A 54,540-nucleotide genomic window follows, 5' to 3' on the forward strand; every position below is an offset into this window, starting at 1 on the left:
AGTAAGGTAAGGATAGAAGAATATTTATGTATAACCATCTAGTATTATTTACTGCAAAGATATTAGTTCCGCTTACCGCCTTTACTAAGCTAATAGCGATTTTCTATCCTAGGGATAGAAAATTATAATTGGTCCATTTAATAATTAGAGCCGGTAGAACTCTATACCGCTACCTAGATTTAGTAGACCATTTAGATTAGGAAACCCTATTTAAAACTTTACCTTTTTACCCTTAATAAACCTTAAATATAGCCGTGATTAGTTAAAGTCATAAATTAAACAGAATTAATAATAGTATGTTTATTATATCTTTATCTAGTAGATCTCTAGTACTATATAAAGGAGCTAAGTAATAAATTAGTAACGTTTTTATAGAAGTTAGAGGCTTCGTAGTTAATTAGCGTTAGGTAGTGCTCTTCTAAATCTATAACGAGATTCTGCTCTCTTAAGAAAACTACGCAGATACTGCTAGTGTAGTAGTTAATTTCGTTAACTAGGATAATAGGCTATATAAGCATCTCTAGGAAGGGACGCGTTCTTATTAATCTTTAAGGACATCTCTAATATTAGTAAGATAGTAAAAGATTAAAGAAATTAGTGTAATAAAGCTAGAGAAACTATCCGAAAGTCCTAGAGATAAGGTGTTCTTAACGGTCCACTTAAATACGCGGTCTCTTACTACTTTCTTTTTACCGCCCGAAAGCTTACCGTCCACCTACTTTATAAAGTAACGGCACGAGTTAATAAGGCCCTAACTAATAGGCTCAAATATCCAGAACACGGCATTAAGAACACTACTTAACTACAGCCAACCGATTTTGCGCTCGCGCTAAAAATACCAAGAAGGGCGGTATTAGACTAGGTAGTAAATAATTATAGCTTAGAAAGACACTTAACTGGTTTCCTTATTTTAAACGAGGACCTACTACTAAGAAGTAGGAGACTAACTACTGTAAGACTAGAGGTCACTGATATCGGAATTTAATAAGCAGGAGAGAGCTTAGCTCTTATACTACGAATATATTTACGACATACTTCTAATATAATAAATCCCTTAGCTTTTTAGCCATTAATACCTATTTAAGGAGGAGGCGTTAGTATTATACTAAGCCCATCCCAACAAGGATCACCTATATTAGTTAACTCGCCATTATTATCCATAAACGAGAGCATTCTCGCGGCTAAAACGCCTATTAGCTCGCCCCCATAGCTACCAGTATCTTTATTAAGGAGGAATTTAAGAAAAGGGCTAACGATTACTTACCCGGAAGTAGGAGGGCTAGGGGTAGCATTAATATTTAATAAGAACGTTATTAAGCTGGGAGATAATAAGGAGTATATTAAGGAGGCTGCAGATATTATAGCGGTACTCCATACAAAATAAGGGTATAACTATAAGGATAACGTACCTACTTATCTTAAGGCGTCCCTAAACCGAATTACTAAAATTAAACTAACTAAGGTTATAAAGCTCTTGCGTAGTTAGTATAAGGCAGCTAGTTCTAATCTAGAGATATATAAGGTCTACTAGATATATACGCAAGCTATAAGAGGACGTATAGGTTTAGTAATAAAGGGTTTAAACTATACCGCACTATATTATAGACTCTGTTTAATATATTACACTTATAACTACCTTAGCACTATAAAGACCGATTCTACTACGTACTCTTAGTTTAGAAAAGCTTATAAACCTCTAGTTTATCCGATTTCTTAGGACCGTATAAGTTTATTTATAACTTAGCACTAAGGTTTTTATATAACAGAGAGGCTTTGCTTAATTGGATAATATTACTAAAAGACTAAGAAGTATGGCAGCGAGAAGGATCTGTAATTTTAAACGTATTTAGATAGTAGTGGGATTCTAGTATCTCGGTAATAATTAATAAGGAAATATATATATACCGCCACTATTAGCGTCTAATTAATAGGCGGCTAAATTATAGCTAATTAAGAACGATGGTCTACGGTCTTTACTAACAGCTAATAAGATAAGACCCTTAGTATTATTGTCTCTATTGCGCTCTTAGGCCTAACAGCTAGTGGCAACTTATTTCCTACCCTTATTATATAAAATTCGCGGTTAAAGGAGACTCTACAGCTTTCCATTACATTAACGTTAATATTCCCTCGCTCCTTAAAAGTAGATACGGTGCCGATATAATCTAAAGGAGCATTTCTCTAGATAATAAGACTAAGGATAACTGCACAATTATCCTACCCGGCATGTATTACCACTTAGAATTATAGTGGGAGGATCTTAAGGCGCGAGGATTAACTAAGGGCAATGGATTCGTTTATAAGATCTCTAACTAAAACTAGACTACTAAAGACGTAGAAAAGTATGCGACCGACTAGGTAGCTCAGCCATATAAGAAAGGAGATGTGCGTATAACTATACCTTACCTTTCTTATAGAGTAAAAGGACCTTTAACTAGAACCTAGCAAATAATACTACTATAATTTGTTGGTATTTAGGACGATTATAATAACCTTAAGGTCACTAAAGGAGGTACTTAGGTAGAGTTGGCAGATGCGCACTAAGACTTAAGAGCGCCGCCCTATACGCCGTCGGGACATGCTAATCTCTATAGCATAATTTTATATCACTTCCCTATAGTAGTTAAGCTTATAGCTACCAGCGCTCTATCTGACGCCCTTTTCGGTAAACAATAATAGGATTCTCTAGCGGTAATTTAAGATTATAACTTTTTTCTTAATGGTAATAGGAACAAAGTTGGGAAATAGATATATTTCTACCGTCTTAGGGCCGTTAAGAATTATAAAGATGCGTTTAGGCTAATATATATAACTAAAATAGAACGCTTTAATAGCCGCTCTTACTTCTACTGCATTAATAATAGAATTAATCCTTTAGCTATTACGGTAGATCTAAGTAGAGTGCCCCTAGTTATTAAAGAAGGATAGAGTTATATAGAGTTGCCTAAAGAATTATAGGATAGAACTGAGCAAATAGAAGGGCGCGAAAGAGCCATATTATCTAAGAGCCGCCAGTCTAAGGTCTTTCTTACTGCTTAGCCAAGTAGATGAGAATGGTCTCATTTAACTAGAACGGAGTCTCCTTATTTACTATCTTGAGTTTATAGTAAGGGCAAGGAGCGTATATAATTACCTACCACGCCTTCATTTTAAAGATAAGGAGTTTTAAAGTTTTGGAAGTCGTTAGGGGACAACAACTTAGGTAGGGGAGGTATGTAGTAGTATAATTTGGCCCCTAGATTCAACATCTAAATTAAGCATAGCTTTGGGAGAGCCTAGGCCTTCTATAAGTTATATAGATCGGTTTAAAGCCCTTAGAGTCTTTAATAACTTAGGCAACACTAATAGATACACAACTCTCCTTAAATACACTCTTTTCTTTCTCTTCTTACTGCTTAATTTTAACTAATTGTAACCGACCAATAGACTGACCAAAAGACTAACTAACAGCACTGTAACTTTCCTATCTTAGAGAGGTCGTACCCTCCTATACTATAGTCCTTTAGGCCCTATCCTAGTGCCTTAGTAGACCTACTAAGGCCTATATAGTACTAAAGCGGTTAGTAAAGGTCGCGAATTCCCTACTACTTATAAATAGAACTAACCCTATATTTAATAATTAGAAGCTTTAATTACGGGATAAGCTTAAAGTTAATATAGACTACTTCCCTAACGCCTAAGCCAGAATAGCCTATATTTTTGGCTGTACTAGTGGAGACGCCTAGACGTATTTACGCCCGCAATATACTAAAGACTTAGTAAACCCCTTTATCTCTAAAGAAGAAATAATTAAATACTTATCTTCTATTTATAAAGACCCTTTTAAAGTATAAAACGCCNGCCTTAGCTATAAAAGCCTAAATATAAAAATAANNGAGACCTTTTTAGCCTTTTAAACCCGCTTTNTATACCTAGCTNGATANGCCTAGATCCCCTANNAANACCTACTACTAGACCTCTTTAATAAGCTTACNCTAGACCTATANNNGGCNGTATTACTAGCTTATACTANNGTATAGACGTTAAAGGAACTTATAGACTATTGCCTAGCTATTAACTAAGGCCTCTATTAAATTAAGGCACGCGCTAACTAGCTAAAAACTAGAAACCTTACAAACTAGGCCGTAAGTACTATAAGTACAGCCCGTAGTGCCCTAGTATAATTAGCAACTCCTATAGTTAACCTAATAGCTAGCCGTATAGCTACCCCTATTACGGGCCTAGTATATACCCGGCCTATATATAATAACCCCTATATATAGGCCCTTAGTAATTAAGGAGCTTACTTCTTATATAGTTAAATAGGCCACCCTATAAGGAACTGCCTAATAAAGGTAAAGATAAACGAGGTTCTATTAATTTAGGAGGATAGTATAGAGCTAGAAAAAGAGGAACTCTAAAGGAAGACTTCTCTCTAGGGTTAAAAGGGATTAATATATTATATATTAATCTAGGTCAGCTAGTTAGTAGAAGAAGCTGCACTATCCCTTATACTTTATTTTATAATAGATATTAAGTTTTAACCTCTACTTTAGCTAACTTAGGAGTAAATGCCTTTACCTTAATTAATATAAAGTGCGCTATAAAACTAGCTAACTTTTTAAATACACCCCTTAAAGAACTGCCTAAACTAGTCCCTATTTGCGGTTATAACAGATAGATAGGACTACCTATTATAACTATCTTACGGATTTACCTCCGTGTTAATAGATAAAGGTAGTATAATATCCCCTTCTTAATTACAGACCTTAGAAGCTATAATATAATCTTAGGGAGAAAATAGCTAGCCTATTTAGGCTTATAGCTTAATATATAAAATAGGCAGCTTATCTAGCCTAAAACTATGCCCCTAACGCCTTCCTTTATAAAAGAGATTAGTATTATAATAAAAAACCTTATACGGCTATAGATAAATACTATTTATTAGGCTAATGCAACGCGTAGGGACTAGGCTTTTAAGAAGGATATATAGCTTAATCCGCAACAGATCCGTATACTACGCCGCCCCTAGACTACCTATATTACACCACCTACACTAAAGACTTAGGAAGTCGGTAGTAGCCTAGCTAAGTCCCTAATAGAGAACTTAGGCCCTATATAGCTATAAAGAAAGGCTAGGGATATTAGATAATATACCAAACTAATAAACTAAAAGGATAACTTATAGAAAATAGAACGTAAGCTAAGGAAGATTATAAACCCTATACCGCAAAATACGGCCTAATAAATATCCGTAAAGAAACCTATAGACCTTCTACCAGTTAATATCTGTTATATTAGCGCTATAGGATTCTACTAAAACCTAGTTTAGCCTAATACCGTTGCCTTTACAACTAGCTTATATAAAATTAATTAAATAATTAAAGAGAAAGAAGCCCTAGCCTAAGAGAAAGGTAAGCTTATAGATAAGAAGCTAGTAGAACAAAAACTGCCCCGTTAATATTAGAAATTTAAAGATACCTTCTCTAAAGCAGCGTCTAATATACTCCCACCTTACCGACCGTATAACTATAAGATTAAAATTAAGCCGGATAAGGTGGTTACCCTTAGCTATAGCCCCCTCTAATAGCAATTTACTGCTAAATTATAGGCTATAAAGTAGTATCTTATTAATAACCTAGATAAGGGCTTTATTAAGCCTAGTTAAGCCTCTTTTAACTTACCTATTCTCTTTACCAAAAAGTTAAATAGAGGACTTTGTTTCTGTATTAACTATTATAAGCTTAATAATTTAACCCTTAAAGACCGCTACCAACTACCTTTACTTAATAAGACTTTGGCCCGAATAAGTAGAGCTAAGATCTTTATAAAGCTTAATATCCGCTAGGCTTTTTACCGGATTAGGATAAACCCTAAATTAGAAAACCTTATTACGTTTTAGACCCGTTATAGAACGTATAAATATAAAGTACTACCTTTTAGACTAACTAACGGACTAGCTAGATACTAACGATATATAAAACATGCGGATCGTTGGTACCCCTCAACGAAAATTTTGACCCGAGTTTATAATTAATAAGCCGATTAATTAACCCAAAGCTTTAATTTAGAGCCTTATTATATAGAGCTTAATTAGCATACACTAGTAGGTATAGATTTGTTTCGTAAATCCTATACCTCCGTCGTGCTTTGCAGTACGGGTTAAGCTTTAGGCAGAGCCTTGTGCAGAGCTTTAATAGAGCCTTATATAGAGCTTTGGTAGAGCCTCGTGCAGAGCTTTGGTAGAGCCTCGTGCGGAGCTTTGTGTAGAGCCTTGCGCAGAGCTACGTGCAGATGTATAGACGTACAGCCGTTTGTTCTGGCGATTAATTGCAGAGACATTTGTAGAGACGATTGTACAGGCAATTGTATAGGCGTTTAATTAATCGTTTATACGGGCGTTTGTGTGGGCAATTAATTGATTAATTAATTATATAGACGTTTATAGAGCCGTGCGTAAAGCTATACATAGAGCCATTTATAGAGCCGTTCGTAGAGACGTTCGTACGGGCGTTTAGTTAATTGATTAATTAATTGTATAGGCGTTTATAGGCAATTGATCGATTAATTGACTAATTATATGGGCGTTTATATAGACGATTGTATAGACGTTCATGGAGCCGTTTATAGAGCCGTTTGTGTAGACGATTATAGAGCCTTCCTAGTATATTAGTGCTGCATGTTAGTAGAGCTTTAGAGCTCTGTATTAAGCTTTAAGTAGAGTTTCGAGTAAAGCTTTGAGCTTTAAGTAGAGTTTCGAGTAAAGCTTTGAGCTTTAAGTAGAGTTTCGAGTAAAGCTTTGAGCTTTTGAGCTTTTAAGTAGAGTTTCGAGTAAAGCTTTGAGCTTTAAGTAGAGTTTCGAGTAAAGCTTTGAGCTTTAAGTAGAGTTTCGAGTAAAGCTTTGAGCTTAAGGGGGAGACCCCCTTGGACCCCCCCTGCGCACTACATGCTCTATTTACCGCGTAGGCAGAGTTCTTGTAGAGGCTTTGGTAGAGCATTTGGTAGAGCTTTTATAGAGCTTTTATAGAGCTCTGTGTAGAGCTTCGGTAGAGCTTTGTGTAGAGCTTTGGTAGAGCTTTATGTAGAGCTTTGGTAGAGCTTCGTGTAGAGCTTTGGTAGAGCTTCGTGNAGAGCCTTNTGCAGAGCCACATGCAGGCGTTCGCACGGGCAATTAACCGCAGAGACATTTGTAGAGACGATTGTATAGGCAATTGCATGGACGTTTAATTAGTCGTTCGTATGGGCGTTTGATTGATCGATTATATAGGTGTTTGATTGATTGTATAGGCGTTTGTACGGGCGATTATGCAGACATTCGTAGAGCCGTTTATAGAGCCGTTCGTGTAGACGATTATAGAGCCTTCCTGTATATCAGTGCTGCATATTAGTAGAGCTTTAGAGCTCCGTATTAAGCTTCGAGTAGAGCTTCAAGTAGAGCTTTAAGCTCAAGGGGGAGACCCCCTTGGACCCCCCCTGCGCACTACGTGCTCTATTTACTGCGCGGGCAGAGCTCTTGCAGAGGCTTTGGTAGAGGCTTTGGTAGAGCTTTTAGTAGAGCTTTTGCAGAGCTTCGTACGAAGGTTCGTGTAGAGCTTTGTAGAGCTTCGAGCAGAGCTTTGTGTAGGCGTTTGTGTAGGCGTTCGTACAGACGTTCGTACGGACGATTGTATGGGCGATTGTAGACGTTTGTAGAGACGTTTGTAGACGCTCGTAGAGACGTTTATACGGGCGTCTGATTGATTGTATAGGCGTTTGGTTAATCGATCGTATGAACGTTCGTACGGGCGATCGTGTAGACGTTTGTAGAGCCGTTCGTAGAGCCGTTCGTAGAGACAATTGTACGGCGATTGACCGTATGGGCGGTTATATGGCCGATTGCAGAAACTTCCTAGTATATTAGCGCTGCGTGTTAGTAAAGCTTTAGAGCTCCGTATAGGGCTTCGAGTAAAACTTCGAGCAGAGCTTCAAAGGGGAGACCCCCTTAGACCCCTGCGCACAGCGTGCTCCATGTACTGCATGGCCGGTACACTAGGTGGGCAGAGGTGCTGCAAAGCCTTTGGCAGAGCCTTTGGCAGAGCTTTTGGTAGAGCTTGTGGTAGAGCTTTTGGTAGAGCTTTTGGTAGAGCTTTCGCAAAGCTTCGTACGGAGCTTTGTGCAGAGCGTTTGTAGAGCCCAATGTTTTGAAGTTCGTCACGTGGATTCTGCCATAACTTACCGCGCGCAACTTTTTTTCTAACCAATGAGAAGCTGGCTTTCTAACCAATCAGAAGCTGGCTTGGCGGAGGTTTGAAATCCAGGACCCGAATATATAGACCACTCGTACCTCGGGTCAATAACGTACTATTTAACTACCTTAATAACTTCTATATAGTATACCTAGATAATATTATAATCTACTTTAAAAACGAACTAGAATATAAAGAGCATATTTATAAAGTCTTATAACGGCTTTAGGAAGCTAGCCTCTAAGCCAATATTAAGAAATTAGAATTTAGTATTAAGCGTATAAAGTATTTAGGGTTTATTATTAGTATAAATAGGATTAAGACAGACCTAGAAAAGACAGCTATAATTAACTAATAGGTACCCCTAAGGACCGTAAAGGGGGTGTAGTTATTCTTAGGGTTTTATAACTTCTACTAACGCTTTATTAAGAACTATAGTAGGATTACCTAACTACTAAGCCTACTTACCTATAAGGACTAGCCCTTTTACTTTAATACCGTATATAGGCAGGCCTTTAACGAGCTTAAGAAACGACTAGTCTCTACTCCCTTACTCGCCCACTTTAACCTAAAATAACCCTTAATGCTAGAAACCAATGCCTTAGATAGTGTTATAGCTGGCGTTTATTCCTAAAAGCAGATAAATAGAGAATAGCACCCTATTGCTTACTATTTAAAGACTATAGTAGATGTTAAGCTAAACTACCTAATTTACGATAAAGAAATGCTAGCTATTATCTTTAGCTTTTAGCACTGGCGAGCCTAACTAGAAGGCACCCCTAAGTCTATCTAGGTAGTTTCCAATTATAAGGCCTTAGAATATTTTATAATAATAAAGGCCCTTATAGCCCAATAGGCGCGCTAGGTAGATACCCTATCTTAGTTTAACTTCCTAATTATATATAGGCTAGGCGCTACTAACCGTGTAGACGTTCTTATAAGGTATAAACAGGATATAAATAACCAGATAGCCGTAAAGATCTTATTATAAACCTAAGCGCTACTATAACTAGAGCACCTTAACTCCTAAATATAGGCAGAACTAAATACAGACCCTTTAGATGCTAAGATATACCCTATTAACTCCATAGAACTAGACCTTATTAATAAACTACTATAGGTAAACCGTACAGCCCCTTCTCTATAGAAGTACCGCGAAAAGGCAAAGAACGTTTCTAGCCTATAGTCCCTTAAAAGTGGACTACTTAAGCACTACAAACGGCTAGTAGTAGTAGAGGAATAGAATTTACGGACTTGGCTTATTGCTAAAGCACATACCTAGGTCTCTATGGCCCACCCTAGAAAAAATAAGACCTATAGGATTATTGGCGACCGCTACTACTAGCCTAAAATAATTATAGATATTGACCGCTATATACGGAACTACAATAACTGCTATAGGTCTATAATTCTACGAGATAAGACCCTAGGATTATTAAAACCCCTCCTAATACCTAACCGCCCCTAGTAATATGTCTTTATAGACTTTTATAAGCTACCTCTAGACTATAACGGATATAATATAGTTATAATCCTAGTTAACCACTTTAGCAAGCGCCCGTTTTTAATCCCCTGTTATAAAAATATTAATACTAAAGAGGCAGCCCGGCTGTATATTTACTACGTTTACTAAATTTATAGACTATTAAATACTATTATATCTAACCATAGGCCGTAGTTTATATTAGCCTTTTAGAATAAGTTTACCTAGATCTTAGGTATTAAGCTAAAGCTTTTTATAGTATATTACCCCTAGATAGACAGTTAAATTAAGATTATAAATTAATACTTAAACTAAAGACTTTAGCCTTTTATTAACTACTTCTAGGATAACTGGGCTAAACTATTACCCTTAATAGACTACGCCCAAGCAACCCTACCCCACAACTCTACTAGATTTGCCCCTATTTAACTAGAAATGGGTTACCTACCCCATATAAGCTTTAACTAAGAAAGACTAGAAGGGCCCTAGACTATACGCGAAAAACTATCTTATAAGGAAGCCTAGTAGTACGCTAAGCGCTTAGAAGAAGCCTAGAAAGTAGCCTATATAAACCTAAAAAAGGCCTAGAAATTAATAGAATAGTAGGCGAATAAGTATAAGCGCGAGCCTAATTTTACTATAGGCGATATAGTCTAGATTATAATAAAGAACTAAAAGATAGAACGGCCTAGCCGTAAGCTAGACTATAAGATAGTAGGACCGTATAAGATTCTTAATAAAGTAGGTAACTTATATAAGGTTAAGCTCCTAGACTTAATTAAAGTTTACCCTATTTTTTTACCGGATAAGCTACGGAAAGCTATAAATAACCTACTGCCTAGATAAAAGAATAAACCTCCCCTACTAATTTAAGTTAATAGCGATAATAAGTAGGAAATTAAAGAAGTACTAGCCTATAAACTTATAAAGGGAACGTTAAAGTATCGTATTAGTTAGAAAGGATATAACCTAAACCCCACTTAGTACCCTATATAGAACTTTATAGGTAGTTCCTATAAGCTCTAAAAGTTCTATAGCCGTTACCCTAATAAACCCGGACTATTAAAGTACCTAGATAAGTAGATAGAGTACTAGTATAATAAAGACGATAAGCTACTAGAAGAATATAAGGATAAAAATGCCCTAGAAATTTCTTAGTTATATAAGGTGTTAAGATATCTAGGAACTTTAACCGGCGGTTAAAGTTATCTAATTAGTTAGATTCTCTTACTAAGACTTTTAGCAATAAAGCCTAAGGGTAGGCTTTTTTAGAGGGGGGGGTAATATTACGGCACTAGCAGAACTTGGTAGAACTTGGCAAAACTTCGCACCGGCAAGTTGCCATAGATTGCTGTATATTGCGATCACGTAACGCAAAGATCTTATAAAACACTAAACGGCGCTACTCTTCTTCTCCTTTCCTTTCCCTAGCTTTAGATTCTTATTTATAGACAATCTAATTATATAGGCTTGCGCGACCCTTTTGCTATGCTTATGTCTTAATTAACTAAGTCGCTAATAGTAATATAATAACCCTCTACCGCTAATCTAGATTATAGAGGACGAAGAATAAAAAGTTAAAGAAATCTTAGCGGTTAAAAAGGACTATAAGGTCTTAAAATACCGTATAAGCTAGGTAGGCTAAAACGAAGACCTAGAATAGTATCCCGTATTTAACTTTAAATACTCCCCTTATAAGCTATAGGACTTCTATCTAGCCTACTTTAACCTCCCTAGACTATTACGCAAATTAAATAACTAGATTAAGTGCTAGGAAAAAGGTTTAGATAACTATAACAATTTAGATAATAATAAGGAGCTCGGATAACGCCTAAGGGCAGGCTTTTTTAAAAGGGGGGGGGTAATATAATAGTACTAGGGCGCGTTACCTACTAAGTTCTGCTATATTCTGCCACCTATTATATTATCGCATACTATTTAGTACTATTATATACTATCTAGTACTATTTTCTTACTGTTAGCTCGCCTACTATTAGCTCGTCTACTGCTAGCGCCTTAGCGGCTTACGCTACCTATTTATTAACACTAGCCCTCGCGACGCCCTTTCCTTCTCCTTAGCTTAGTATCTTTATTAGATAGCAATCTACAAGCTTTAGTTTAAAGGCATTTATGCAAGCCGTTACATAAACTATATATTTTAGTTAATCGTAATTATCTAAACTCGCTAAAGAGACTATTATAGCTGCTGTAGTAATAGAGACGCCTTAAATTCTAGATAAAAAATCTAATGATAAAGATTTTAGAGTTATATTATAAAACTAGTAGAAAATAGCAGAAAATAGTAGATAGTTAAAGTTACGTACTTAGGGGATTAAATAAAACTATATTTTAAGTAGTGCTACTATTCTTCTTCTTTCCTTTCTCTAGCGTTAGACCTTTATTAATAGATAATCTAATTATATAGGCTTATATACGCCCCCTTTATTATACTTACACTCTAATTAACTAAGTCGTTAATATTATCTAAAGCTCTTACTACTCTTTTTCCTAAAAAAGAAATTATATATATATATATAGATTATAAAATAAGATAAGAATATAAAATTGGACTTAAAGGCTATTACTAGAATTTTAGAGATAGGATAAAACCTAGAAGATATATATAATAGAATCTAAAGAATATATACAGACTAGAACCTCTAAAGAAATCACCAGAAATTACTTAATATCTTTATTACTATGTTTAGAAACATAGTAGCCAGTAAAGCAGCTATAAGATCCTTAAATACCTCTAATAGTATAAGGGGACTTCGTAGATAGAGAGCTATAAGATATAATTATAGAAACAGAATAGATTATAGAGGAGACAAATCCTTAAGGAGGTAGGGCCTTTGGGATTGGAGAGACTATATACTATAGGCACGTGCCTTTAGTATATAACTAATAACTACCTAAGGGGTATCTGGGGGTCGTCTTAAGGGCAACTTAAAGTGACCGCAATAATATTCCTTACAAATAGTAAAATAGTAACTATCTTAAACCCTATCAACCTAGTGCCGATTACTACTATATTAGGGTTAGATTAGGGGTATTTATAACTTATCTACTATATAACGGCGCTAGGGCGTGTTACCTAGATTATAGTAGGACCTAGTTAGGGGTTTATCTAAGAGCTTGGCGCCCCAATACGTATATAGTACGTCTCTCCCTCCTATATATGCCTCTCCTTCTTCTCCTTAGCTTAATATCTTCGTAATATAGCATTTGCTCGCTTTACCTTAGAAGCATTTATTTAAGCCTCTGTTAGGGCATTTATATAGTGGTTTAAGCCATTACATACTGTATATATATAGCTTTATTTCTTTATAGGTCAATCTATATATATATCCTTCTTTTCTAATCTAGTTTTTCTAGTTAATAACCCCCTAAAAGAGGCTTACGGCAGCTAATACTAAAATTAAATAGCTATAAGAGCTACTTAAAACTAGAGATACCCCTATATCTAGTAATAAATTATCGGATACTTAGAGGCTCACTACGGTCCTTAAGGCCCTATCTTAACGTATAGCACTATTACGGTCTGTAAAGGCTACGGACCCCCCGTTAATTATAAATAGAGCTAACTCTATATTTAATAACTAGAAGCTTTAATTACAGGATAAGCTTAAAGTTAATATTAACTACTTTTATACTACCTAAGCTAAAATAGCCTATATCTTCGGCCGCACTAGTAAGGACACCTAGACGCACTTATATCCATAGTATACTAAGGACTAAGCAAACCTTATTCTCTATAAAAAGGAGATAATTAACTGCTTATCTTTTATTTACAAGAACCCCTTAGTATAAAACGCTTATCTTAATTATAAGGGCCTAATAATAAAAATAATAGAGACATTTTTAGCCTTTAGACCCGCTTTTTATACCTAGCTAGCTAGGCCTAAATTTTATTACAGCACTATTATAAACCCTAGTTAGGGGCTTAGCTAGGGGCTTAGCGCTATATATATAGATATACTCTTTCCTCTACCTTCTTCTAGCCTTTAGCTTGGAATTTTAGTTACCTAGCTACTAATAGATCCTATTCTATTAACTAAACCTTTTATAAATTTCCTAAGAAGACTTACTACTAGACCTCTTTAATAGGCTTACCCTAGATCTATAGCGAGTTATACTACTAGTTTTTACTACTATACAGATATTAAAAGAACTTATAGACTATTTGCCAGTTATTAATTAAAGCTTCTATTAAATTAAAGTATGGGCTAAGCCATTAAAAGCTAAAACCCCTTAAATTAGACTATAGGTAATATAAAAACTATTAGGTAATAAAGTCACCTCACCTATATATATTGTTCCGCATAGCTATACCTAGCATCTTGCTAGTCACTCGCTTACCTTTTAGGGTTTGTGCTGTGGCTAGGTAGTATAGAGCCTTTTACCTCACAAAAATAGCCTATAATACCTTTATATAACCTATAACTCCTATAATACTAGCCGTATAGCCCGCCATTAACCTAGCTAGTCTTGGTACTAGTGTGGTTTTCAATGCTATCAATAAGGCATTAATCGATAATCGCTATCATTGGTCGATAATTAATAATTATTAATAATTACTTAGCATTATAGTACGTGCCTAAGGCTAATTAATTTACAAAGGGAATTTAGAGGAAGGCTTCCAAAAAAGGCCCTAATAGTTGCCTAATATTAGATATTATTCGTCTAAAATACCACTTCGTTTACAATGTTTTAAACACTCTACCCTCTTAAGATTTTCTGCTCCTATCTGCGCCCTTTCCTATAATACTATATAATATCCCCCTAAAAAGACTCGCTCTAGTTTATCGCTTATAGCTAGAATTAAGAGAATATTAATTGCTATATATAATAACCTTAGCCAACGTTTTCTTTATTAATCTTAATACTACTATTTAAGCGCCGGCATCTTACTAATATCGTACGGTTCCCTATTATAATAATTTTAGTACTTATCCTAACTTACTAGTCGAGTATACTTCCCTAGCTTTTAAGCAATCCAATTAAATACGTTAAGTTTCTACTCCTAAGGTCTCCTTTTATACAATAGAGGACTTAGAGAAGTAGGAGCTTTTTCCTAGTAGGACTCCTAAAGCTCTTTAACCTTTTTTAATATAGGCTTAACCTACTTTACTTTCCAGTTTGCCTTAATATACTTTATATAACGGTTTAGATAAAGAATAAGGGCGGTAGTATAAAGTAGTAAGTCGTCCGTTTTACTATAGTACTTATTAAAGGTCTCTCACCCCTTTCTAATTTAAGCGTTAAACTCCTTATTAAAAGCATATTCAGACTATTATATAGTATTAATATTATCTAATCTAGAAGGAAGTTTACTTATAAGCGCGGCTTTAGGGTACTAAACAATAATATCTATAGTAAAGAGTATACTATTAATTGTTATATAGTTACCCTAAGTCTCTAAAGTTGCTCTATAGAACAGTTAAAAGAATTCCTTAATTATATGAAGCCGTTTCTAGTCCTCTAAAGAAAGATAGTCTACCTAAAGCGTAGCAAAGTAGTTCTTAGCGTAGGTATTAATAGCTCCTGCCTTTTAATTGGCTACAGCCAGCATTTTAAAACCAGCTATTCCATTTTATATAATTATTAAATAAAATTATTCTCTCCGCTAGATCTTTAAACTCCTTTATATAACTAGCGGAATTGCGGATATATATAACAATATTATAAAGCTTACTAAGTGGTCCCATAACCTAAAAGGTTGCCTATTTCTCCTTTTTATCTACTATCTCTCCTTTTCCTTCTTATTTATTATACGACTTAAGTTACTTTATTTTAATTAGACTATAAAATAGAAAGGCTTATATAGCTAAATTAATAATATAACTAGTATAGCGGATCCGCTAATACGTAGAATCCTATTTAATATCCTCCTCTTTCTAAAGATAGGCTTCTACCGTACAATAAAGTATATCATTTAAAGTGGCGTTATCACAAACGATAGACCTAAGCTTTTATATAATACCATAGTTCTTAAGGACTAGGAGAAGAGTAGCGAATTACTCGTTTCCGCTATAGTTTGCTACCGTATAAAGTATAAGGAGGGCCTTTAAGCGCTTCTCTTAACTACGGTTAACAAAGTAGGCGCAGATCCCTAGAAGAAGGAGCCTATTTAGGGAGATCTAGATATTAAGTAAAAGATAAATACTTAATACTACTAACTAAAGTTTCTTTTATATAATGTCTTTATAAGTCTACCAAGACTGCTTAATCTTCTTTATAACTTAAAAGTGTGCTATAGTTATAAAGTCGGACGATTCTGGATTAAGCACTTAGTAAAAAGTATAAAATTTAGGCCATTTAATAACTTAAAAAGGAAGGTTTCGTATAACAATTAGTGTAATTAAAGCCTCATTAATTATATCCTAATTTAGATGTTTTCGGTAGACTTAAGTATTAATCTCTTTTATTTGGCCTAAAGACTCTACTTAGGTATAAAGTTGCTATAGTTAGCGGACAGTTTCTTCTTAAATTGGACCTGGAGTTTAGTCAATATATATTCCATGCTTTAACTTAAGATGTCCACGCATATTTGTACTAACCGAAGTGCCATATAGTAGTGTCGCTGTATAGTGTATATAGAATTTAAGCTGAGAATTCTCTTTATTATATGCTGTTTAAGTATAGACCTATATTATATAAGCGGATCTACCCCTTCCTTTTAATTTAGTTTTAACCGAATTATAGGTAGTTAAAGGCGCAGGAAGAGATAAATTAATTTTGGAATCCATAATTCGTACAAAATAATTAAAGAGAAGGAAGGAGTTCAGAAATTTTGGTTAAGCGGTAAGAATTATTAATAAAAATCGATAATAATCGATTGTCGTTAATAACGATTATTAATTAATCTTATTAATAATAAGTTATCGAAAACCACACTGCTTAGTACGGGTCTAGTATATACTTATCCTATATATAGCAACTCCTATAAATAGGCCCTTAGTGTAACAGCGCTATCGTACGTTACCTACCAAATTCTGCTATATTCTGCCGACCTGTGATTGGCCCGCCTAAAGCTAGCGCCTTAGCGGCTTACCTTATATATTTATTTACATCGGTCCTAGTAACCCCTTTTCCTTCTCTTTAGCTTAGTATCTTTATAAGATAGCATTCTATAAGCTTTAATTCAGAAGCATTTATACAAGCCGTTACATTATACTAAGCTCTCCCTACATTGCCTAGGAAGGCCTTAATAATATCCCACCCTAAAAGAAAAAAAAACTTCGTCTACAATGACGCGTTAACGCGCTATACTCAGACACCAAAACAACTCTACATTGCCTAGGAAGGCCTAGATAATATCCTACCTTATAAGCTAAATAGGACTAGACCTATACCCTTAGAATTAAAACTAAAGTATATAATACTAATAAACCCTAGGAAGCTAACGATGGTACCCAAAGTAAGCTTATTTAAGAGAGCTGCCTCTACCTAAGAGGAACCTAAGATCCAATTAGGATTAGAAATTAAAGATAATAATAACGTTATAGATATACGCGAGCAGATTCGCGCCCTTACAGCCAGCTAGGAAGCCAATTATCTTAAGGCAAGGAATATACAAGAGACCCTATAAAAGATCCTAGAGAGCCTTACAGCCCTATAAAATAGCCTAGCTTCCCCTTCTTAAAGCCCTAGCTAATATACTCACTCTACTAAATACAATATACTAGGGAGTACGGATATAATAATAAAGTAAGTAAAGTCCGTTAAGCTCCCTAACCCCTAACTACTATCCAACAGAATAGACCCTACCTTTAAGAATTGGAGGATTTAAGTATAAGGAAAACTCCGCGTTAACTATAACTATTTCCTTTCCGAGGAAGCCAAAATGCTCTACCTTTTTGGTTAAACCACTAGGGACGCCTAACAGCACCTTTAAGCCAAGTTTAAGGACAATTCCCCTATCCGATTTACATCTATTAATAAAATAATACGGCACCTAGCAGCTATCTATATTAACCTAAATAAAGTATAGGACGCCTAGTATAACTATAATCGCCTAATAATAAAACTAAACTAACCCTTTACCAAATTCTAGACTTAATTCCTATACCTTATAGGAAAAGGCTAGGTTCCCCTTAAGAACTACTAATTAGACTTATACAATAAGCTAATAATTCGGCTATAAAAGAAGATTACTATAACCTTAAACGACCTTCTAACGTATAACAGACTCGCAACTTATTACCTATTACTAGATTTAGAACTAAAGCGAATTAACGCCTACCCTAATCGGCAGAAGCGACCCCAGAACGATTAAAACTCATTAGCTACACCTACAGGAGCTAGAGTAGGAAGATAAGCCACAACCGCCCTTATACTAAAAGCGGTTATATCTACGCACTAGCGGGCCTTACCTAACTAGCTACGTACCATACCCCTAACTAGTATTCGTCGCAATACCCTAATTAACCCTGCCTTGGCTACTTGCTATAACTATAATAAGGAGGGTCACTTTACCTTATCTTGCCTAGAGCTAAAGGATATAAGCGATATTAAGGAAATAGAGGAAGAAGAAACGTCCAACAAGTTAGAAAAAGAAGAGCCCTAGGGAAAAACTCCCCTAGGGTACCCTATTAATCTTAAAAAGATTAATCTTAGTTAGTTAATAGGTAAAAAGCATTTTACCGTTTTATATATAGTATCTTAAAATAGATATAAAGTAAATATAACTGCCCTTATTAATACTAGAGCAAATAGCTTCGCCTTTATAAATACTACCTATATAAATAATATTGCCAAATTTTTAAATATAGAAGCCATCCGACTAGAGAAGCCTATTTAGGTAAAAGGCTATAACGGCCAAGCCGGTTAACCGGTTACCTACGTTTTAAAGTTGCATATTACTTTTAACGGACGACGCTAATATAGTATCCCTTTTTGTATCCTAGACCTAGGGTCCCACGATATAATCCTTAAACAAAAATAGATGTCCTATTTTAATATTTAGCTAAACGTATAATAAAGATAGTTTATCTAGCCGGAGGATAAACCAAAGTTGCCCTCTTTTATTAGGGAAATTTGAACCAACTATAAGACATTAGCCGTAAGGGCTAACCCTACCTACTAGTAGGATGTCCAGGCCCATAACCTAGCCTTTACTTAAGAAGACGCCCGCCGCAAAGCTAGAAAGAACTTCATACTAATAAAGATACTCTCCTAAAGCGCTATATTTAAAGAAAACTCTACGTATAAAAGCGGGATAGATAGTAATATAGATAACGTCTAAATCGCGTAGATCTAACCAGTATAGAAAAGAACGCATTAATAGGATATAAGGGATAACCTCTAAAAAATGCAACAGGAGCTAAAAGGAGTAATAATAACGCTAATACCTTAAAAGTATATAAAGTTACGTACGCCCCTATTATTATATAACCCCCCCGCCATAGATATCGCCGTAATTAGCGCGATAGTATTCTACTTTAATATATACCGGAAGGATAATAAGGTCTTTATAACAAGCCTATACAAGATTAACCAAATTATTAATAATAGGGAGGAAGAGCTAGCTAAGGAGACCGACGAGGAACTAGTTAAACGCCTTCTTTCTACTATTTATATAAATTACAAGGATACATTCTTAAAGGCGGCTTTAGATAAGTTACCCCCTTACCAGATATACAATTATAAGATTTAATTAAAAGCTAATAACTTACTAAGTTATAGCCCCCTTTACTAATAATTAACGGATAAGCTAAAAGCAATAAAGTAGTACTTAATTAATAACCTGGATAAAGGGTTTATTAAGCTAAGTTAAGCCCCTTTTACTTCTTCTATTCTATTTATAAAAAAGCCTAATAAAGGCCTTTGCTTTTGCATTAACTATTAAAAGCTAAACGCTATTACTTAAAAGGATTAGTATCTTATTCTTTTAATTAATAAGACCCTTATACATCTAAGCTAGGCAAAAATCTTTACTAAACTTAATATCCGCTAGGCTTTCTACCAAATTAAAATAGACCCCGTATCTAAAGATTTAACAATATTCCGTACCTATTATAGTTCCTATAAATATAAAGTTCTTCCTTTTAGACTAATAAACGGACTGGCTATATACTAAAGGTATATAAATAACATTCTTTTTAATTACCTTAACGAGTTCTACATGGTATACCTAGATAATATTCTTATATACTTAGACAACGAACTTAAGTATTAAGTTCATATTAAGAAGGTCCTAGAGAGACTACAAAACACAGGCTTATAAGTTAATATTAAGAAATGCGAGTTTAGGGTAAAATATATAAAATACCTCGGGTTTATTATAACTATAGAAGGAATTAAGGTTAACCCTAAGAAGGTAGAGGCAATCTATAACTAGAAGCCCTTCTATATAGTAAAAGGAATCCAATCCTTCCTTAGTTTTTATAACTTCTACTACTAGTTTATCCACAACTATAAAATTGTGGTAAAACCTCTTATATAACTAATTAGGAAGGATATGCTTTTTATCTTTAATAATAGCTATATAGAGGCCTTTAAAGAGATAAAGGATCGGCTTATCTCTTCCCTAATCCTTTATTATTATAACCTAGACTTTAAATTAATATTAGAAACGGACGCCTCTAATAGGGTTATAGCAGAAATCCTATTACAGTTATATCTAAACAGTAAATAGTACCCTATTACTTTCTTCTTAAAAATAATAAACCTAGCTAAGTGTAACTATAAAGTATATAATAAAGAAATGCTAGCTATTATTTAATTACTCTTCTAATAGCGCGTAGAGCTTAAAGGTACAAACTCCCGGATTAGGATATATATAGATTATAAAGCCTTAGAGTACTTTATAACTATAAAGTAGCTTACTAAATAATAAGCCTAGTAGGCCGAAATACTCTCCTAGTTCTTCTTTATAATTATATATTATTCTAGTAAGCAAAACTCTAAGGCTAATACCTTAACCTAAAGAGAATAAGATATAGGACCTTAGGATAAGCTAAAGACCTAATATCGGACGCGCGCCCTTTTCTATTTAGAATAGCTCGACCTATAGATCTTTAAGGAGCTAGACTCCTAGTAAAACGAGCTAGCACTAATAGAGGAGTCCTTAGATAAGCTAATAAGGCTAATTAACCGCCTCCTAACGGTAAACTGCACGGCTAACGCCCTAAGGTCCCTCTATAAATAAGCTGTAAAGGGAGACCCTAATTTTAAGATGGAGGAAGAATTACTCCTATATTAGGAGCGGCTTATAGTCCCTAACGTTAACAATTTATGGACTAAACTAATCCGTAAAGCTTATTGCTAAGTCTCTACGGCATACCCTAGCAAGAATAAAACCTATAAAATTATTAACTGCCGCTACTACTAGCTAAAAATAGTTGCGGATATTAATTAATATATATGAAACTGCGAAGACTACTAGAGAGCTATAATCCTACGGGATAAAACCCTAGGATTACTTAAGCCACTTCTGATACTAGAGCGCCCTTAATAGTATATTTCTATAGACTTTTATAAACTACCTAGGGACCGTAACGGATATAATATAATTATAGTTATAGTTAACCACTTTAGTAAACGCCCGTTCTTAATTCCCTATTATAAAAACATTAATGCTAAAGAGGTAGCCTAGCTATATGTCTATTACGTCTACCAAATCTACAGTCTACTAGATACTATTATATCTAATTATAGGCTATAGTTTATATCGGCCTTCTAGAATAAGTTTACCTAAATCCTAGGTATTAAGCTAAAGCTTTCTACGGCTTATTACCCCTAGACAGACGGCTAGACGGAGATTATAAATTAGTACCTAGACTAGAGGTTTAGGCCCTTTATTAACTATTTCTAAGATAACTAGTCTAAACTATTACCCTTAATAAACTACGCGTAAGTAACCCTACCCTATAACTCTATAGGGTTTGCCCTAATTTAGCTAGAAATAGGATACTTACCCCATATAAGCTTTAACTAGAAAAGGCTAAAAGAACCCTAGACTATATAAGAGAAGCTATTCTATATTAAGGCCTAATAGTACGCTAAATAATTAGAGGAAGTTTAGACGGTAGCCTACAAGAACCTAGAAAAAGCTTAAAGGTTAATAAAATAGTAGGCAAATAAACACCGTCAAGAGCCTGACTTTGTCCCTAGTAATATAGTCTAGGTTATAATAAGGAATTAGAAGACTAAACGACCTAGCTATAAGCTAGACTATTAGATAGTAGAACCGTATAAGGTTCTTAAAAAGATAGGCAACTTATACAAGATAAAGCTCCTAGATTTAATTAGGGTTCACCCTATTTTCTTACTAGATAAGTTACGGAAAGCTATAAATAACCTATTGCCTAGATAAAAGAACGAGCCCCCCCCTACTAGTTTAAGTAAACGGTGACGACGAATAGGAGGTTAATAAAATACTGGCCTATAAGTTAGTATGGGGAACGCTAAAATACCATATTAAATAGAAGGGCTATAATCCTAACCCAACCTAGTACCCTACGTAAAACTTTATAGGCTGCCCCTAGAAGCTTAAAGAGTTTTATAACCAATACCCTAATATGCCTAGACCCCCAAAGTACCTAGACAAATGGATGGAATGCTAGTATAATAAAAATGATAAGTTACCGAAAAAATATAGGGACAAAAACGCCCCAAAGCCCTAATACAGCTGTCTGCCAAATTCTGCCATATTCGGCCGTTTTCTGCAAGTACCGTAAAATTTCAGATATTAAGGAACTTTAACCGGCGGTTAAAGTTGTCTAATTAGTCAGATCTGTGCTAAGACTTTTAGCAGCTACCCTTTCTAGCCTAGTGCTTCTACTTAGCCCACAACCGCCTTTTATACTTAGTCTAGACGTACTTATATCCTTTTTTATCTCCTTATCTTATATTTTATAATCCTACGTTTATAAGCCTAGTGCTACCCTATTTCTAACTAAGCCTAAGGGCAGGCTTTCTTTTAAAGAGGGGGGTAATGTAACGGCGCTATCGCACGTTACCTGCCAAATTCTGCTATATTCTGCCGACCTGTAATTAGCCCGCCTAAAGCTAGCGCCTTGGCGGCTTACTCTATATATTTATTTACATCAGTTCTAGCGACCCCTTTTCCTTCTCTTTAGCTTAGTATCTTTATAAGATAGTATTCTACAAGCTTCGGTTCAGAAGCATTTATATAAGCCGTCACACTTAGTAATTAAAGAGCTTACTTTTTATATAGTTAAAAGGACTACTAAATAAAGGTAAAACCGGATAAGATTCTATTAATCTAAGAGGACGGCACGGAGTTAGAAAAAGAAAAACATTAGAGAAAAGCTTTTCTCTAGTGTCACGGCACTGACCTAACGCATACTGTTCCATACTGTCTCGTACTGTTTTCTACTATTAGCTAGCCCACCACTAGTGCCTTGGCGGCTGGCCCTACTATTTATATATAATACCCCCTTTTTACCTTCTCCTCTTTATACTATAACGTAGTTATTTAGTCTACTTTATTACAGCACTGTAATAGTTTATAGTATCTTTAATTTGCGCCCCGTCGCGATTACTAATTCCCCATACCCTAGCTAATTAACCTTTACCCTAGAGCAATCGCGACCTATACGCGCCTCTACTAAAACTAATATGTCCCTAGCACAGTCCTAGAACGATCCTTAGTTTTTACCTAGTACCTAGATAGGCGATACTAATGATGCTAAAATGGCCAAAACCTAGAACCCCCGCGACGTTTTTACAGACCTCTTTATATAGATATACCCTAATATCGCGTAGACAATCCGCCGCTCCCTACTATACCCTAAGACCTTTAAGCCTAGCAAAGCTTACCTTACCCTTACCAACTATACTAATAAGTTCCTTAACAATATTAAAGTAGAACTATAGTGTATATATAACACAAACACCGCTAATAAGAAAGCTAATAAAAACCTTAGTGCCCTTATTGCTTTCTAAATAGGAACTATTAACTTCTAGGTAGAGACTATCGCCATTCTAAAATAATTAACCTCTATAATAACGGTAGTAACCTAGTAGAAAAAACGGAGGTCTAAAGACCCACTAATATTTAGCGGAAAAGGTACCCCGCTAAAATAATAAGCTAATTTTAAAACCTGGCATATTAAGATTAAGGGAGTCTTTAACCGCGACTAAGACTACTTTAATATAGTTTAGTCCCAGATCCTTTATATCTTAGATATACTAGAGGATAAAGCCTATAAGTTTATTAAGCAGGGCCTAGAGCTTATATATAAGAACCCAAATAATACATCTACGTGGAAATGGCCCGCTAAGGAAGATATGCTTAAAGACCTTACTACCTACTATAAGGTCCTTAATATAACCCAGGTTATAAAGAATAAGCTTAACCATTTCCCCTAAGGCGAGCGTAATTACTAGTCCTAGAAAGGAGAGCTTAATAAGCTAATAGCCCGCGCTAAGAAGATAGACAAATAGAAGGTGGACCTACTCTAGAAGTTTATCTCTCTAAAGATAGAAGAGCTAGTACTTAGACTTGCCTATAAAATTAATAATAACGACTATATAGGTTAGAGTAAGTAAATGGATGTATTCGCTAAGAACCTCGCAAACTATATATACTAAGCCAACCTTAAGAAGAACGCTAACCACTGCCTACCTACTTAAGCCCCTACCCCTATATTAACCTCGACCCTAGCAGTAACTAGAGAACCTATAGACTTTAATAAAATCTTAGATATAGAGCGTAAGCGCCGCTTCGACAATAGACTATACCTTACCTATAGCCTACCCGGCCACTAAAAGAATACCTATAACCCCGTTAAGATAGTAAACCTAGTCCTAATGCTACCCTATTAAATGACGCGAACTAATAACCGCGGACGCGGCGACTGTGGAGTCCATTATAGACGCGGCGACTATAGAGCCTATTATGGCCGCGGCGGATAACCCCCCCCCTTTAACCCTATAGCTTAGTTACTCTAAACAATGCCCTATATAGGAGCTCAGCCCGTTAATAACGCCTAGTATTAGCGACTCCGCGCTAATAAATATAAATATGGCCACATTGTTGGCGAGGTATCATCTTCCTATACCCCGACTAATACTAATACCAACACCGCCAGCTAAATAGACACTGGACCGCCCCGCTAAGACAGCCCTATACCCTAGTCGTTAAAAGGCAGACCCTTAGACTAAGTTACGTCTAAGGGTCCAAACCATATAAGGAGAAAGATGAGAAGATTAGGTCCCTATTACTAGATTAATTAGTCCTTTCTATTAGTAAACTACCACTTAATCTTAGATTAGTAAATAGTAATAAGAAATTAATCCTTATTTAAACCTAACTCTCCTTACTGCGTAACCTATACCCCTAAGTCTATATTAATATAGTAAGCCTAATAGACTCCGGTAGTACTATAATAGCATTTACCAACGTAGAGTCTATTATAAGAAAGTATAACGTTATAACTAAGAAGCTGCTAGCACCTAGGCCACTGCGCCTCGCAAATAGTATCCTAACTTCGCTTATTACGGACTACTTTACCACCCAAATGTTAATTGGCCTCCATACTAAAGCTATACTCTTTTTTATTACTAAACTCTCGCCTGCTACCCTAATTATTCTAGGTATGCCTTAGCTTTAAAAGTATAAGCCCCGCCCTAGCTTTAGGAAGCTTAAGATCCGCTTTAACTTAGACTACTACTCTAGGCACTACCTCCCGTAGGGGATAACCGACAGTAGTAGGGACGCCCTATATGGATACTCAGCACTACTAAGCCTAGTGCCTAGAACTATATATAAAGCCCTAATAGTAGAAGACGTTCCTAATAAAGGGGAGCTTATATAGCTATAAAGTAATAAGATAGTAGAAGACCGGACTACCCTAGCACTTAAGACTGAAATAATAGGCTAGCTAGCCTTGCCGAGACTAAGAAAGAAAGTCTACTTTACACCGCTACTACTAAGAGTCTAATGCTAACCTAGACACCCTTTAAACCCTAGCCACCTAGCCTAACACCTAGAACTAAGCTATATACCATATATATATACTACAGCTCGCGTTATAGTAAGGACTGGCTATAGAACTATTAAGACCCGGATAATAGAAACTAAGCTACTATAACGCCTAACCTTATACCTACTCCCTATACGCCTTATACAAGGCCGCCGCCTAGGAACCGCCCCTAAGAGCTAACTAAGATAAGCTAGCCCCACCGCGACGTTAGGAGAAGACTAAATACGCCCTAATCTAGACGATATTATAAATATATACGCCGTAAACTTCGCCTAGTTTTATAAATAAAAAAGCGTAAAGGTAATAAGGATCTATATAACGGAGCTAGTAGAACTAATAAAATAAGAAAAGCACTAATAGCTACTTAAGGAACTGCCTATAGGCTTAATAGAGGTACCGAACCTATTAGAAGAATCCTTCCGCTAGCTAGTAAAAGGTAACTATATAATAGAGGAAGCCCGTAAGGCGCTGCCCCCCTATTTTTACAACTTCCTTAAAATAAATTTAAAAACTAAGCCCGAGCTTCTACGCCGGAAGATAATCAACACTAATATTAAGAAATTCCTAAAAGGTAAACTAGGATTAACCTGTAAGGACATTTTATAACGCCTACTAAAGGAGTTTTGTAAATATATTAAGCACTTCCTCCCTAAGAACGTAGATAAGCTACCCCTTTACTAACTATAGGACTATAAAATTAAGATTATCCCCAGAAACTAGGCCCCGTACTATAAAAATAGACTACTCTTACCTGCTAAACTTAGGTATGTAAAGAAGTAGATTAATAAGATGCTAGATAAGGGTTTTATCCATAAATTAACCTTACTAGCTGCTGTACTACTCCTCCTTACTACTAAGCCTGGCGGTGGTATATAAATCTACTATAACTACTAAAGCCTAAACACAGTTACTATTAAGAATTGGTACCCATTACTACTAATTCGCGAGATACTTAACGCACTCTATAGTGCTAAGTACTTTATAAAACTTAATGCAATTACTACATTTAACTAAATCTAGATTATGGAGGGCTATAAATGGCTTATAGCATTTATTACCCGGTTCAGACTCTATAAAATACTAGTTATACTATTTAGCCTCTATAACGCACCCGCTATATTCTAGAACTATATTAACTATATTTTATATAACGCCCTTAATAACTACTGCACTACCTACCTTAATAACATCCTTATCTTTTCTAAAACACGCGCTAAGTATACTAAGCATATAAATAAAGTTATCTAAAGACTCGGCAATACTGGACTTTAGATTAATATTAATAAGTCTAAGTTCTACTCTACTAAAATAAAATACCTTAGCTTAATTATCTTAACTAATAGTATAACTATAAACCCTAAGAAGGTATAGGCCTTATAGGAATAGAAGGACCTAACGTTAATTAAAGAACTATAACAATTTCTTGGCTTCGCGAACTTCTACTAATAATTTATCTAAGGCTACTCTGCCGTCGCTATACTAATAATAAAACTCCTAAAGAAGGATATTAGATAGCTATGGGGACTAGAACAAGCTAAATCGTTTAAGGCCCTTAAGAGAGCCTTTACTTTAGCACTAGTACTAACATACTATAACTATATAAAAAAAATAGTGGTAGAGATAGACGCATTAAATTAGGCCTTTAGTAAAGTCCTTTTCTAGTATAGCAACAATAGTAAATTAAGACTAGTCGCATTCTTTTTTGTAAAGTACTCTACGCTAGAGTATAACTACAAGATCTATAATAAAGAACTCTTAGCTATTATTAAGGCTTTAGAGGAATAGCGCCCTAAGCTATAAGGGACTAAGGAGCCGTTTAAAATTATTACCGACTATAAGAACCTATAAACGTTTATAACTACTAAGTAGCTAAATTAGCGCTAAGTCTAGTAGGTAGAGTTCCTTTTATAGTTTAACTTTGTAATTATATATAGACCTAGCAGCAAAGCTACGCTCCCTAATGCCCTAAGCTGGCTACTAGGAACAAGACCTAAGGACGCTAATAATAAATACCTCCGCTACCGAGCCTAAGTCGTTATACCACCCTAGAAAGTTAACCCTATAATCTTAGAAAAATTACTATATAAGTCCCGCAACTTTAATAATATGGAGTTTATAGCCGCTCTAGACCCTAAAATAGCCGAAAAGTTACTAGACGAGCTAATTTAGTTGGGATACTAGGAAAACAAATTTATAAAAGATATAGCGGCGGCCCTATAAGATTAGAAAGCTCGCCGTTAGCTAAAGAAGATTAGGAAATTACTCCGTTGCAATAAGTTAGAATATAGTATTATTAATAAATAGATCTACTTCCGCTAACGCCTCTTTGTCCCTAACGCCCTAGACCTCTACCTAGAAGTTATCTACTAATCTTATAGTAGCGGCCCCGCTAGTTACCCTAGCTAGGTTAAGACCCTTAACCTCCTAAACTAAATATACTAGTAGCTAGGAATCTCCTAGTTTACGGCTACCTTTATTAAAGACTATGCTCTATACTTTTGTACTAAAACCCCCCGTTCTACCCCGCCTGGTTTCCTAAAGCCACTAGAACTACCCGCTTACCTATAAATAGATATTTTAATTAACTATATTATAACGCCACGGTATGCTAACGCCACGGTAAGGTATATAAATATATCCTTATTATTATAGACCGCCTAACTAAAATGTAATACTTTGTTTTAGTAATAGGACTCTTAACAGAGGAGCTAGTTAATAGCTTTATTAATAACGTATATAAGCTCTATAGTGCACTAAGCACAATTATCTCCGATCGCGGTATATAATTTATTAGCAACTTCTAGCAACGACTAAGTAAACGCCTTAAGACAACCTTATAACTAAGCTTAGCCTAGTACCTAGAAACGGACGGCTAAACCGAAATTATTAACGCCGCTATAAATAAGTACCTCTGTGCTTTTATTAGCTTTATATAGGATAACTAGGTTAACTATCTACCGCTCGCCAAGTTTGCTATAAATAACTAAGTTAATAAGAGCATAGGTATCTCCCCATTCTTTATAAACTATGGCTTTAACCCTCGCCTTAGAATCGAGCCTACTAGCCCCCACCTACTAATACTATTAGTATAAGTAAAGAAGGAGTTCTTCCGCGTAGACTCTATGGCCAACCGCTTTAAGCGGATATTAATATAGCTTAAGGCCCTAGCCCGGATTTTACAGCAACGCTATAAAGATAATGCTAATACCCGTAGGGACGAGAGCGCGTTATTCTACGAAGGCGATATAGTTATAGTTAGTTTAGAAAATATAAAGATAAACAGACCTAAGAAGAAATGGGATAATAAATAGGACGGCCCGTACCCTATACTCGCAGTATACTAAGGGGCAGTTATAGTAGACCTCCTAGACTACATTTAAGTAAACAAATCCTTCTATATATCTAAGGTCCGCCTCTAGGCTGCCGAAGAGATCTCTAGCTAAGTAAATATCAATATTATAGAGCGCCGTAATGTATAAGGACGAGTAGTAGAGAGAGATAATAACGGCAATATAGAAGATAAATAGGAGTTTAAGAAAATCCTTAACGTATATAATAAAGACCCCTAAGGCCTAACTTATAAGATTAAATGGAAATATTATAAGGATACTACCTAGCAGCTAGAAGAAGACTTAAAGGGTTATAAATAAGCTATACAGCGCTTCTATAAGTAATACTCTAAGAAGCTAGGACCCCCAGACTGGGTATAAGATAAGAAGAAGTTACGCTAAGGTCGTGGCCGACTACCGTGTTAAAATTTGTGGTGGTTAAGATGTTATAGAACTTTAACCGGCGGTTAAAGTTGTCTAATTAACTAGATTCTTATTAAGAAGCGCTATACGGATTGGTTCGGGTGGCGGTGTAGAGTTTTACTAATATTACTTACTAAACTAACCAATTAGGATTTTCTATGCCCGGCATAGAAAATCGCCATTAGCTTAGTTAAAGGCGGTAAGCGGAACTAATATCTTTGCAGTAAAAAACAGGTAACCCTATATACTGCCTATTTTAGAGTTATCTATTTAGTTTAGAGACCAAACTATTTGGGAGAGAGGAGTACTGTTACGGCACTGACCTAACGCATACTGTTCTATACTGTCTCGTACTATTTCCTACTATTAGCTGGCCCACCACTAGTGCCTTGGCGGCTGGCCCTACTATTTGTATATAATACCCCCTTTTTACCTTCTCCTCTTTATACCATAACGTAGTTATTCAGTCTACTTCATTGCAGCACTGTAACATCTAGGGTTAAAAGGAATTAATATATTATATATCGATCTAGGTCGGCTAATTAGTAGAAGAAGCTATATTATCTCCTATACTTTATTCCATAAAAGATATTAAGATTTAACCTCTACTTTAGATGATTCTATAGTAAATACTCTTTAATAGATACCTAGTATACCGTAAAGCTAGCTAACCTTATCCCATAGAACGCCTGCGTCCATCTAGAAAGTGGTCCGTACGGAACACCGAGCTCAAAAATACGCGCAAATTGTATATAGATTCAAGCAATAGATTATTATCAACTATGTCTTCCAAACGTACTACCAATGATATAGATCTTGTTGAACCGACCTAATATCAAGTTGATCCAAATTGCAAAACAAAAGAACCATCCCAGAACCGTGGCCTCTACCTGTTTTCAACCCCCTTCACATCGACGATTTCAACGATCACGGCAAGCCAATTCTACCCTCAGGCGTCGAGTAGAGTAATACTTTCGCGATATTCAGTCAATTCTTCACAGATGAGGTTATGGAGCAGCTGGCAGATTGGACAAACAAGCACGCAAGCAGCGGCCCGAGGGCAAGGAACAATCGCCATGGGTGCGGATATGGCAGCCAGCGTGCAAGGACAAATTGTACGGGTATTCAGGTGTGCTTATTCATAGAGAGCTACTAAACTCAAAGGATTGAGTGTATATAGGCCCTTCGTATGGCAATCGACAGATATCACGAACCTTATATTTCTGATCACGGAGCCTTAATCCTATTGATTCCATTGGCTGGTTCTTATCGATAACAGATGGACGCAAGTTGGCGTTCCAAGGGATAAATACGCCCCTAAAAGAACTACCTAAACTAATTCCTATTTACGGGTATACCGGATAGGGAGGTAACCTATTATAGCTATCTTACGGATCTACCTCCGTATTAACAGACGAGGTAGTGCAACATCCTCTTTCTTATAAGAATCAAAATCTATGGCCTGATTACGATTGCGTTGATTATGTGCAACCCTGCTCACCATCCTATGTTGGCTTTCTGAAAAAAGTGCTGTTGCAATACAATGTTAACGTAGGAACAATGGCGTAAACCACCGGCAGTCATTCGTTTAGTTCTTGCCATGTTATGTAAGTTCTGGATGACCGTGTAATGGTATTCGAAACTGAACATACGGAAATACTTTACAATTCGCTTGAATATCTAGAGCCATTCAAGAGGACACAACTAGGACGGCAAAAATAAAACATAAATTGCACTAATTGCACTAATTGCACTAATCCCATGCATCACCACCAACATTAAATCCTCCGAGATATGTCCCTAAAGCCAAATCACTACGACGTGGCTAACTTGAAGCCACCTGGAACAGCCTTTTGAAACAGTGAGTTCGGGTCGTACTTTTTACTGACACTTTGCAAAAAGTTCTTGTTCGCCTGTCCATAACTAGTAATAGGCTTCTGCCACGGTGCAGCGTAGTTCAGGTAAATAAACTCATTCCACACGCCCATCGACTTTGCCTTTGCCACCGCATCGTCAAACAGCTGCTGTACGGCCGCATAAACTGTGGCATCGTCCGTCGGCAATGCCCAGCTCACTACTGCGAGCGCGTTGATGAAGTCGTCGGTGAACCGGTCCAGGCCAAGCACATTCCCACCAGTGGCTGCGGACTTGGAATAGATAACCTGTGGTAGAGGCTGGAAAGTCAAAGTGAAGAGAAGCCCCGTGATGGTGCTGAGAGAAGTCACCATGGCATCAGCGAGGTCCCAGAAATCAGACATAAATTCAGCGCTGTTAGTAAATGTCATGGTGGCGAAGAGGTTGCTCTTTCCGTCCGTTGTAGGGCCGCTTGATGCTGCGATCTCGTCTGTAAACGAAGAAAGAGGGGCGATGCGCATTGTGTTCGCTAGGGCTGGTAGTGCGAACAAAGGAACGAAGACTGGAGGATATGGAGTCGGCTTAGTGTACTCGACATCGCTAAGAATGAGTTTGAGGCCGGCGTCCCAGACGAAATTGGTGATAAGTGCAGCGTACGGGTCGTATGTTGTGCTATGGGTGAAATTGGATATGAAGTTTATGACGTCCTGTTTTTCTGTAATGGCTTGAATAAGGGATCCGCCCCAGAAGGAGCCTTGCTGAAAGAGGCGCACGTCAAACCGGGTTACAACGCCGAGGTTATTCGATCCACCTTTGAGGGCGCGGTAAAGGGTCGGATTAGAAGTTGCGTTGGCGTTGACAGTAGCTCCGGAGGCGAGGACAACCTCGAAGTTGAACACATTGTCACAAGCGAAGCCGTAACGACCGGAGAAGAAAGACACACCTCCTATGCTAAGCTTTTAGTATGAAAGAAGATATGAAAGAGAAGATTTGTAAATGTCGTGGTACCTCCAGTCATTAAACCTCCAACGCCTACATCGCTCACTCTCCCGCCAACCATAGCAAGGTCTAAAGAATCGAGCGTGGTATACACGTTGGCCCATCTGTTTCCTGGGCCGATGCCGGCAATGCTCTGGTCACTGGAGACTGTTACCTGATTCAAACTGGCCAAATCGATGGTGATTCCGCCATCTATGTTAGCAGCTCCAGCCTGAGGAGTGTGGCTGATTGATATTAGTCAACTGAATTAGAACACTGCATAATGGCGAGAACCATACCCTGCACTTTTTATGGCAAAATTGCAACCATTCATGGACATTGTGTATGCAATGTTGAGAATAAACACCGCGGTTGAAACATCTTGACTTCTAGCAGGAATGACGATGCAAGCGGGATGTAAACTTTGCTCCTGTTGTGACCAATACGAGAGCAGTGATGTTTGATAGCTCAGGTCAGTTAAATCATTGTAGTGAACTTTCCCGGGGAGGAAATAATCGAGAGCAGCACACTAAGTAATTTATGGTTAGAATTTTGAAAAGAAAACGACGCTTTATTAACACAGCAATGTCGATCAACACATGTGAGACGAGAGGAAGAAATTTGCGCTGCGATTAACAATAAGGCGATGTCTATAAAGTTCCTCTGGCTGTTTATATAATAGAAAGATTGCTTACGCATGTCCCAGAATTTATTAGTTGGTTCTTTGCCGTAGTCGCACTTGGTTGATTTGCTGGTGCTGCGCTGGCTGGTAGAGGGATAATAAAGGCGACGGCCAACGATATTAAGAAGGGTAACTGCATGTTGGTTGCCGTGAAGGTCTGAAGGACGGTTACCTTGGAGTTAAATAAACAGCTTATGGCATATCATTTCCTCGAATATCCCTTCGTGTGGCAAGTTTTCTTGGACTTTTCGTATATGCACGCCTCATAAGCCAATCTAGAGGCTCTATACCGTATAGAGCTTGGTGTTAAAGCCTCCGGTCAGTGCGGTTGCTTAGTAAAGGTGCTGGCGCCTCATTCACGCTTTTAACGCTTGGATATTGCGGTAAACAGTAGCAATGTGGCCAGGAAGCCTATAATATTTAGTGTAGTTGATTAAAAAGCTTTAATATTAAATTTTCAGTCCTTATGCCGCCCAAAAAGAGTCGTGCGTCTTCGGCTCCAAAGCCTCCAAGGTTGGTTAATAAAGGGCAGAAACTTATAGTTATGATGTTATACATCACAACTTTTTGCCCGGCTTCCTCAAAAAATATATATATGGGTGTTTATAGTGGTGGCCTCTGCAGTATTTCATCAACATCGCGTTTTGGTAAGGCTTGCTAATAAAATCACGCTAGCTAGGGTGCCTACAGCATGTTAACCCAGGCAGGAGCGCCCAAAGCGCCCAATACGAAAAGTCTCTTTTGCCACACAAAGGGATCAAGTTTTCTTTGGTAAATGTTGGTTACGGTAGGCACTAAGGTGGAAGGCATCGTTCCGAGGTCTGTATCTAGGTACAACTGCAATAGGGGAAGATAGGCCTATAGGATAGAATGCATTGAGGGCGGTAAGAGCATTGTGGAGAATCTGATGTGCTTGTCTTGACCTCCAAGGAAAGATTCATCGCTTTGCCAATCAGCAGGCGAGGAAAAAGCCAAACGTATGTAGGATTTATTGAAGTAAAAGGGGATGCCAAGCTTGCGATTCGGGATGGGATCTGACCGGTCTTGTTTTACGGTCAGACCTGGTAAAAACAAGCCATTGACGTAGTGGAAATGTCGGTAAATATCACGGATGAATAGACTCGCGAATGATTGAAATTTCTCCCACGGCCGCGCTCACGGCTGGTTGAACTACTGTACGGCATGCTCTTGATTCTTCCTGGCCGTAGGTAGTATTCGTTATAAAGAGATCTGATGAAAAGCATGATGAAGAGAGAATTGAAAGATTCTGTTAAACGTTACCCCAAGCATTGTGTCGTCCACATCAGAAATAGGGTGTCGGTAGCGAGGCATAACTTGCGGCGTCTTTCCGGCACTTGTTTGGGGTTCGGGTAATCTGGCAAGACGTGCATAGGTTATGTGGCAGGTGTATTTCAGCCAAAAGTCGATGGGCAACCTTGGAACCAACACGAGTGGTTGACTCTATTGCCTGAAAATTACCGAAAGCATGTGCTTAGCGGGCCTTAGCTTTTGTATCCTCTTCCCTTTCGAGACTAGCAGCTTTTCCATAAGGCTGCCCGTAAGGGCGCTGGCGTTTTTGGGGGTCTTTGGCGGGTTTTAGGGGCAGAGACCGCCCAAAATCTTATTGCTTATAGAGCGCCCGTAACTCTGGAGCCTCATAGGGGGCAGCCACTAGTCCCGAAAAGGAAGGGAAATCGCTTTTCGCGCGGTCCTCCACTTGATCATTTGCTTCTCCAAAAAACACCTACAAAGAGCGCTCGGCGTGGGTCTTCTCGGAACGAAGATGCAGGTCACGCGGAGATGCTATGCCTCCTTGATCGTAGTGCCTCCGATCTGCTTCCTGATGAGACGATTGACTCCCGTGCGGCTGAAATTGGCCCCAACGTGCAACATCCCCTCATCGCCGCTACTCGTATTCTCGTCAACATTTTAAATCGCCCACAGATACCAAGAATTTAACGGCATCTGTGACGGACGTACCACCTCCACCGGCAAAGTTCCCCGGCTTCATCGAATACCGATACCGGCTGGCCTGTACAGCACCAGCTCTTGGTTGGACAGCACCCTTGCACCGCGAGCCACAATTCAAAGGGAGTGCGTAAGCCATTCCGCCTTAAGCCAACATGTGCGATCCAGTGTCAGTGCTTGGGGCAGCCTTAACTGTCGCCAGTACAGCCATTACCTTGGGCCAACAGACTTACGACATGGTCACGGGAATCCAAGAAGCACCGGATAATATCAGGCGTCTTGCAGGCGACTTACAATCACTATATTCTGTCTTAGGCCTGCTAGCACACGCGCTCACTGCCCAGGATAAGGTATCACGCCAAGAGAGTCTGCCGGTCCATTTGATCAGCAACATCAAAGAACTACTTGAAAAGTGCATTGATGTCTTCAAGGAGATAGGCAAGATTGTCAAGCCCTTTATGGACTCCAATGGCAATGCCCTGCGTGGTACTTGGAGGGGGTTTAAGTGGGAAATGGGGAAGAAAAATGGTGTGTTGGGGTTGCAGAGAACATTGAGCGACTATAAACTCACACTTGAATTGGCAATTTCGTCACTGAATTTGTATGTTTTGAAAATTTTAGACAAGCAGTTAAACTCTACTGACCATATATAAAGTATCAATTCCTCGCAGACGATAGATATGGTGCAGCACCTTCATAAGGACATTCGCCGTCTTCGTCGCCAGGTTGATAGTAGGGATAGAGAGGACAGGGCACAAAGAAATACGCCTGCGGCCCGGCAAGATCCTAATTCTAGCCAAGATGCGTATAATATTACTATGCGACGCTTCCTCGCACGAACGGAGTCCGTTATTTCATCCACTTCAACTTCAACCCGCGTGACGGACTCAGTATTCTCCGATGACTTATCAGACGTTAGATCCGTGACGGAATACTCTGAGCCACATGCTACTGACGCTATGAACCAAATATCCTTGAAGGAGGATCAATACAATGAAGATATACTGAATTCAAGAGAAACCAAGCCACAAGAACATCGAGACGAATTTGACCCTTCGGAGGGATTGCAGGAGCCCACCCAAAAAAGGAGCGTTCCGAATGTTCCGTTCGAAACTACCAATAAGCCAAAGAAGCCTCCTTCGTGGAACTGGTTTAAGAGACGAACGAAGAAGAATGGAGATATGCTTAGTCCAGGTCTCGAGCCTGTCGTGGAAGCTAATATTTATTCACAATCAAGCATTCCTGGAGCAACAGATCATGTTATTGCGGATAGAAGCTCGGTCCTAACGACTGAGTGGTCCGGGGACATTGATGAGACTCATCTTTCCCAGTCGCGAGCCACTGAAAACTCGGAAGAAACGCAGGTGCAACCACACCAAAGAGCAGCCTCAAGCGTGGGATGCGAGCTTCAGAAGTCTGTCAGCGTTCCGGCTATTCCAACTCTCCATCAAGAACATCAAAGCAGCCTCCGGCCACCCCAAGCTGTGCCTCATCGGGCTATGACTACCCCCATGAGCACGATTTCTTTATCGGCTCAGCACAATCCATATCACTTTAGTGGATCTGGCCAGCAAGATGACCAGCCTGATGGAAAAACATCAGCGACTCCTGCTATGACGGATCGGGATGCCCTTCTCAGTTCTCTAAGAAGAGCGGCATCAGAATCTCAAAGTGCTAATGGGGGGACTTCAGCGGCTTCGGGCCAAAATGTAGAAGGCCGAGATCTTGACAAGACCTGTAAAGGGTGTAAAGATCCAATCAAGGAAGAGAAGCATTATAATCTCAGCAGCCACTGCTGGCACACTCGCTGTTTCCGCTGTAATTTTTGTCGGGTGACCCTCCAGTCCGACGGCCCCACCGCCTTCTTCTTCTATGATGATACCCTGGTCTGCAATAGTTGCGGCTACAGCTGTCAATCCTGTCACCAACGTGTGGAAGAGCATGGCGCTAAGGAAGATGGCTTGGCTGGCAGCTTCGCCAGAATCCAAACCCTTACAAATACCCCGGGCGAGCTGGCTTGTCCCGGCGTCTTCTTCTGCCACGAATGCTACAAGGGGATTAAGAACCTTCGGTACGTTCGCACAAGACAGGGCATTTTCTGCTTAGCTTGCCATCCGCAAACGATGTCAGAGATGGAGCAAAGTAGGCGAGAGCGGGAGAGAGAAAGGATGCGGGCCGTCCCTGTTCTTGTATCCTGAAACATATCATACATGCAGCTTAGCCTAGCCCAACGCCTCTTTGCGCTCTTAATCTGTTCGTATTCTCCAGGACCTCCCGATCCAAAGCCCACCACCAATTCCGGAAAAACGCTTCGCCAACTTCCCATGTCTTGCCATCAAACTCGTTCATTCCATTGACACGGAATCCTTCGGCTGTATCATCGATATCGAAAACGATTTGCATAATGGCCATCGAGTCGCGAGCAGGCGGTGGTCGCAGTGGTGCTGGTAGCGAGAGGGCACAGATGAGCTTTGTGCGGACGGAGGGCCAAGGAAGGATGTCCAAGAGCGGGTGATGCGGGATGCGCTGCTGCACGTCCGTTGGCTGTAGATTCAGAGGGACGGATTGGGGTTGCGGAGTGAGCGTGCGGAGGGCGAACGGGTCAAATATGGAATTTGCACAGTCGAGGAGATTGGCGACAGTCAGTCCGGCACGGAGGGCATTGAGGACTGGGACTTCTAGGGCGGCATCATTCGAGAGTGGGAAGGAGAACGCTGAATACCCTTCTTTAAGTGGAGTTTCAGGACGGACTTCTTGAATTGCCGGGTTGGTTCCGTGACATCCAACTGTTGTTGTTAGATGTAGCACTTTCTAGCTCTGTGCAACGAAGAGAATTAGGAGAATTGAATATACCATCTTTAGAATACGTAGCGTCATACGGACTCAACTCTATCTCTCCTGCTTGACAAGTTGTATATTGGTCAAAACCTAGCAGCATGGAATCCTCATCACTGTAAAGTGAACCAAAGAGATCCACGTTGAATCCTCCTTTGGATACTTCAAGTTCTGGGGCAGGAGTTTGCATTGGAGTATTTTCAGCATCAAGCCTCTCATTTTGTGGCTCACACTGGGTTGATGATGGGGTCGGTAACGATGTAGTTGCGGCAGAATTACTTGGGTTCTGTGGCTGTGTTGATGCTTGAGGTAATACCGTCTTCGCCTTGGCTTCTAGCGCCGCAAGCTTTTCGCGTTTTCTTTGCCCTAAGGCCGGCAGAGTCAATGTTAAAAATTTTGGGTAGGCAAGGTGATGTATGGTGGCGTACGGTATCTTCGCTGAGCAAGGACATTGAGAACACGCTTTCGATCGGGGTCGCCTGGTGTTGGGAGTGGGGAAGACATCACGCCGTTATTGTGGTCAAGATGGATCCCTGTGTGCTGTCAATGTAAATATGATAAAACGTTATTCTACCAATTCAAAGTAATAAAGATTCTGAGGAAAGTCTCGAAAAGCGGCCTCTTCGCAGGTAATAACGTTGTGCGGGGTTAAGCATAACGTTATGCTGTGGCGTGTGACTCGGCGAATCTGATCGTATTGCTGAGAGGCTTGAATACGAGAATAAGCTCACCCAACTAAGAGAAAAGAGTTCGGGGCTTCTGCTATAGATGCGAGGTGCATGTCGTAAGGCTCTGTTTTATATAGAAATGATTGCCCTTGCTCTCAAGACTTTACAAACACAGTTTCCTCTGCGTATTGATCATCCTTCCTCTCCATAAGGCTTCTTAAATATCTCTACTATATCTCTTTGTCTTCAATAACTATCTGAGTTTACCGTGCTGCCATGGCATCATCCGCATCCAAAGATTCTACAGAACCGTTAATCCCTGGAGTTAGCGCAAGGACATTACCGGACAACCAGAGTAAAGTCGGCCTACACGTCATAAAGACAACGGCTGTGCTTCGAGCTATCAGTGGCGCCGCATGTCTATTTGCACCTAAACTTGTAGGCGAGCTTTTCCAGCTGTCGATTGCGCCGCAAGACATGATCCTAGCTCGACTATTCGGCGTTCGTGATGCCGTTCTCGGAGGTTTATTATGGACTGCGAAAGACGCATCTAGGACCACTGACGCGACACAGTCTGAGATTCGACGGGCTCTTTGGGCAAATATCATAACCGATTCCGTGGATCTGTGCAGTTGTCTGGTAGGCCTCATGGATGGAACCATGAGCGTGCCGTCAGCTGCGTTGGTTGGTGGAGGCGCGTTCGTTTTCACCTTGTTAGGCATTATAGGCCTAAAGTCGACCTAAAATATGCAGACTATCCTGTAATGGATTTTGGTTCTGTGGAGGAGGGGTGATGAATGATGGATGGACTCTCAGACGTGGAATAGGAATTGCCAACATGTTATCATCTAGTCAGACGCATAACCATATTCTGTAGATAAATCTCACTGCTTTAACTTGGCCTAGAGCTGACACTGAGGACTTGCCGTTTAGAAGCACGCGTGACGCGGCGTCGCAGACGTGAAATAGGAAAGGACGCGTTCTGTTGTACGGTTGCTATGGAGTTGGTTGCTATGGAGCAACGAACGCCAAGACCTTTGCGCCCCTCCATCAACAAAACTGAATTCAACGAGCCAACACCTGCATCGTGAAACTGTACGTACCCTTAAGCTCCTCTATCCTTTAAAACTCCGCCCAAAGACACAACTGACCACGGTATGGTAAATAGCCAAGATCCACGCCGGGAGCCGTCCGGTTAACACTCTTACTTCGCCGCAGAAGCCTAAATTTACTCCATCTACAAACAACAAAGCTACTTTAACACCTCATACACAGTCCAGCGGTTCTGAGACGGATCCCAATTCCCTATCGCGTGCGGCCAAACTTGTGATAACAGAGACTAGTAGATACGGGGGCAGGCGGCAAGCTGTGGATAAAGAGTCATCCGAAGGAGATAATCGAGGAGACTCAATAATTGGTGATCCAAGCTCTCTGTTTGAGAAGGACCATACCGAGCCTTTGGGAGCTAGAAGAGGCCCCAGAGAGATATCACAGAAAGGGGACGCCATGGTTAATCAACGAGAGGCACAAAAGCCTAGCACACAACCACAACCACCAGTCCCAAAAGCACTACAAGATTTAACAAACAATCCACCGCAATTTGGGGATACGAGTCCGCTCAGAAATCCTTTAAAGAAAGATATCCGAAACGATGAATCTTCGCACCTATTCAACATTCCGAAGCCAAATCAGGCTCGTCCAGAACACCATCGGGCTCCACAACCACAACAAGCCCAGGCACCACCGCCTTTCACTATCCCTCCAAAGGTACATCCTTTCAGCCAGTATGTGCCTCCGACGCAACCCAATTCTACAGCTAGCAGATGGTCGTACAGCTCCGATATAATGGAGATTCCACGTCCTGCTAACTCCTTCCCTCCCAACCCACCACAAAACTCCCGGACTCCTGTTGAGATTCCAAGACCGGGAAACTATCCGACCTACACAACGCAGCCAGCTCCCCGACCGGTGTACTCTTCTATGGGCGGCACACATGGCTTTCAACCCGTCAACTTTTTTGGGCAACAAAATGCGATTGACTTGACGAGGAAGAATGACGACGATGAGTTCGATCCTGATGCAGCTTTGCGCGAGGGCCAGAATAAATTCGGCGCAGTGGACCCGTACATGTATGTTGATGCTGCGCAGGCCAACGAGAACATCAAGGCTCTACTGGAGGGAGCCTTCGATGATGAGGAAGAAAAGATACGTCGTACAAGAGGCCGCAAGAAGAAGCAGCAACAGCAAAAAGTTGAAGATGCTGATACGAATGCTTTGGCAAAGAAGCTTCAAGCTCTAGATATGAAGGCCGAGGAGAAAGAAGCCGAAGCCGAAGCTGAGGAAGACGACGAGGAAGACGATGGTAGTGTCGAGGGCTTGACTGTCAGGTTGCTTCCCCACCAAGTCGATGGTGTGGCTTGGATGACGGATAAAGAGGTTGGAGTCCGGAAGAAGAATGGTGTGCTACCAAAAGGTGGCATTCTTGCTGATGATGTGAGCTATTACTTTTCCCCTCTCTTCTATTCATTAAGACTAAGTATTAATTTGTTTTCAGATGGGTCTCGGCAAGACGATTCAATCTCTAGCTCTAATTCTCTCGAATCCTCGACCACCAGTAGACGCACCACCTGATAATCCTAAGAACAAGATCGCTTCGAGTGTTGGCAAGGGTACGCTAGTCGTGGCTCCACTGGCACTAATTAAACAATGGGAGTCCGAGATCAATACCAAAGTCCATAAATCTCACAGCCTACGTGTTTTGGTTCATCATGGTCCTTCCCGAACTAAGGATTTCTCCAAACTCAAAAATTATGATGTGGTCATCACTACCTACAATGTTCTTTCTTCGGAGCATTCTAATAGTGATGAGCGCGAGGATGGGCTGAAAGCTGGCTGCTTTGGGGTGCACTGGTATCGTGTTATTTTGGATGAAGCGCACAGCATCAAGAACCGCAATACGAAGATGACCAAGGCCTGTTATGATTTAAGGTCGCATTACCGCTGGTGCTTGACTGGTACACCTATGCAGAACAATCTTGACGAGCTTCAGAGTTTGATTAAGTTCCTGCGTATCAAGCCATACGACGAACTTAAAAACTGGAAAGACTCAATTACTGGCCCCATGAAGAATGGACGCGGTGGACTCGCGATGAAGCGGCTGCAATATTTCCTGAAAGCATTCATGAAGCGACGCACCAAGGACGTCCTCAAGAAAGAGGGCGCCCTCAATCCGGGCGGCAAGGTGAAAGAGGGTGGAGACAAGTCTGGCGGCTTCAGGATTGTGGCTAGGAACATTGAGACTGTTGTGGCACATTTCACACCCGAAGAACGCCGGTTTTACGACTGCCTCGCATCCCGAGCACAGGATCGACTAGAGGAAATGATGGGTGGTGAGAAGGCTGATTATATTGGTGCTTTGGTCTTGCTGCTTCGCCTCCGTCAGGCTTGCAACCATCCAGAGCTGATTAAAAGCAACGTCAAGAATGATAAGGATGCTCTGGCTACAGGTTCAACTTCGCCCCATGGTGCTGGTTCGCAGACTAGACGCTCTCGCGATACTGCAGACAAGGATGTGGACGACATGGCTGCTATGCTTGGTGGACTCAGCGTAGAAACTAAGAAATGCGATGTCTGCCAAGCTACCCTGAATCAGTCTGAAATGGCTGCTGGTGCCCTTCGGTGCGAAGATTGCGAGAATGATCTGTCAATGTCACAGAGGAAGAAGCACAAACATAAGCACCGCTCAAAACACCACAAGAGTAAGAAGGAGAGTAAGAAGCATCGAGATACCAAGAAAGAGGAGAGTGTGAGCCCCGAACCCCAAAAGCTTGCTAGAAACCGCCGGGTCATCCTGGATAGTGATGGCGAAGATGAGGGAGAAGGTGATTGGGTTGTCCCTGCGTCTCAGCAAAAAGTACCAGAGCTAGGAAAGGCTGGTGGTATAGATGATGAAAATGCGGAAGGCGGAGGCGAATGGCTCGAATCTAATGACTCTGAGACTGACGAGGAGGGATCCCCGGTTGGCCAAAAGAAAAGGAGCAAGAAAGTCATTAGCCTCGAGTCAGATGATGAGCAGGAAGACTCCGAATCCGAGCCTGAGGGCGAATCCGACTCAAACTCAAACTCGGAGACCGAATCTGAATCTGAGTCAGAAGAAGAATCAGACTCTGACCCTGTATACTCCGCTTCCCACCTTACACCCTCAACAAAGATCCGCCATCTCCTCCAGATCCTCGAAAAGGAAACCCCCGACCACAAAGTAATTGTCTTCTCGCAATTCACATCGATGCTTGATCTCATCGAACCATTCCTCAGGCGCAACGGCTACGTCTTCACGCGCTACGATGGGAGCATGCGCAATGACCACCGGGAAGCAAGTTTGAATAAATTAAGGAATGACAAGAGGACAAGAGTACTACTCTGCAGTTTGAAGTGCGGTAGTTTGGGCCTCAACCTTACCGCTGCAAGCCGAGTGGTTATTCTAGAGCCATTCTGGAATCCTGTAAGTCCCCCCCTCGTACAACATACCTTCAACCCAGCCTTGCCAATTGGATAATAATGCTAACACTTTGTCTAAATCTAGTTCGTGGAAGAACAAGCCATAGACCGCGTCCACCGCCTTAACCAAACCGTAGACGTAACAGTCTACAAACTTACCATTGCTTCCTCGGTCGAAGCCCGCATCTTGGATCTGCAAGACGCCAAGCGCAAGCTCGCCAGTGCGGCCATCGAGGGTGGCAAGGCCGTCGCCAAACTCAGCATGAAGGACATCATGAACCTGTTCAAACGCGATGCCGAGTTCGACACCAGGCACGAAAGGGAGGCGGAGCTCGAGCATCAGGGCCTGTTTGAGCGGATGAGAGTTCTGGAAAGCCCTAAAGGAGGTGTCGATATGGGGATTACGGTTATGGCGAAGGGACGGAAGGCTGGGGGGAGGGAAGGCCGGAGCGATGATTCGGTGTATGGCCGGCGTTGAGGGCATATGACCCCCGTGTATTTCCTGGACAACAGTGAACGGTCTGGGTTGAGTGTAATTGTTACTGGCAATGTTTTGTTTCTGGTTAGGGTTCGGCGCGGCTGGGCTGCTGTTCTTTCGGTTCCTTTCAGGATATAATCGTCGTTCTCATGAATACTAGCCGCAGTTTGCAGGCTAGTTTATCAGGCCATCGTCACGGATCATTCATTCAATCATCAGTCATATATTCCTATTCGCGTTCTGATTTCCCCAAGAATGTGAAAAACTCAACAGCTGGGAACAAATCAATACTTCACGAGAGTTAAGAGTACAAAAACCAAGCCCAGCACGTTAATCCCACTCCCGCTAGAAACCACAACACTTCCGCCTGCAAACACGTTCTGGCCCGCTCAATATTCGCATCTGGAATAATATCTTCAATCGGCCTTGGTGTCTCGCTTGCGATCCTCTCAGCAAGGCTCGCGATGCTGTTCGCGTGCCCAGAAGCCTCTCCCTAGGTGTTCCGCTCTGGCCGACGTATGGTGGGCCATACGCACCAAACCGCCAACGCCTCAAATTCGCCTCATCAAAATATCGCCCCATTTGAACCACGATTTGAACCACGATTTGAAGCTTTGATTTAAAGCCTTAACTTGAAGTTTCTCTTAATTTGATGCTTTGATTTGGGGCCTTTTGACTCTATACCTACGTAGAGCTTCGTGCGGAGCTTTACACGGAGGCTCTATACAAAGGCTCTGCGTATNGGTGCTCTACACGAGGCTCTNCGCGGGGCTCTGCATTAGGGACTTCACGTACNGAGGCTCTATATACGGATGCTCTGCGTATAGAGGCTCTGCGTATAGAGCTCTACGTACGGAGGTTCTACACGACGCTCTGCACAACGCTCTACATTAAAGACTGCGTACGGAGGCTCTGCGTACGAAGGCTCTATACGACAGTCTACACAACGCTCTGCATACGGAGGCTCTGTGCATAAAGGCTCTACATACGGGGGCTCTATACAACGCTCTACACGACGCTCTGCATCAAAGACTCTGCGTACAGAGGCTCTGCGTACGAAGGCTCTATACGACAGTCTACACAACGCTCTGCATACGGAGGCTCTGTGCATAAAGGCTCTACATACGGGGGCTCTATACAACGCTCTACACGACGCTCTGCATCAAAGACTCTGCGTACAGAGGCTCTGCGTACGAAGGCTCTATATACGGAGGCTTTGCGTACAGAGGCTCTGCTTATAGAGGCTCTGCACGAAGCTACGTGCGTAGAGCCTCCGTATATAGAGTCTTTAATATAGAGAGTCTTTAATATAGAGCGTTATATAGTATTATATAGAGTTATATAAAGCCTCTATATAGAGAGTCTTTAGTAAAGAGCGTTATATAGGCGTTTATTTATTAAAATATTTATAAAGATAATTATAGAGGCGTATATAGAGACGATTATAAAAGTATTTATAAAAATATTTATAGAGGCGTTTATTAAGACAATTATAAAGGTATTTATAGAGGTAATTATAAAGGCGTTCATAGAGATATTTATAGAAATATTTATATAAACGTTCTTAGAGACCCCTTATTATACTAATATAATATATTAAAAAGGCTTTAAAGTACTATATAAAGTTTTAAGTAGAGCTTTTATAAGATTATAACTAAAATTTTAAAGTTTTAAAGCTTTTATAATTTAGGTATTTAGTAGTTTAGTATATATAGCCTACTATATAACCTAAACACCTATTATAAAGAGATACTCTAGTTTTTATATAATAATTATAATATAGTAGTAGTATAAAGTATACTATTAGCTAGATTAATATAAAGGAGATAAAGTAGAAAGGTTATAATAATAATAATGTAATAATATAGCCTAGGTCTAAGAGATAATTAAAATATTTAAATCTATAGCTATAGGCGCAATTACTTTATTTTTATTAATAAATTGGCTTATAATAAGAAGATAATAAGTAGGAAGTATAGGTAGGTACCTATTAAGAAGTCTATTAAAGAAATTGTTCGTACTAACTTAATAGCACGAGTGAGTCGTATCCACGGGCACGAAATACATGTAGTATCGTATGCTTGTTTGGATGGTGACTGTCGATTATATAAAGCAAACTACGTAGTCTATATACTGATGCGCCTCCCCCCTAATTAGTCAGTGCTTTAGAAGTGCACCAGACGCGTAAGCGGGTAGTTGGTGCACTAAACGCGTAAACGCGTACTCGGCGTACCGAACGCATAAGCACGCGGTTAGTACGACAGGTGCTATAATTATACACTAGCGGTACTTAGAAAATAAAACCACTTATATATAGCCTCCGTAATTATCTTAATAGAACTATAAAATACATAAGAAAATATATAGGAAATCCCTCCTAAGGTGCCTTCTGGGTTGCCTTCCAAATAGTGCTCTAAGCTGGCCGTAAGTCCTACTTACGGTCTATAAAATGAACTATACAGCCTTTTAATAGGCCGTAAATGCACCATACGGCCTTCTAACGGGCCGTAACTAAACTATAAATACTTCGTTAGTCTCGCTCTACCTATTCTATAACCTTTAGGTTAAGCTTATTCGTATTAATTAGGGTTTTAAGAGCTTAATACAGCTTTGCCTTAGTTATAGCGTTTACTAGGTTGTCTCCACTACTGATCCATTTAACCTTTATAATCTTACGTCGTTTATAGGCCTAATATAAGTACATTAGGTCGACTATAAGCCTCTTCTTTTATATTGTACCTAGTTTAACTAGGCAGTTATAAAGGGACTTTAAATCGGTATATAAAACTAGGGGTAACTGCTCCAGTTATAGAATCTTCTAGACCGTTAATTTAATTGCGGCTGCTATATTAAATCTATAAGCTAGTGCATATAGTTTAAAAGCTAGTATACTACGAGTTACTTATTTACACTTAATTAAAGACCAGTACAGTATATTTACGTCCTAATTACAGTCCGTAAGTACAATTATAAAGCCGATTTGTAATAATAGGTCTTTATTATTAGCAAAAGATGCGTCCATAAATACTAATAGGCTAAGGGAATTTAGGTCTAGTGGTATAAAAGTAAGTCCCCTTACTATATTATTGATTTACCACTAAATACGCTTATTAAGCTGCTTAATATTTTCTTCTTATAGGTCTACTACCTAGGCCGTAAAGGACAGATCGTAGGTAGATTTAGGTTAATAGACTATAGCAATATAGGCGCCTCTTATACACTATGCAGCGTATTAGTCCTTTATATTTACGGTCTTGTGGGTCTCTCTATAGGAACTAATAAGGTCCGTAGGTTTTACTATAATAGGCTTTAGGTTTTAAGCTTAGCATTCCTAAGTTAGCTTAATTAGGTTGCCCTTTTATATAATTAAGCCTCCATTAAACTTAATTAGAGTCTACTTAGTTAACTACTCTTACAGCTTTACTAAGAACTTTACCTTTTATAGTTTAGTTTCTTTAGCGTCCGTAAAGGTTTAGTCTACTAGGAAGAGGGTATTATTGGTTTAAAGTCCAATAATGCCAAGGCTGTTTAATAGGGTGTATAAGAGGCAGGGGTTATAGGTCGACTGTTCCATTTTGAGTTTACTAATATAATGCTAGTAGTATGTCTTAAACTAATAGTTTCCGGCTTCTAGTACTCCGTAAAGAGGTTTTATAACCTATAAAATTGTTCCTAGTTATAGGTTAAGCTTATAGGGTAGTTGTATAAAAATATCCCTACTTAGGTAGGTGTTAGACTATATATAGGCTTATAAGATGTCCCGTAAGTAAAGGGCTATAGGTTTAATTTACTATAATTTAGGCGTAAGTGTAAGTATAATCCGTTAACTAACTTATTAAATTATAAGCGATTGCATAAGGACTAAACCCTTTCCCTAGTCGTTATAAGCTTATATAACGAGCCTTAATTTCTTAAAGGCTTTATCAGTACTAGGGTGCTTAATTTTATTAATAAAGTATAAGTTAAATATACAGACGCCTTACGGAACGTCTTTCTCCGTTATAACCGCAAAGACGCCCTTTTTAAGTAGTCTGTTAATCTCTTTGTATTATAAGTCTATAAAAGGGGTTTCCTATACTAGAACTAATATATCTATAGGCGGAGATTGCCTTACGGATATACCTATAAAGGTTAGGTAATTCTCCGTTATGGGGTTCTTACGGGGGCGTCCTTGGCCACGCTTTATAGTAGGTTTAGTAGGTTTAGTGGGTTTCTAGGGGACCTCTAGGGTAGGTAAGGGTGCTTCTAGTTTATTTAATTTGGTGGGTATTTCTAGTTTACCTAATTCGGCGGGTGCTTTTAGTTCGTCTAGCTTAATGTTATAGGTGTTTTCGGACCGAAAATAGGGTTTTACGGACGTGCTTTTAAAGCTTATTAGTCCGCTAGAGAGCTATATATAGTAGGTCTTATCTTCTATAGCTAGTAGACGGTAAGGTCTAGTCTAATTACCGCTTTCACGCTATATAAGGACTTTAGAATTAAGCGGGAGGTTATATACTAAGGTTATATTAGGTCTGTTACGGTAGTGTAAAGCGTTATTAATAGTTTATTTAGCCCGTAATTTAACTATTTTGGCTATTACCTTCCGTATTATAGCTGCTTATTCCGTAATAGACGGGGTAAAAGGGCCTAGGTTGCTTATCCTTAAATAGGCTCCGTAAACTAAGAGGGTAGGTACTAGCCCATTAGGGCCAGCGGTATTATTAACGGCTTTTATGGCCATCTATAAAGCCAGTTCCTTTTAGATATCCTTACACTTATCCGTAATAATCTAGTAAGCTCTTTATAGAGCTAAGTAAGCTTGCTTAATAAGCCTAACGGACTAGTATGCCTTAACTAGAACGGCTTTTATTAAAATAGCTATGGCCATAGCATACTATTGGAATTCCTTGCTAATAAAGTTTCTACTAGCGTCGTAGGTAATGTACTTAGGGGGTCTAATATATATATTAATCCAGCAGGTCCGTAAAATATCCTAAGTATGTTTTATAGATATATTTTGCAACTAATGGGTAGCTTAATAGCGGGTTGCCTTATTAATTATATATAATACTGGGCTGCCGTTAATATACATAATATCTACGTATACTAAGTGGTTAAAATTAAGGTCTTTATAAAGAGTAAACTTAAATTGGCCTAGGGAACGTCTATATTTCTAGCAGAAGGAGTAGTATTTAGTTAGGTGGTTAATTGCCTTTCTATTAACGTCGTTATATCTAGAACGTTTAAGGACTCTATACAGCTTTTCGGCTAATAGGTAGCCGAAACGGCGGTATAGGTGGTGGATTTCCGTACTAGTGAGGTAGCACGGGTTATAGTCAAAAGATTCCTAAATATAGGTCTGTAAAGTCTCTCCCTATATAAGGAATAAGTGTCCAAATCGTTGTATAATTGGTAAGGTAATATTCTTACTTCTTAGGGCAGTTACGGGGCCAATTAGGGTATCCGTAACATTGTTATAGTAAACCTATAGTCTATCTATATCCACAAGGCAGAATAGGAAAGGGGTATCCGCTTTTACTATATAGAAGTTAACTAGGCCAATTAAAGTCTTAACTTTAACTAATCTAATTAATGCGGTTAAGCTAATACCAAATTAGATATTTACGGCCCTAGTTTACATAGTATTAATATCTATATTGTTATTTATAGTGGTCTTATATACAAGGTATTGTCCGTAACCTATAGTAGACTTCTTAAAGGCACCTATATTAATTATAACGCCGTAGAATTCTTTAGGGGTATAGTATTTAGTAGTAATATATGCAAATAGGTCCTATTCGCGGTCTATAATATCTATAATAGGTCTAATAGGTATGCTTACGGGCTAGTTTTTGGGTGTAAGTAAGTGTATAAAGGAGCGGTCGGCTAATACGGTCGTAATATTAAAGGCTTAGCCGTCTATAAAAGGTCTAAAAGTAGTTAGGAACGTCTCCAAGGTCTCCTATTCCTAAATATCTAAGTTAAAGTTAATTATAAGGGCTTCTATTAACTCGTTAAGAGACTCCTCCACTTCCTCTCCTTTATAGTTTAAGATAAACTAGTTAATCTAATTATTAAATCTCTTCTTAGACTTATTACGTTCTTCCTAGGTATACCTTATAGACTAACATCCTTCCTTACCGTATATAAAGCACTTCTGGCTAGTTTGTCTATAGGGGTATACTTTTATATAGGGGTTACTGCGGGGGTTACGGGTAGGACTTGGTCGGTATAGGTGCTACTAGCGGTAGCGGCGGTCCGTAAAGTAGACGTCTAAGTCTATTTATGGATATTAAATATCCGTAATAAAGGCTTAAGTGCTACCTAGCGGGTTTAAGGCTTTATATATTACAATAGAGGACCGTAAATTATTAATAAGGCCAGCTATGGTATCTACGGGCTTATAATAGGCGTATTTATAGGGTTCTATTTCCTAGCAAGCCGTAATAAGTTTATTATACAGGAAGTCGTCCGTTTAAAGCTTAATATTAAAACCATACTATAGGTGGCGGAGGTTTTTAATAAGGATTTACAGGCACTCTATAGTTAATTTTTCAGTATTCTTATCTATTACGGTCCGTAACTTAGTTATATTCCATTAGGTAAGAATATTACGCTTATATTTTAGTCCTTTAAAGTAGTTACATATAGATTTATATAGCTTATTAAAGGGAACACCAAGGGGGTTACTCTTAAGGTTAGTGTAGTAGTAGTTAAGTACTAGGCCGCGCAGTATAGTAGAGTAGGCTTAGCTAAACTCTTATTTAGGAATATTAGCCTTCTAGCAAAGGTCTATAAAGATAGTTAGTTTAAAGTCAAAATTATCATTTTTACCACTATACTTAGATTCGTCGGTATAGAGCTTAGCTAGGTTAGTTAGCTCCTTACTATAGGTCTTTACTTAGGTAGGTTGCGGATCTATAACTTACGGATTTATAGCTTGCGGATTTATAGCTTGCGGATATATGGCTTACGGATATATAGTTTGCGGATATATGGCTTGCGGATCTATAACTTAAACAATAGGGGTAATTTAGTCCGTATTTTGGTTTGCGGGGGTATTACGGTCCGTAATTTGGGTTACAGGGGTATTACGGTCCGTAACTTAAGTACTAGGTATGCTTTAGCCTATAAGATTAATTCTAAAACTACTTAGGTTTATAGGACGAATTTGGTTAAGTGGGTTAGGTATAAGGCTAGCAATTATATTAAGTTTGGAAGAAGTAAAGAGTTCCTTAGTTTCTTAGAACTGGTCTAGGATTTCCTCTTTAGTCTATTCCGTTTAGTCCTTTTTATATATTATGTTGTATAAGGACTATATAATAGTAACTCGTTTATTCCTTTTAACCTATATACCTTGGTTATATAAGAGGGTCCATAGGTTATAAATAGTAGTAGGGTTATATACTTTAAAGATAGCTTCCATAAAGTCCGCGAAGTCTTCCTAGTATTGCTCCTATAGGTTAACATTTATAAGCTTAAAATATTTATATTTAAGAACTTTAAATTTAATATAGTTATTAACGTTAGGTATAGACGTAAGGTTAACTCCCTATCTCCACTTTTCCTAACCTTTATCGACTTGCTTTCTTAGGTCTGCTATACTATATTATATAGTATAGTATATAGTAGGTAGGAGAGGTCTTATAATGGTCCGTAAAGGCGGTTAGTGGGTCCGTAATAGTTTATAGAAGGGTAAGAGGTTTTATAATAGTCTATAAAGGTAATTAAAGGGTCCGTAACAGTTTATAGAAGGGTAAGGGGTCTCCGTAAGGGGTCTAAAAAGAGGTTAGGGGAGGTATAGTAGAAATAGGGGTTCGAGGTTTAAGGGTAGGGGTTCTATATAGATCTGTATTTACGTCTATTATACTTCCAGTAAACCATACTAAGACTTAAATAAGTATACAGAGTTGGAGATAAGTCCGTAATCCCCGACTTCCGACCTTCTAGTAGGTCGTACTAGGAGTCTAAACGGGTGGTCGCTGTCGAGTATCGCTTAGGGGGAGGTGTCGAGTGATTGCTAATCTGTGCGCGCTCACTAATCAGTGTTTATACTAACTTAATAGCACGAGTGAGTCGTATCCACGGGCACGAAATACATATAGTATTGTATACTTATTTAGATGGTGACTGTCAATTATATAAAGTAGACTACGTAGTCTATATACTAATGCACCTCCCCCCTAATTAGTTAGTGCTTTAGAAGTGCACTAAACGCGTAAGCGGGTGGTTGGTGCACCAAACGCGTAAACGCGTACTCGGCGTACCGAACGCGTAAGCACGCGGTTAGTACGATAGGTGCTGTAATTATATAGAAATATTAAAACTAAAAATATTTAAAATATAGGGCTTACTACTAACAAATACCTAATAAGGTAATATACTTAGTTAGTTAATATACTAAGGCGCTATTAATAGATAAAGAATAAGGGTTTTACTTATATATAGCCTTATTTAGTTTTGGTAATAGATAATTTATTAATCTATTATAATAAGGTATATAGTAAAGGATAGGCGTATTAATAATACTACCTACTTAAACCTAAGAAGTCCAATACCTCTATAATACTGCTAATAGTAAACTTAAATATCTTTTTCTTTACTTACCTAATTTTAATCTAATTAAAGTTTTTTTTTAAAACTTAAAGTAGTAGCTATATACTTATTAATTTAAATCTAAATTATAAAATAACTTTAGCAACTTTCTAAACTATATAGTAGAGTAATAAAGATTTAATAGAGTGGTAGAAATGGTATTTCTTATAAGTAGGAATTTAGTAGTATAATATATAATATATTTAGATAAAGGGAAGAATAAGATTATATAAAGCGCCTATTAATTAATATATTAAATAAAGCCTCTACTATAGTACTATAACGTTATTAATTTGTTCTAAAGTCCTTTAAATTATCTTCTATATAATTAATAAGCCTATATATATATATACTTTAATATCTTAAAGGTATAATACTTATTTACTAAAATTAATCCTACCCTAGTAGAGATATAGGTAAAAGCTAGATAATAGCTTTATAGCTATTTAATAAAGATACTAAGCTTACTATTTAATTATTTAATACTACTATTGGTAGGGCTACTAAGTAGTAGGCTAGTAGAAGATATATTTAAAATTAAATAGTAAAGATTAATAGGCGCTTTAGAGAATAGAATAAAATTTAATAAAGTACCTAATAAAGAAGGCATTAAAGAATATTTTATATTTAATATAAGATCTACTATAAAATATCTAGTGGTAATAATTAGTAATATAAAAGAAAGTATTACTATTTATATGTAAGAGGCCAGCCTAACCAGAACGTATAATTATCTAATCGACAGTGTTACCGGTAAGTAGAAGGTAAGTTAAAGGTAAATAGAAGGTAAGTTAAAGGTAGAATAAGTTTTACGTATTAAAGGATAAATGCTTCTAACCACTTCTATTTAAAGACTAATCGCTAGTTCTTCTCTAGAGGAGAACTAGCTCCCTATATAATCTTTCTAAGACGCTAGTAAAACCCTTTACCCCTTATCTGTTTAACTATATCTTTTGGGACGTAAATGGAATATAAATAAGACCTCCTTTTGGAATATAGATAAGACCTCCTTCTGAAATATAGATAAGACCTCCTTCTGTCTTATCTAATATATACCTTCTAGGGAATTCCGTTACAATTGCCTCCCCTTTAAGGGTCTTAGTCCTCCAAGACTTTGCCTTTACTAAGCTTTTATAAAGTTCCGGCTAAAACCACTAGGGAAATTCTTAGTGGAAAGGTACTCTATAATGCGGCTTATAGCTAGTTCTTTACTAGCGTAGAACCTTACTTTATCCTTAGTTCCTCTGCTCTTTTCCCACTATAGTTCCTTATAATACCTTTATAATAGAACTAAAATAATAATAATAAAAATTGGATAGGATTTACCTTTCTTATTATAAGAGTTTGTTATAAGTTAATCTGGAGGTTGTCCTGTACAACGCATCTATAAGCCACTATCCCCATTTACCTAAAATGGATTCTAATAATAACGTCTTTATTTTAATTTTCTTCTAGTTTATAAGCTGTTGCCTTTTACGCGTCTTTTTATTAATAATACTATTCGTCTCATCTTTTAGCAGACTATTTCCTCTATATCTCCGCTTTTAACTTCTATATCTCCAGCTATTCTTTTATAGCTGCTTTATTCTCTTTTTATAATACGTTTATAAGCAACAGGATCCCTACCTTATCTTCTTATAATAATACTAACTTCTTAGAGTATTTTCTTATAATGGCTCATGGTCCCTAGACCGGCGGCAGTATTATTAATCTCCTGGTAACGCCCTAGACAGCGTCTGTTACTTCTACGGCAGTTTCCCTAAAATACTATTATTGCTACATTTATACTCTTACGCAGGATCCTTCTTACGTCTATAAGATACCTTACTCTAGTAAAAACAAATCCAAGTACTCCTATTATTACAGTAGGAGAAAGACCTGTGTCCCGGTATTTCCTATTTTATCCTATTCTAAATTTCGCTAATTATACTAGATCCCCGCTATTTATACGCATAAGACTTATAGGCTCTAACGCGCTATCTAAGATTTCCGCTAATATCCTAATAGTAATAGGCGGGGATAGAAGGTGTCTTCCCTTGCTTGTAGACTCTTTAATTCTATAAGGGTTTCTACTGCTATAAAGACGTAATATTCTCGGATATATAGTGTCTAGGAGCGTATATATAAACAGCTCGTCCTTATTAATAATAATATTCGTACTCTTACGCGGGCTACTCTAGCTAGGTGAGTTTCTCTAATAACTTACTTAGGAACTATGCTAACTCTTTTAGCTAATATCTCTCTAATCCCTACTTAGACGCCGATTTGGAACCTAGGGATACTAAAGATAGCGACGAAGGTTAAGATAAACGTTCTCTTCGCTAGTTTCCCGCCTATGCTAGTCCTTCTAGTACCTATTATTCTAAGAAGAATATTAGTAGAAGTGCTAATGCTTCTGGGGATAGAGGAGCCGATAATACCGTTAATAATAACGTTAAGATGGAAGAGGAGGCTCCTGTTACTACTGCTAGTATTTAAGTTATTACCTAGCTCTTTTCTTTTTCTTATAAAATAGCTTTATATAGTGCCTCTCAGGTGCCTCTAGGATGCCCTATTATTAGGAATTAACTTTATACTTTAGGGATGCCTTTATTCTAAGCTTTGGTGA

General features: G+C 38.6%; 5 protein-coding genes across 5 annotated transcripts; 3 read left to right on the forward strand and 2 right to left on the reverse strand.

Annotated features, from left to right (window-relative positions):
- Positions 1-31,209: 31,209 nt before the first annotated feature.
- On the reverse strand, positions 31,210-33,121 carry K441DRAFT_616008 (oxidoreductase FAD-binding protein; the record flags this gene model as incomplete). Its single annotated transcript, XM_067645731.1, has 4 exons — positions 32,923-33,121; positions 32,527-32,756; positions 32,258-32,472; positions 31,210-32,195 (listed from the first exon to the last, which is right to left on the reverse strand). The coding sequence occupies exons 1-4, from the start codon at positions 33,046-33,048 to the stop codon at positions 31,210-31,212; spliced, it is 1,557 nt and encodes a 518-aa protein (XP_067501051.1). The 5' UTR covers positions 33,049-33,121.
- Positions 33,122-34,741: 1,620 nt separating this feature from the next.
- On the forward strand, positions 34,742-36,435 carry K441DRAFT_698377 (uncharacterized protein; the record flags this gene model as incomplete). The annotated part of the gene is made up of 3 exons (XM_067653057.1): positions 34,742-35,478; positions 35,533-36,295; positions 36,343-36,435. Exons 1-3 carry the CDS (start codon positions 35,033-35,035, stop codon positions 36,433-36,435), a joined length of 1,302 nt encoding a protein of 433 aa, XP_067501052.1. The 5' UTR covers positions 34,742-35,032.
- Positions 36,436-37,094: 659 nt separating this feature from the next.
- On the reverse strand, positions 37,095-38,216 carry K441DRAFT_679539 (uncharacterized protein; the record flags this gene model as incomplete). Its single annotated transcript, XM_067651272.1, has 3 exons — positions 37,095-37,663; positions 37,731-38,078; positions 38,141-38,216. 3 exons carry the CDS (start codon positions 38,214-38,216, stop codon positions 37,095-37,097), a joined length of 993 nt encoding a protein of 330 aa, XP_067501053.1.
- A 317-nt stretch (positions 38,217-38,533) lies between these two features.
- On the forward strand, positions 38,534-39,283 carry K441DRAFT_664489 (uncharacterized protein). Its single transcript, XM_067649361.1, has one exon. It carries the CDS (start codon positions 38,657-38,659, stop codon positions 39,122-39,124), a length of 468 nt encoding a protein of 155 aa, XP_067501054.1. The 5' UTR covers positions 38,534-38,656; the 3' UTR covers positions 39,125-39,283.
- Positions 39,284-39,468: 185 nt separating this feature from the next.
- K441DRAFT_616017 (uncharacterized protein) lies at positions 39,469-43,633 on the forward strand. The gene is made up of 4 exons (XM_067645732.1): positions 39,469-39,475; positions 39,549-40,873; positions 40,935-42,881; positions 42,963-43,633. Exons 2-4 carry the CDS (start codon positions 39,887-39,889, stop codon positions 43,353-43,355), a joined length of 3,327 nt encoding a protein of 1,108 aa, XP_067501055.1. The 5' UTR covers positions 39,469-39,475; positions 39,549-39,886; the 3' UTR covers positions 43,356-43,633.
- The last annotated feature ends 10,907 nt before the right edge of the window (positions 43,634-54,540 follow it).

The sequence above is a fragment of the Cenococcum geophilum genome, assembly GCF_001692895.1.
Source record: "Cenococcum geophilum 1.58 unplaced genomic scaffold K441scaffold_38, whole genome shotgun sequence".
NCBI lineage: Eukaryota > Fungi > Ascomycota > Dothideomycetes > Gloniales > Gloniaceae > Cenococcum > Cenococcum geophilum.

Excerpts from the sequence above, each read along its gene's own strand:
- K441DRAFT_664489 (XM_067649361.1), top strand. The coding sequence starts at position 38,657 with ATGGCATCATCCGCATCCAAAGATTCTACAGAACCGTTAATCCCTGGA.
- K441DRAFT_616017 (XM_067645732.1), top strand. The coding sequence starts at position 39,887 with ATGGTTAATCAACGAGAGGCACAAAAGCCTAGCACACAACCACAACCA. Across the intron at positions 40,874-40,934 it reads GTGGCATTCTTGCTGATGAT|ATGGGTCTCGGCAAGACGAT; the intron begins GTGAGCTATTAC and ends ATTTGTTTTCAG. Across the intron at positions 42,882-42,962 it reads TAGAGCCATTCTGGAATCCT|TTCGTGGAAGAACAAGCCAT; the intron begins GTAAGTCCCCCC and ends GTCTAAATCTAG.